At 40.1% G+C, this 72089-nt stretch overlaps 2 protein-coding genes and 2 non-coding genes across 4 annotated transcripts in view; 2 read left to right on the top strand and 2 right to left on the bottom strand.

The window, feature by feature from the left end:
• Positions 1-4163, top strand: part of ZNF716 (zinc finger protein 716) — a 22914-nt gene extending 18751 nt beyond the window's left edge. Inside the window, exon 4 of the mRNA XM_055293041.1 lies at positions 1-4163. This exon is cut by the window's left edge and continues 676 nt beyond it. Within this exon, the coding sequence (XP_055149016.1) occupies positions 1-550 (550 nt within the window). The 3' untranslated portion in view covers positions 551-4163.
• Positions 4164-23444: 19281 nt separating this feature from the next.
• Positions 23445-42801, top strand: LOC129490698 (zinc finger protein 722-like). Its single transcript, XM_055294522.2, has 4 exons — positions 23445-23483; positions 29757-29883; positions 30369-30464; positions 41810-42801. Exons 1-4 carry the CDS (start codon positions 23445-23447, stop codon positions 42784-42786), a joined length of 1239 nt encoding a protein of 412 aa, XP_055150497.2. The 3' UTR covers positions 42787-42801.
• Positions 42802-58363: 15562 nt separating this feature from the next.
• LOC129490823 (U6 spliceosomal RNA) lies at positions 58364-58470 on the bottom strand. Its single transcript, XR_008660317.1, has one exon. It is a non-coding gene; the product is annotated as a U6 spliceosomal RNA (small nuclear RNA).
• Positions 58471-61399: 2929 nt separating this feature from the next.
• LOC129490826 (U6 spliceosomal RNA) lies at positions 61400-61506 on the bottom strand. Its single transcript, XR_008660320.1, has one exon. It is a non-coding gene; the product is annotated as a U6 spliceosomal RNA (small nuclear RNA).
• Positions 61507-72089: the final 10583 nt, after the last annotated feature.

The following is a 72089-nucleotide window of genomic DNA, read 5'->3' as shown; positions in this document are numbered from 1 at the left end:
CCACAAGAGAATTCATACTGGAGAGAAACCCTACACATGTGAAGAATGTGGCAAAGCCTTTAGCTTATCCTCAACCCTTAAGAAACATAAGATAATTCATACTGGGGAGAAACTCTACACATGTGAAGAATGTGGGAAAGCCTTTACCTTCTCCTCAACTCTAAATACTCATAAGAGGATTCATACTGGAGAGAAACCCTACAAATGTGAAGAATGTGGCAAAGCCTTTAGCTTACCCTCAACCTTCACTTACCACAAAAGAATTCATACTGGAGAGAAACCTTACAAATGTGAAGAATGTGGCAAAGCCTTTAACTGCTCCTCAACCCTTAAGAAACATAAGATGATTCATACTGGAGAGAAACTCTACAAATGTAAAGAATGTGGGAAAGCCTTTACCTTCTCCTCAACTCTAAATACTCATAAGAGGATTCATACTGGAGAGAAACCCTACAAATGTGAAGAATGTGACCAAGCTTTTAAGTGGCATTCAAGTCTTGCTAATCATAAGAATATGCATACTGGAGAGAAACCCTACAAATGTGAATAATGTGGTAAAGTCCAGCCCTCAGGCCTTATAATACATAAAATAATTTATACTGGAAAAAATCACTACAAGTGTGGAGAATGTGGCCAATCCTTTAACCAGTTCCAAACCACTGTCGTACATAAGATAATTCATATCAGACAAAAATCTTATAAATGTAAAAAAAATGTAACAAAGCTTTTAACCACCCTTCAAACCTTAATGAACATAAGAGAATTTATTTAAAAATATTTTTTTGAGATGGAGTCTCACTTTGTCACCCAGGCTGGAGTGCAGTGGCACCATGTCAGCTCACTGCAACCTCTACCTCTCCTGGGTTCAAGCGATTCTCCTGCCTCAGCCTCCTGAGTAGCCGGAATTACAGGCACATGCCACCACACTGGCTGAGTTTTGTATTTTTAGTAGAGATGGAGTTTCACCATTTTGACCAGGCTGGCCTCAAATTCCTGACTTCAGGTGAACCACCTGCTTCAGCCTCTCAAAGCCTAAGAGAATTTATATTAGAGAGACTCTACAAAGGTCAAAAATGTGACAAAACATTTAAGCACATCTCAGGCCTTACACAGTGTCAGATAATTCATTCTAGAGACAAACCCTACAAAAACAAAGAATGTGGTAAAGCTTTTACCTACTCTTGAACCCTTATTATACACTAAAAGAATTGATACTGAAGAGAAACTCTACAATAAGGAATATGGAAATGTCTTTTAAAAGTCCTCAAACTTTTTGTTTGAATAAATGTAAAATAATTGATCCTGGAGAGAACCCCTGCAATTGTAAAAAAAAAAAAAAAAATGTGGCAAAGCTTTTAACTGGTTCTCCATCTTTATTAATTAAAATATTTTATACTGGAGAGAAACTCTACATACATAAAAAATGTGACAGCATTTAACCACACCTGAAGTTTTTCTAAAACAGAGAAATCATACTGGTGAGAAACTCTAGAAATGTGTTAAATGAAGTAAGGCCTTTAAATGGTAGTTACATGTTATGGTAGGTAAGATAATTTATACTGAAGAAAACTCATACAAATATGAAGAATGTGGCAAAACTTTTAACAAATTTTCACATCTTATTGCACAGGAAAGCATTTATCCTAGAGAAAAATTGTACAAACATAAAGAATGTGAAAAGCCATTAATATCTGTTCACATCTTACTCAATATCAGAAAGTTTATCCTTAACAAAAGCATTATAGGCCAGATGTGGTGGCTCATGCCTGTAACCCCAGTACTTTGGGAGTTCATGGCGGGTGGATCATGTGGTCAGGAGTTCAAGACCAGCCTGGCTAACATGGTGAATCCCCATCTATACTAAAAACACAAAAATTAGACAGGCATGGTGGTATGCACCTGTAATCCCAGCTTCTCAGGAGGCTGAAGCAGGAGAATTACTTAAACCCAGGTGGTGGAGGTTGCAGTGAGTCAAGATCGCACCACCGTACTCCAGCCTGGATGACAGAGTAAGAATCCGTCTAAAAAAAAAAGAAGCATAAATGTGATTACTGTAAAAAGACCTTTCAGAAAATATAGGCCTTTGAAGTAAAGACTATTTATTCTAAAGACAAACATTAAAACATAAAGAGGATTGTGTAGTACCTTTATTTATATTATAGATTTTATTGTACACATTTTATATCAAAGGAAAACCCTGAAGCAGATGCTCAAACTTCGTTGAACATCAGAGAATTTATATTGGAGAGAAAGTATAAATGAATGTGCAAAAATATTTGTTCAAAAACTACAGTTTAGAAAACACTAGTTTATACTAAAAAAAATATTTTTGCAGATGCAGTAAATGGGGAAAATATATTTAATCAAAAATTAAGTCTATATAAACATTTGAGGATTCACAATAGAAAGAATGAAGGCGCTGAAACTTCAGGCATTACACTAAATCAGAGTGTTGAGTGTAAAAAAAGATATAAATCTAACAATATAAATTTAAAGAAGTAGATTTATTTGGAGATTTATAATTACATTCAAAGTATGCTTCTTTCTCTGTAAAAAAAATTATAGATTTTCTGAAAAGCAAATAGTAACGTAACTCAAGTTTCAGATTACTTCATGTTGATCCTTTCTTCCCATTGTTTATGTGAAAGTATTGGACCAATTGTTGCATCAGAGATATGAGAGATTGTTTTTTATAGGTGTCCATTATTCATGAACTTTTCTATGGACAAGTAAGGACGTTAAGTTGTAAAATGCATAATGAAAATCTAAATGGAGAGGTTCTTTGTGGTTGACTTATAACATTGTTTTAGTGATGTATAAGGCGGGTGTTCAGAGTAATATTCTAAATTCTAGTGAGGAAAACCTTTGAATGGCAGTAGTAAATTATTTTATCAGTTATACCTCTATGTAAACAGTTGTTTTTAATGAGCTAAAACTATTGTGCTTTGAAAGAAGTATTAAGTTGCCATTGACTCGAATGTGTCTCATCTTACTTAAGCTTCTGGGTAAAAGATGGTGACAATATACTATTTGTTAATGTAGGGGAATGACATCACTAGTAATCTTTTTTTGCCAGTGTTTTTGTTTGTTTGTTTTGAGACGAAGTCTTGCTCTGTCACTCAGACTGGAGTGCAGTGGTGTGATCTCAGCTCACTGCAACCTCCACCTCCTGGGTCCAAGTGATTCTCCTGCTTCAGCCTCACAAGTAGCTGGAACTAGAGGCACACACCACCACTCCCGGCTAATTTTTGTATTTTTAGTAGAGACGGGGTTTCACCATGTTGGCCAGGCTGGTCTCAAACTCCTGACCTCAGGTGATACACCCACCTCGGTGTACCAAAGTGCTGGGATTACAGGCGTGAGCCACCATGCCTGGCCTGCTAGTGGTTTTAAACAGCAAGCAAGTTGAAGAATTTTGTTCCCATAGGACAAATTTGTACTTTTTTACCTTATTTAATTTTTAAAAAAATTTTTGTGGGTAGTGTGCATACACACTTATGGCATATATGAGATATTTTAACACACGCACATAATATTTAATTATCACAACAGAGTAAATGAGGCATTCATCACCTGGAGCATGTATTTATCCTTTGTATTACAAACAGTCCCATTATACAGTTTTAGTTATTTCAATATGTGCAATTGAATTACTATTAACCACAGGGTCATTTTATGATCATAAAAATTACGTGAGTATAATTAATATCCATACATTTCTGAGTCTTGATTAAATATTTTTAAAATTTTGTTTTATATATTTTTTTCACATGTGGCATCTCTGCTGACAAACAAAAACAGACTTTTAGTTTTAATTTACATAGAGTTACATATACAAATATATTTCTCTAAAGATACACCAGCCGAGCACAGGGGCTCCCAGCACTTTGGGAGCCTGAGGTGGGAGGATCATTTGAGGTTAGGAGTTCAAGATGAGCCTGGCCAACATGGTGAAACCCCATCTCTACTAAAAATACAAAAAATTAGCTGGGCATGGTGGTGCATGCCCATGGTCCTAGTTACTCGGGAGGCTGAGGCAGGAGAATTGCTTGAACCTTGGATGTGGAGGTAGCAGTGAGCTGAGATGGTGCTGCTGCACTCCAGCCTGGGTGAAAGAGCGAGAAACCATCTCAAAAAAAAAAAAAAAGATATACCTTATGCATAAGAAAGTTATGTAGCAAGCTATTGTGTTTGTGTGAGTTTTTATGCATTTTCAGAAAAGAACAATGTTGAAACAAGATCATTTTAATAAGGTAGATAATTAACTAGAAACCTGGAAACCTCAGATTCTGAAAACAAAATCTATATTATGTGCCTTGTATTGAATTCATTACTGTAAAATCTTATCCCACCCAAATCTTCTCTCAAATTGTAATCCCCACGTGTCAAGGGAGGGATTTGGCGGAAGGTGATTGGAACATGGGGGTAATTTTCCCCCATGCTGTTCACATTATAATGAGTTCTGAAAAGATCTGATGGTTTTATAAGTGGCTTTTTTTTCTGTTCTCCCTCTCCCTTGCTGCCTAGTGAAGAAGGTGCTTGTTTTCCTTTGCCTTCCACCATAATTGTAGGTTTCCTGAGACCTCCCCAGCCATGCAGAATTGTGAGTAAATTAAACCTCCTCTTTATATAAATTACCCATTCTCTGGTAGTATCTTCATAGTAGTGTGAAAACAGACTAATACAGAGCTCAGAAAAAGATAGAAAGATGTGGGAAAGTTTGGAACTTCCTAAAGATTGTTGAATGCTTTTGACCAAAATGCTAATAGTGATATGGATGATAAAGTCCTAGCTGAGGTGGTCTCAGATGGAGATGAGAAACTTCTGTTTAAAATGGAAGCAGAACATAAAAGTTTGGAAAATTTGCAGCCTGACCATGAGGTAGAAAGTAAAAACCCATTTTTTGGAAAGAAATTAAAGCCACTGCAGAAATTTGCAAAAGCCAAAAGGAGCTCAATGTTAATAGCCAAGACAATGGGAAAAATGTCTTCAGGTCATGTCAAAGATGTGAGACAGGTTCTTCCATCACAGGCCAGGAGCCATAGGAGGAAACAATGGTTTCATGGTTGAGGCCCAGGGCCCCACTGTTCTATGAAGCCTTGGGACTTGGTGCCCTAATCCCAGCTGCTCCACATCCAGCTGTGGCTAAAAGGGGCCAAGGCACAGCTTGGGTTATTTCTTCAGAAAGTGCCATCCTCAAGCCTTGGTGTCTTCCATGCAGTGTTGGGCGTGGGAATGCACATAAGACAAGAGTTGAGCTCTAGGAACCTCAGCCTAGATTTCAGAGGATATATAAAAATGCCTGGATATTCAGGCAGAAGTCTTCTACAGGGGCAGGGCCCTCATAATATACCTGTGATAGGACAATGCTGAAGGGAAATGTGGGGTTGGAGCACTCACGCAGAGCCCCCACTGAAGTTGCCTGCTGGAGTTGTGAGAAGGCCACTATGCTCCAGACCCCAGAATGACAGATCCACCATGATCTTGCACTGTGCATCTGGAAAAGCCACAGGCACTCTGTTCCAGTCCATGAAGGAGCTTCCAAAGGCCATGAGGGCCCACCCTTTGCATCAGCATGCCCCACATGTGAGACATGGAGTCAAATGAGAACATCTTAGAACTTTAAGAGTTACTGACTGCCCTGTTGGAATTCAAACTCGCATGGGGCCTGTAGCTCTTTGGTTTTGGCCAATTTCTCCCATTTGAAATGGAAGAATTTACCTAAGGCCTGTACCCCCATTGTATCTTGGAAGTTACTAACTTGCTTTTGCTTTACAGGCTCACCGGTAGCAGGGACTTGCCTTGTCTCAGATGAGACTTTGGACTTAGACTTTCAGGTTAATGCTAAAATGAGTTAAGACTTTGAGGAACTGTTGGGAAAGCATGTTTGGTTTTGAAATATAAAAGGGCATGAGATTTGGAAAGGGCCAGGAGCAGAATGATACCCACGGTGTTCTCATAGTGAGTGAGTTCTCACGAGATCAAATGGTTTTATAAGTGGTCATTTTTCCTGCTCTCCCTCTCTCTTGCCACCTAGTGAAGAAGATACTTGCTTCTCCCTCACCTTCTCCCATTATTGTAAGGCTCTTGAGGCTTCCCCAGCCATGTGGAACCATGAGTCAATTAAACTTCCTTTCAATATAAATTTTCCAGTCTTGGGTAGTATCTTTATAGCAGTATAAAAAGAGACCAATGCACAAATATATGATAGGGCTATCTGTATACTAGATGCTTCATAATTAGCCATAACTATTCTGCTTGAGTGTCTTTGTAACTCTCAGTCACAGATGGGAAATATTAATGGTGATAAAATAACATTGGTTATGCATGTGCAGAGGACATCTGTTCCCAGGCTGCAGAACGGCCTTTCTGAATTTACATAAAAATTCTGCCTTTTAAATTTTCTGATTATCTTTTGTTTTGTGACTTTTTATGTTTATCCTAATGATGTATTCATCACAGCCCTTCCCCTTTTTTCTGTGTTATGGCTACAGTTTTCTCACTGTTCTCTCTGTGCCATGTCATTTCACACAGTACTTTGTAGGTTCTGATGAGAAGTTTGGAATTTTTTTAAATTTTTTTTTATTGAGACAGAGTCTTGCTCTGTCGCCCAAGCTGGGGTGCAGTGGCACATTCTCAGCTCACTGCAACCTCCGCCTCCTGGGTTCAAGTGATTCTCCTGCCTCAGCCCAAGTAGCTGGGATTACAGGTGCGTGCCACCATGCCCGGCTAATTTTTTTGTATTTTTAGTAGAGATGGGGTTTCACCTCATTAGCTAGGATGGTCTCGATTTTCTGACCTCATGATCTGCCCACCTTGGCCCCCCAAAGTGCTGGGATTATAGGCGTGAGCCACCACACCCAGCCTGGAATTTTTTAATATGGTGAAAAACTGTGTTAAACTTGGGAGTTTGAGCTTATAGCTTCTCGATGTAACTTCCAGATCAGTTAATTGAGATAAGAGGTATACACTGTCCACAAGTGAGACAATTAAATCAGGTAGCTCTATTTGTCTTTGTAAAAAAAAAAATTTTTTTTAGATTCTAACACAAACTGTAGTATATACAAAATTATTTAGAAAATATATCTTAGAAATTAAATTTATAGGAGAGTTAATATTAAGGGATAATTATTACATGTTATTTATATGATATATTTATAACACAACTTATGTTTTCATGCAGGATCTTGTATTTTTGAGTGTGAATATTAAATGTTGCAAATAAAATGAGCTCTGTGATTTAAAATAAGGAATAATATTTCTTTTTCATATTAATGTTACAATCTTGAGAGATTTTTCTGTTATTTTATGATTATTTTTTAGTGGGTGAGGTTCACAGTCTACGGTTTTCACTCTTAGTCACCTAACTGTAGCCAACATTTTGGTCATTTTCTCTGGGCAAATTTTGGAGATTATGGCAGCTTTTGGGTTAAAACATTTACTCAGTTGTTTTTCATGCAAAGGTATTTATTGTGTTCACACAGTGACCAATCATGTGACGGAGGGCAACACCTGATTTTTAGTGTCTTCTGTTACATTGCCATCGGCACCAGAAGCTAAAGGTGCCCAAGCTGAAAGTAAAAGCCCTAAAGCACATTGGCTCGTCCCATGCGCTGCTGGACCCAGAATAGTAAATATCAGATTTTCTATTGTTATTGCTGACAAGTTAAATAACAAATAGCACAGAAAAACTGAGGAAAATGCATTGATACATTTTTTAGTTCTTTATAGTTTATAAAACTTAATAGTTTCTAAATTATTATATGTTAAAACAATTTGAACATGCAGATATCTGTAAGTTCTATCTAGATGATGGTATTAATATTGTAATTGCTTATAACATAGCAAGAATTAACCCATTTGATTTACTGCAAAGTAGTTATTTCTCTTCTAAATGTAAGTAGTGAATAGGGTTTCTATAATCATAAGCATACAAGGTTTTTAAGATGATCACTAAGATTAGAATAAAATTCATAGGCTTAGGGCCGGGCGCGGTGGCTCACGTCTGTAATCCCAGCGCTTTGGGAGGCTGAGGCTGGCGGATAACAATGCCAAGAGATCAAGACCATCCTGGCCAACATGATGAAACCCTATCTGTACTAAAAATACAAAAAGAAAAATTAGCGGGGTGGGGTGGCGGGTGCCTGTAGTCCCAGCTGCTCGGTAGGCTGAGGCAGGAGAATCGCTTGAACCCAGGAGGTGGAAGTTGTAGTGAGCCGAGACTGCACCACTGCACTCCAGCCTGGCGACAGAGAGAGACTCCGTCTCAAAAATAAAATAAAATAAAATAAATAATAAAAAAACATAGGCTTTCAGTAACATAAATTTTAATTATTTTCTAACAAGTGAAGAAGCAATAGAAATAAGTTGTTAAAATGAGTTCAAAGAAACTACACATGTGGTCATTAAATCACATTTAAAACCACTTTGTAAGTGACTGGTTAGTAATTCTAATTTGTTTCATTTTAGTCACTGAGAAAACAATATTCTTTACTCATTCTATATGAAAAAGTATGTTTTTTTTTTTTTTTTTTGAGACGGAGTCTCGCTTAGTCACCCAGGCTGGAGTGCAGTGGTGTGACCTTGGCTCACTGCAACCTCCGCCTCCTGGGTTCAAGCAGTTCTCCTGTCTCAGCCTGAAGAGTAGCTGGGATTACAGGTGTGCGCCACCATGCTCGGCTAATTTTTCCATTTTTAGTAGAGACAGGGTTTCACCATGTTGGTCAGGCTGGTCTCAAAGTCCTGAACTCGTGACCTGCCCACTTTGGCCTCCCACAGTGCTAGGATTATACATTTGAGCCACTGCACCTGGTTTCATTCTAGCTTTTAATATAAAAGATATTTTTCAAAAGTACCATTAGTGACTCTTTTAAGCAATGAGAGGAGCAGGGTTGTTAGAAACCATTTACCAACCAAAGTATTTGTGTTAGGCTTGTTATGAGTACTTTGAACCCAAAATGAAGTTCTCCATACTATTTAGGGGTCAAAAAAGTTGTTTTAAAATTCTGCTTCATTTCTACTAAATTAGAAAATTCAAAGCAAAAATGTTAAATAAAAAATGGAAAAAAAAAAACAACAACATGAGTGCAATGGGGCTGGCCATAATGGTTAATATTAAAGCTCAGTATCTGGTGGTCCCTGATTGCATCCTGGTTCTGTCACTTATGGTCTGTGTGACCTGGAGACAGTTTCTTGACATCTCTGTGCTTGACTCTTCATCTGTACAGTAAGGATAATACTGCCTAAATCCTATGGTTTTGGTAAAATTAAAGCAATTAATGCGAATAAAGGTGTCAGAAGAGTGCCCAGCATATAGCAAGTGCACAGAAAATTTATTAGCTCTGGTGATTTGTATAGTTTTTTAGATCAGAACCAATGTTAAGCCTGGGAACAACAAGGTGGCCACACCAGGGGGTTGTAATCCATGTTCATTTTAATTGGTCAGTTTGGGAATATAATAGTCGATGGATATTTTTAATACTGTCCTTGGCAAATTCTCGTATATTCTCATACAGCATGAATATAGATACTAAAGAAAGATCCCTCATCTTGTACTGCTCTTTACTACTCTAGTAACACTAGATAATAAGCACTTAAATGCTGAGTGTTTGTCAGTTTTAAAATTAGAGAAAGAGGCAAATTGTTTTCTGATCTACTTGTTTAATAAATTATTTTTTGCATACTAATTTTTAGGTTTACTTAGCAAATTTAAAGGTAGTATAACTTTTCTTTTAAGTGAAGAAAATCATTTATCTTGAGAGAATTTTACTTTAAACAGTTGCTTTAGATTCTATCTTATAAACTATTCTATTATCAAATAAAGCCGGGCACAGTGGCTCATGCCTGTAATCCGAGCACTTTTTGGGAGGCCGAGGCAGGCAGATTACCTGAGGTCGGGAGTTTGAGACCAGCCTGACCAACACGGAGAAACCCCATCTCTACTAAAAATACAAAATTAGCTGGGCGTGGTGGCTCATGCCACCAGCTACTCGGGAGGCTGAGGCAGGAGAATTGCTTGAACCCAGGAGGTGGAGGTTGTGGTGAGCCAAGATGGCACCATTGTACTCCAACCTGGGACACAAGAGCAAAACTCCGTCTCAAAAAATAAAAAATAAAAAAAGAAAGAAAGAATTATATTATTCTGAACAATGATAATTAACATATTTTATTATTGAGTGAGAGGTGCATACTATTCATGATATCAAAAGTTTACTTACCAACATCACTAAGTAACCAAGCTATGTGTAATTAAAAATAAATGCATATCTTTCCTGAAATTATAAGATATGAAGAATCATTTATTTCTCTGGCCCAACTTTTTAAAGTTAAGTTTTACAAAACAAAAATACATGTATTACTATTATATTTGGTTGACAAATCAAAATTGTATACATTTGTGGGTACAGTGTAATGTTTTGATATGTATAAAATATGAAATAAAGTTAACATATATGTATCACTTCACTTACCATTTTTTGTGATGAGACATTAAAACTTACTGTTAGTTATTTTGAAACATAGATACATTTTCATTGACTATAATCACCCTACTGTGCAATAGATCTCAAAACCTCTTTGTAAAACTTTGCATTCTTTTATCAACATCTGCCTCTGGTAACCAATTATTCCACATTCTACTTTGTTATTAAAACTTTATTAGATTCTGCATATAAGTGAAATCATGCAGTACTTTTCTTTGTGTGTCTGGCTCATTGTACTTAGCAAAGTATCCTCTAAATGTATCCATATTTTTTCAATTGACAATATTTTCCCCCTTTTTAAGGCTACATAGTATTCCATTGTGTACTATTATTCTAAATGTATATGCCACATTTAGAATAAAATTGTAATTTAAATATATATTCATCTATTGGTTGGAAAACTCATGTGTAATGGAAAAATACTTGTGTGAAAGCATGTATTAACATAATTCAGCATATAAATATCTAGTTAATAATAGCTAATTTGTATTGAGCACTAACCATAACAGTATACATGTGTTAATAAATTTTGTTCTCACAGTGATATGGTCTGGCTGTGTCCACACCCAAATCTCATTTTGAATTGTAGTTCCCATAATCCCTATGTGTCATGGGAGACAGCTGGTGGGAGGTAATTGAATCATGTGGTCAGTTACCCTCATCCTGTTCTCATGACAGTGAGTGAGTTCGCATAAGATCTGATGGTTTTCTAAGGGGCTTTTCTCCCTTTTGCTCAGCATGTTTTCTCTTCTTGTCACCATATGAAAAAGGACGTATTTGTTTCCCCTTTCATTATGATTGTAAGTCTCCTGAGGCCTTTCCAGCCATGCTGAACTGTTAGTCAAATTAACCTCTTTCCTTTATAATTTACCTAGCCTTGGGTACATCCCTACAAAAGTGTGAGAATGGACTAATAGACTTAGTAACTTAATAACAAAGGTATTATTGTTATCCTCAATTTACAAAGAAAAAAACGGAGCCAGAGAGAGAAGTAACATGCTCACAATAGCAGAGCCAGTATTAAAACACAAGCAACTTTGACTCCAGAGATAATACTCTTGAATACAACAATAAAAACCATTTCAAACAGAAAAGAAGTTACCTTTAACATCCGTTCTTAAAAATTTAACAAAAATTTAAAATGGATATGTTTGTATTGTTATACATATATGTATGTGAATGTATAATATAAATGAGAAATACTTCATGTAAACCAGGAAAAGTTAATAATTATTTTAATGAATAAAATTGAAAAGCAGTTCAATTAATTATGGTTTGCAGATGATCTCTTTGTTTACTTAGATAGACAACAAAAGCAACTGAAAGCTGATTTTAGAAATCTATTCAGTTGGGTAGGCAAAATTCTCAGATGACCCTCAGGTTCCCCCTTCCGTGCACACCTGCTGTGTAATCCTTTTCTCTTGAATGAGAAAATGTGTGACTGTGGTGGGACATTATTCATGTAATTAGGTTACTAATGTATTGGCTTATTGTTTATCATAAGAGATATTATCTTGATTAGACTTAACTTAATCAGATGTGCTTTAAAGAGAAAGAGCATATCATAGAAAAATACTCCTGCTTCCCTGAAATTAATCAAACTTCTTGATAAGAGATGTCGTAAGCTGTTTATGGTGGCCACATGGCAAGGGATATATTTATATATTGTCTCTATTTCTGCCTTCAACATGTTGCTTTCAGTAGAGAGAATAGGAGGATCTCATGGCAGAGAAAAAAGGAGGAATCTTCAAGACTGGAAAATGTTGAAAAAATAATGAATTTATTAATAATAATCTGACTTTCTAATTTTGGAGAATTCTACTATTCTGTAATACAATATTGAATTTTGAACACCTTAACATGAATATTTCTTGAATAAATAAATTTTTATTTAGATAGATAGTTTCTCTTTTAGATTAATGCAATAAGACTAACAATTAGAGAAAACATTTGAAATAAAATAAAAGTCATCAGAACCATATCTTTCAATGGCTTGGCATAATTGCCATGCTCTTTGATATGGTCAAGAAGCAAAGACAAGATTTTGGCTTTGCCCAATTATTAAATCCTTGACCTTTTGAAATCTAATATCCTGGCTAAAAATATTAGGATGGAATATATTTTAGGTGGCTGCCTGGAGTGTCAAAGGCAATATGAGAAGAATTTTGATAGTTGGGCAAGAAAATGCATACTCCATACACACGTTACTCTTCTCTGATTTGCTTTAACTTTGAAATATTGGAAATTGCAAATCTGGTTCCTCAATTTAGAGTAAATTAACAACAAATTCATGTTTAGCTGAGCAAACTTGTATGAAACTTATAGGTAACAGATGTCATTAGCTGCAAAAAGCAAAATAGTATGACTAGATTCAGTTAACTGTCTAGCCATGCAAATAATAGACCAAGTAGATTAAGATCCTAAAAGGTGCATGTAGAAAATATTTATGTGCAATGTTGTGACCCTCCCCCAAACGTCTTTTTCTGTCTCCTTAAAGAGATACCAATTTTTCCTGAATGACTCAGAGTGAACACTGGGAACTGAGAATGCTCAGTGTTCAGAGTTAATTCCTGGGAACATATGGTTAACACATTTCTTCTATATTATAAAGAAACTTTATGAATTTTACTCTGCCTTAGAAAGGCTTTTAGTAAAAGATTGTTCATGTATAACACTCTATTTGGATTCATGAAAATTTCCAATATTCCATTTAAGTCAGACACACTGAAATGTCAACCAAATATCATAAAACATCTTTGAATTAGATCAAGCCTTTCTTAGCTAAGAATTTTATTTCATCAGTAAATTTAGAGGAAAATAAGAAATGTGTGTACTTTGGGCCAAATAACAGTGTTGGTCACATGGGAACAATTCAGACAAGTGCTCTTCATCATTACTCTTCAAGTAGCAATAGCACCACATCCATTTCCTGGCACCAGCCAGCCTGTTTTTCACTGATATGAAGTGCAGAAGCCATTGAAACAGTGAAGAAGGGTGGTATAAATGGAATACTTATATGAAGTACCATTGTTAATAAAAAGCAGCATTTGAGGTTGTACAACTATAGGTAAGATGACTAGTGTGAGATAAAAGTATTTTTACTTTGACAGAATAACTTTATTCACAATATTTCTATTTCAAATAATTTTTTTGCTCTATATTTGCTGGCTTTTCATCCAAAATTACCTGAGCTCAATAGGAATCAACAAAATGAATCTTTATTTTTACCACAAGAATTTTATTAATGCATATGCTTAATTTGCTGAAAATAGGTGAGCCTTCCATGAAAGATTTATACTTTTATTGTGTCATTTTTTGCTGAGAAGTGGCTGTCCTACCAGAAAACTGCTATTCTCAACTCTGCTCACATTGACTCTGGTCAGCATAGTGACGGGAAGTGATGTGTGAATAAAAAGCAAATGTGTCTTCCTTGAATCTTTTTTCATCTATTGGCTGAAGAAAGAGTCCAGATAGAAAATTTAAAAAAAAAACTAATCTCTGAATAATCATGAAGAAGTTTTCTTAACCAGAAATAAACCAAAGGGGATGGTGATGTGTGCAGAAAATGTATTATTTTGCCAAGCCTTTGAAATGTTAGGGTTTATTAGTATGACAATCTGCATTGCTTTAACAAACATATTAGTCTTTCAGTTTTAATTCTTCTGGATATGATTCAATTTCCTGATGAATCTGAACTGAGAGCAGACCAACTTATTTGTTAAAATTAAAGATGTGGGAAAAAATATATTGACTAAAATAAGATAATCAAAAAGAGACAGACAAAACAGAAAGTAAAATGATGTTCTTCAGAAACAGAAAAGAGAAGGAGAAGACAGTTTATTGTATGTTAAATTGTACTTTTTTTTTGAGACTGAGTAACGCTCTTGTTGCCCAGGCTGGAGTGCAATGGCGCCATCTTGGCTCACTGCAACCTCAGCCTCCCGAGTTCAAGTGATTCTCGTGCCTTAGCCTCCCGAGTGGCTGGGATTACAGGCGCCTGCCACTATGCCCAGCTAATTTTTTGTATTTTTAGTAGAGACAGGGTTTCACTATGTTGGCCAGGCTGGTCTTGAACTCTTGAACTCTTCAGGTGATCCACTTGCCTCGGCCTCCCAAAGTGCTGGGATTACAGGTGTAAGCCACCACGCCCGGCCAAATTGTACTTTTTAAAGATAAAATTGATCTAGAGATCTGTTTGAAAATAATGTAAATATACTTAAAAGCACTCAACATACAGTTTAAGTATACAACTTTAAAATGCTTAAGATGGTAATTTTATGTTTTTAATCACAAATATTTACATCTCTCAAAAAAAGTTACATTTTTCAAAAATTAAACAAGTGTTTTTCTCACATAATAACATATTCAAACAATAAATAGACGGTAATTTTAGACTGCCTTTCTGACTACTCATCCAGACAATAAAACACTGACAACCACCCAAGAAAAGAAATAAACAAGATAATTAATAAATAAAATGGGGCAATATTTATACAGGCAAATATCACATACGTAACTTTTATACACAATAGAAATGTCTGACTTATGGGGCCGGGCATAGTGGCTCGTGCCTGTAATCCCAGCCCTTTGGGAGGCCAAGGCAGGTGGATCACCTGAGATCGGGAGTTCGAGACCAGCCTGGCCAACATGGAGAAACCTCGTCTCTACTAAAAATACAAAATTAGCCTGGAGTGGTTGGCGCGTGCCTGTAATCCCAGCTACTCGGGAGGTTGAGGCAGGAGAATCGCTTGAACCTGGGAGGCAGAGGTTGTGGTGGTCCGAGATTGTGCCATTACACAAGAGTGAAACTTCATCAAAGAAAGAAAGAGAGAGAGAGAGAAAAGAGAAAGAAAAGAGGAATCAAAGCATATAATAACAAAAGCAAAAAAAAATTCAACAAAACACAAGTGAAAACAGCGTGAAAAGAAAAAGATATTAGGCTGGTGGAAAAGTAATTGCAGTTTTTGCCCTTAAAAATAATGGCAAAAATACTAAAGTGTAATATTAAATTGTCAGACAAAAATTAACAAAATGGGAGTAGGAAGTACTTACCTATCAATTTTTTAAGTATCAAATAATTTAATTATCTAAGAAAAACATATTGCTATGGTTTGAATGTCCCCTTCAAAATTGATGTTGAAATTTAATTGCTATTGTTATAAAATTATAAAGTTAGACCTTTAAGGAAATTTTAGGTCCTGAGGGATCTACTCTCATGAATGAATTAATGTCATTATTTCCAGAATGAGTTAGTTGGCATGAAAGTGAGTCTATTATAAAAGTAAGCTCTCTAGTGTCCACCTTCTGTCATCCTCATGCCTTTTGCCATTTTGTGATGTGGAAATACGATTCTCATCAGATGTCAATAAGATGCTCTTGGACATCCATAATCTAAAATTGTGAGCTAAGTAAACTCCTATTCTTCAGAAAATACCAACTCTAAGGCCGGGCATGGTGGCTCACACCTGTAATCCCAGCACTTTGGGAGGCCGAGACAGGTGGATCACCTGAGGTCAGGAGTTTAAGACCAGCCTGGCCAATGTGGTGAAACTCCGTCTCTACTAAAAATACAAAAATTAGCCAGGTGTGGTGATGGGCGCCTGTAATCCCAGCTATTTAGGAGCCTGAGGAAGGAGAATTGCTTAAACCCAGGAGGCAGAGGTTGCAGTGAGCCGAGATCGTGCCATTGCACTCCAGCCTGGGCAACAGGAGCAAAACTCTGTTTCAAATAAACAAATAAACAAAAAATTAAAGAAAAAAACCAACTCTAGGATATCCTGTTATTAAAGCAGAAAATGAAATAAAAGATTCACAGAATGTCTAAATAGATTTTTTAAATTAACAGTACGCTTCACACAAGTGACTTATTTTAGATTTAAGGGCACACATAGGTTAATGGTTAAAGAATTTTAAAAACCCATACCAATAATAATTGAAGGAGTGTAAGAGTGGCTATATTTATATCAGAAAAAATAGACTTCCAGAAAAAAAAATCTGTCCCAACAGACAAAGAAGATCACTATAATAATAAGAGAATAATTTGTCAAAAGGACATAACAATTAAATTTATGCACCCAACATTGAAGCACAAAATATATAAACTTATATAAACAGAACTTTAGAAAAAAGCAGACAAATATGACAATGATAGAGGACTTTGTTACTCTACTGAAAACAATAGATTATTCAGACAGAAAGCTAGAAAGAAAGCAATGTGCTTGGATAGTGCTGTAGAACAACTGCACCCCCCAGACATGTATAGACTATTTCATGTAACAGTATGAGAATACACATTCTTATCAAGCACAAATGGAACATTATCCAAGACAGATCATACATTGGGCCAACAAAAACAACAATCTCTTTTCAAATTTAAAAAGATTAAAATTATATCAACTGTTTTTTGTTTTTGTTTTTGAGATGGAGTTGCACTCTGTCACCCAGGTTGGAGTGCAATGGCCTGATCTCAGGTCACTGCAACCTCCATCTCCTGGGTTCAAGCAATTCTTCTGCCTCAGCTTCCCAAGTAGCTGAGATTACAGGCATGCACCACCATGCCCAGCTAATTTTGTATTTTTAGTAAACACAGGATTTCACCATGTTGGTCAGGCTGGTCTCAAACTCCTGACCTCAGGTAATTTACCCTCCTCGGCCCTCCCAAACTGCTGGGATTACAGGCATGAGCCACTGCGCCAGGCCATATCAACTTTTTAAATTATAATTTAATAAAACTAGAAATCAATAGCCAAGTAAGAATTTTAAAACTCACAAATATGTGGACAGTAAACAACATGTTCCTGGACAACCAATGGGTCAAAGAGAAAAAGTAAAGGGAAATCAGAAAGTATATTGAGAAAAAAGAAAATAGAAACACAACATACAATATCTCCTGGGATACAAAAAAAAAAAGAAGATGAAAATCTACAAAACAGTCCTAAAACAGAAGTTTATAGTGCTGTTTTTCTGTGCTAAGAAAAAGGAAGATGTCAAATAAAAAACGTAATTTTAATCCACAAAATACTTGAAAAAGAGCAACTAAATAATCACAAAGTTAGCATAATAAAGGCTCACACCTGTAATCTCAGCACTTTGGGGAGCTGATGTGGGTGGATCACCTGAGGCCTAGACTAGGCTGGCCAATAAGGGGAAACCCCATCTGTACCAAAAATACAAAAATTAGTCGGGTGTGGTGGCAGGCACCTGTAATTCCAGCTACTCTGGAGGCAGAGGCAGAAGCATCGCTTGAACCTGGAAAGCAGAGGTGGCTGTGAGCCGAGATTGCAACACTGTACTCCAGCCTGGGCAACAAGAGCGAAACTCTGTTCCAAAACAAACAAACAAACAAATAAACAAAACAAAACAAAAATGAAAGAAAGAAAAAGAAAAAAATAATAAAAATTAGAAAAGAAATAGATTTCATACATACTGAAAGGACAACAAAAATGATTAAAAGCAGAGAAAGAATTTACATATAAAAGGTATCTAAAATAAACATTTTTTTCTAAAAAAAAGGAGTTAATTCCTTTTGTTATTTTGAAGTTGAATGATTGTCTTATTTTTATTTTGTATTTATGCTTACAATAAGCAGGTCAAAGAAATTTATCCTGAACTCACGGACATTTGATTTCCAGTAGGGTTTTTATTTAGGCACCAGAGGTGTGGACTTGGGTTTGTGAAGGAGCATTTGTGGAGAAGAAAAAGGCAGAATAAGAGAACGTGCTATAAAAAGCCTATGAGGGCTGGGAGCAGTGGCTCATGCCTGTAATCCCAGCACTTTGTGGAGACCGAGGCTTGTGGATCACCTGAGGTCAAGAGTTGGAGACCAGCTAGCCAACATGGTGAAACCCAGTCTCTACTAAAAATACAAAAATTAGCCAGGCAAGGCATGGTGGTGGTTGCCTGTAATCCCAGCTACTTGGGAGGCTGAGGCAAGAGAATCTCTTTAACCCAGGAAGTGGAGGTTGCAGTGAATCAAGATCCCACCACTACACTCCAGCCTGGGCAACAGGAGTGAAACTAGGTCTCAAAAAAAAAAAAAGAAAGAAAATTTAAAAAAATAAAGAAAAAAAAACCTATGGGTAGGGAACAGTAGTCAGTTCGTGAAAAGACTGGCTAGTGCTACAGATACTGGTCCAGGCAGGGTAGCTCTGATTTACAGGCACCCACCAGCACACCCAGCTAATTTTTCGTATTCTTAGTCAAGACAGGGTTTCACCATGTTGACCAGGCTGGTCTTGAACTCCTGACCTCAAGTGATCCACCCTTCTTCACCCCGCAAAGTGCTGGGATTACAGGCGTGAGCCACTGTGCCCTGCCACAATATTACTTTAGAATAAAGTTACTTCTTACCTACATCTAAATTTATTTTATTTGACAATATCTAAAAACAGCCCCAAAACAATAACAATTACATCCTGACAGAGGACATCACAACCCTCCTCCCATCTCAACTCTCACTGCACCTGCCCGTGCATCCCCACAGCTGAGATGGTGACATACGCTTTTACCCACCTTACAGACATTATGATAACTCTTACACATAGGCCCAGCCAAAGAGAGAGATTTTGACTCTCATAGATAGGACTAGGGCCATGGGTAAGGTCCTGGGTCTTCTACTTGTATGAAGATCACAGAGGATTATGACACCCATGCATATTGAATAAACCCCGTGGGTACAGAGAGTCTCATAACAGGGCCCAGAACACAGCTGAGATTGAGAGTCTTGTATGAACACACAGCCAAAAGTAGAAATTGTCACATGCCCAAGTGTGCACAGCTCATGATTGAGGTTCTGAAGCTCACACCCAGGGGCAGTCAAGAGTTGGAATTGTGACTCTCATATACAGATCCAGTCCACAGGTTAAGTGGGGACTCTTCAACCAGGATTCAGCACAGCATTGAGGTTGCGACTCCCCTACTGGAACATAGCTTGGAGAAGGGATTGGGGCTCTCGTGGAAAGATGCAATCCACTATTGAGATTGTGACTCACGTACTTGAACCCAAGTCTCAGGAATTGTTGACTCTTACACCTGGAATGGGGAAATGTGTGGAACTGGAAGTCTCATTCCTGGGCCTTCCTGCAGGTGTAATTGTGACATGCACTTCTACCTAAAAACTTAGTAATTTTATTGTCCTTCTGGGCCCAACACAGTTATCTTGTGACTTATACCTGGGCCAAGCATCTAGGTGATGTGATTATATTGCCTGGCTACTTCCCTCAAAGGAATTGTAATATATCTCTTTACTGAGCACCTAGGTGATGTAAATCTTTCCTTCTGCCTGGACCCTGCCCACAGGTAAAATTATGACATATCACTAAGCCTAGCATTTAATGATGTGACTGTCCTATCTTGTTTGTGCCCTGTCCTGAAGAAGCATTGTGACATTACTGGTCTAAGTAAAAAGGTAATTCAAGTCTTCTGCCTGGGACATGTGCACAGGGGGGATTGTAAATATCTCTTGGCTTCTCAACATGACGATGTGATTCTCCTCTCTTGTCTGGAACCTTTTTCCAGTTGGGATCACAACATATTCCTGGGCCCAGCACCGGGTGATGTCACTCTTCTCCCAGGGCCCAGCCCACAAGTGGCATTGTGGCATCTCTCTGGGCCCATCCACTAGGTGATGTGACTCTGCTCTTCTACCTGGATACTTTTTACAAAAGGAATTATGACTTATAGCTGGACCCAGCTCTCTGGTGATGTAACTGTCCCGTCTTGGCCTAGTGCAAAGGGGGCATTGTGATATATCGCTTGGCCAAGCCACTAGGTGATATGACTCTCTTGAATGGGCCCTGCACTGAGAGAGGATTTTCACCCATCACTGGACCAGTCATATAGATGATGTGTCTCTCCTCTGTTGCTTGGACCCTGCCCAAGTAAGAATTGTGACATATCACTTACCCAGCACCCAGGTGATATGACTCTCATGTCTGGTTCCTGCCCACAGGTGAAATTGTGACATACACATGGTCACAGCTCACAGGTGAGATGATGACTCACATACCTGGATCCAGCTAAAAGAACAGATTTTGACTGATATCTAGGCTTAGGGCAACAGGCAAGGTCCTGGGTCTTCTACTTAAATAAAGGACATAGTGTATTATGATACCGAGACATATTGTATAAAGCCCTCAAGGGATACAGTGTCATAACAGGACCCAGAACAATGGTGAGGTTGTGACTCTCATATGCACATCCATCTGATAGAATTGACATCCTCATACATAGACAGTGCTCACTGGTGAGGTCCTAAATCTCACATGCAAATGCAATCCAGACTTGGAATTGTGACTGTAATATGTAGATGCAGCCACAGGTGAGATAGTGACTCATTTTTGAACCCAGCTCACAGAAACAGCAATGAAACTCATACCTGGACCCAGTTAATAGCAGAAATTCACCATCAGGACGTTTTCCTGCTAAAAGTATAAGAGTCAACACTTCTTGTAGGTTGAGTTCAAGTATGCAAGTCAATCACAACAGTGGACTAAGTCAATGCACAAGAGCCCAAATCTCACCAACAGACTGTGTTTTGATAGGGGAAGCACAGCCCCCAGGTGTTCTAAATCCTAGACTTGGTGTTATCGTCTCATCTGTCGACTGGATGATGCATGAGATTCACAATTCCAACTTGATTGCCTCTTGGTGTGTGATTCAAAACCTCAACAGTGGGTTCTGTTAATGTGGAAGGCAGAGAATCCTTACTTCTATTTGAGTTTGCATACAACAGCCACAGTTCTACCTGCATGCTGGGTTCTGTTTTGGCACTCTTTGTAGCACTTGAGGGCTTCATACAACGTTCATGCGAGTCATAATATTCTGTGACCATCCTACAAGTTGAAGACATAGGACCTTAGTTTTTGTCCCAAGACTACAAGGGTCAAAATATCTTCAGGTATGAATCATCATTCCACCTGTAAGCTGTGGCCATGTGTGTTTCCCAATTCCAACTGTGGAGAGAGACCAGGCACAAGGTTTGGATCTCCTGGGTGCTGGCCAAAGATATGTCACAACTGCCACTTTGGGCAGGGTCAAAAATCTCCCCTGAGTGCAGGGGCAATTCAGAAGGGTCATATCACCTAGGTACTGGGCTCAGCAATATGTCACAACGCCCCTTGTGGGCAGGGCCAAGGCAGGACTGTTACATTACCCAGGCGATGGGCCTAGAGATATTTCACAATGCCTTCTGTAATTAGAACCCAGAAAAAAGAGTTATATCATTTGGGTTAAAGGTCCGGTGATATGTCACAATCCCAACTAAGGGCAGGACCCAGGCAGAAAAGGAGAGTCAATTCTTTAATGATTGGTCCAGAAATACATTACAATTTCCCCTGAGGACAGGTCTCATGCAGAAGAGGAACTAAATATAGTACATGGCCCAGGTATATGTGACAATCTCAACTGTACACTGGGCCCAGGCAACAGAGTAAAATTAATCAGATGCTGGAAAAATGTATATGTCACAATTACACCTGCAGAAAGATTTAAAGATAAGATTTAAAACCCCACAAATGTCCTGGCTTCACTTATGACAGTCAACATATCTTGCGAGATGTGGTTAAGTATTTGACTCACAACCTGAACAGTGGACTGGCTCTGTGCATGAGAGCCTGAACCCCACTTACAGTGTCCCAGTAGCAGAGCCACAGCCTCACAGGGCTGCTGAATCTTGGTGTGAGAGTCACCATGCTACCTGTGGACTGTGTTCACGTGTAAGAGTCATAATTTCAACTTTAACTGCCTCTGAGTGTGAGATTGACGTCAGTGTAAGGAGGCTGTGCTCAGGTGGGAGGGTGACAATTCTTACTGTGGGCCAGGTGTGCATATGAGAGTCACAATCTCACTTGTTTGCTGGTCCCTGTTATGACACTGTCTCTACCACCTGAGGGTTTTATATGGCACATGTGAGACTCACAATCTGCTTTCAGACCTTTGTGCTTGCCCAGGCGTTTGTTACAATCCCAAATGTAGGATCACGCCCACTGCCCTAAGCCGGGGTGGGTGGGAGATGTGCCACATTTTTAAACCGTCAGGTGTCTTGAGAGCTCCCTTGCTATCACCAGAACAGCATAAGGATAATCCAGCCCAATGATCCAATCACCTCCTACCTGGTCCCTGCCCTGACACGTGGGAATTACATTTTTTTTTTTTTCTTTGAGATGGAGTCTCGCTCTGTAGCCCAGGCTGGAGTGCAATGGCGCCATCTCAGCTTACTGCAACCTCCGGCTCCTGGGTTCAAGCGATTCTCCTGCCTCAGCCTCTGGAGTAGCTGGGACTACAGGCGTGTGCTGCCAAGCCTGGCTAATTTTTGTATTTTTAGTAGAGACGGGGTTTCACCATATTTGCCAGGCCAGTCTCAAACTCCTGAACTCATGATCTGCCCGCCTCAAGCTCCCAAAGTGCTGGGATTACAGGCGTGACCCACCGCAAGGGAATTAATTTGAGACGAGATTTAGGTGGGGCCACAGAGTCAAACCATATCACTGCAAAGGATCCGCAGCAAGGAAGGTCATAAAATCCGAAATTTAAAAATAATTGTCATTATATTCCTTCAATTTATGAATAACTATATTATACATCATTTATAAATGCATATGACATTATACACAAGGTTAAATGCAAATATCCTCTGGTGTTGGCCTGGCTCAGGTCAGGGAAGAAGCCCTATCTGTAAAGGCGGCAGCCTAGGCTGTTATTTTTTGCTTCGGTTCAGCCCAGCGTCTGATCAAATATTCAATCACTCAGGCATAAAGGGTGGGTCCTGAAACCTTATCCAATCAGGGGCTTAGAAACTGTCCGATCAGGCGTGCAGCTGGAGAGAACAGGACACTTCCGTAATTTTGCGGGTCCTTTGTGTTTCCCTGAGTCCAGAGCTCCAGTTCTTCTCTTCACTGCTCTGCGTCCTCTGCTCCTAGAGGCCAAGCCTCTGTGGACTTGTGTCCTGAACGTATTCGCAGATTTATGGCTAAAAGACCGGGAACCCCTGGAAGCCGAGAAATGGTGAGTGTTGGGTCTGTCCTCATGAGAGAGGGGTGGGGGCTGGTTGGAACCGGCTGAAAGTGGCTGTAGCAGGACCCAAACTTCCCCGCAGTCAGCTCTGGAATCTGAGGACCCAAATCCTCCTTGGCCCAGCTCAGCTCTAGTCCCCTCGAGCCATAACATGGTGCCTGGGCCAGCGGCTGGGACCCTGGGAGTTCTGTCTTTTTCCTCTGTGGTGGCTTTGCCCTGGACTGGAGGCCTCTCTGGGCAGCTCTGCACTCCCAGCGCCTCATCTCACCCAGATTGTGCAGGGATGGGAAAGTCATCAGGGGAGAATCCAGACTCAGGGTGCAGGATTTATGAGTGGAAAGAGTTGTGGTGCCTCGGATCCCTAGTTCCTCATTTTTCCTTTTAGAGATACATGGGAGTCACTGTAAAAATAGTAGAGAATTGAATCAAAGTGTGATTCAAGAATCATAGAGCGCCCAGCTGTTGTTTGTGGGTTGTGATCCATGGGAGAGACTTCAAGAAAAGTCTGTTACAAGTTGCATGATGAAGCAAACCAAATTCAGTGGTGCGATCTCACCTCTTTACAACCTCTGCCTCTCAGGTTCAAGTGATTGCCCTGCCTCAGCCTCCCGAGTAATTGGGATTACAGGTGCGTGCCACCACGCTTAACTAATTTTTGTATTTTTAGTAGAGATGGGATTTCACCATGCTGGCTGGGTTGGTTTCAGACTTTTGGCCTCAGGTGATCTGCCTGCCTCAGTCTCCCAACGGGCTGGGGTTACAGGCATGAGCCACCGCGCCCAGTCGAATTTTTTTTTTAACTTTTATTTTAGGTTCAGGAGTACATGTGCAGGTTTGTTATATAGGTAAAATCATATCATGAAGTTTTTGTGTACAGATTATGTTATCACAGGTACTAAGCATAGTACCCAACAGATTTGTTTTCTGATTTTCTTCATCCTCCGACCTCCCACCCTGAACTGAGCCTCAGTGTCTGCTGTTGCCTAATTTGTGTCCACGTGTTCTCATTATTTCGCTACCACTTACAAGTGACAACATACAGTTTCTGATTTTCTGTTCCTGCACCAGTTTTCTAAAAATAATGGTCTCCGGCTCCATTGACATTGCTTCAAAGGACATGATGTTGTTCTTTCTTATAGCTGCATCGTATTTCATGGTGTTTACATACCACATTTTCTTTATCCACTCTACCATTGAAGATATACAGTTTTATTTCTTGTTTTTGCTATTGTGAATAGTGCTGCAATTAACATATGCGTGCATGCGTCCTCATGATAGAATAACTTACATTCATTGGGTATATTCCCACTTGTGAGATTGGGAATGGTAATTATGTTTTCAAGTTTTTGAAAAACTTCCAAGCTGTTTTCTCAATGGTTAAACAAACTCATACTCTCACCAGCAGCATATAAGCATTCAGTTTCTCCACAGCCTCACAAGCATCTGTTTTTTTGGTTTTGGTTTTTGTTTTTTTGTTTTTTTTTACTTTGTAGTCTAATTGTTTTTATTTGAATTATTTCTTTTTTCTCCATTAGTCTAGTGTTGTCTCCATCTTATTATTTTTACATAGCATCAACTTCTGGTTTCGTTGAACTTTTTTTTTTTTTTTTGAGATGGATTCTCACTCTGTTGCCCAGGCTGGAGTGCAGTGATGCGATCTCGGCTCACTGCAACCTCCGCCTTCCATTTTTCAAGCGATCCTGCCTCAGCCTCCTGAGTAGCTGGGATTACAGGCATGTACAACCACGCCCAGCTAATTTTTGTATTTTTAGTAAAGACGGGGTTTCACCATGTTGACCAGGCTGGTCTCAAACTCCTGACCTCGTGATCTGCCCGCCTTGGCCTCCCAAAGTGCTGGGATTACAGTAATGAGCTACAGCACAAGGCCCGTTGAAATTTTTATAGTTATTTTGTCTCAACCTTCTTCATTTCAGCTGTGATTTTGGTTATTTCTTGACTTTTGCGAGCTTTGAAGTTGCTTTGCTCTTACTTTTGAAATTATTTTAATTGTAACATTAGATTTTTAAATTGAGATCTTTCCAACTTTTTTATGTGGATGTTTAGTGACATATATTTTATTCTTAACACTGCTTTGGCTGTAACTCTGAGATTCTGGTATGTTGTATTTTGGCTCTAATTAGTTTCAACAATTTTATTTCTGCCTTAATTTCATTATTTACAAAATAGCCATTTGGAAGCTGATTATTCACTTTTTATGTAATTGCATAATTTCTTGTGTTTTTTGTATTTATTTTTTTATTTTTTATTTATTTTTTTTTTTTTTTGAGACGGAGTCTTGCTCTGTCGCCCAGGCTGGAGTGCAGTGGCACGATCTCGGCTCACTGCAAGCTCCACCTTCCGGGTTCACGCCATTCTCCTGCCTCAGCCTCTCCGAGTAGCTGGGACTACAGGCACCCGCCACCGCGCCCGGCTAATTTTTTGTATTTTTAGTAGAGACGGGGTTTCACCGTGGTCTCGATCTCCTGACCTCGTGATCCGCCCGCCTCGGCCTCCCAAAGTGCTGGGATTACAAGCGTGAGCCACCGCGCCCGGCTGTGTTTTTTGTATTTAATTATTATTCTATACATTTTCTTTTTAAAATTAATGATAGAGAATCACAAGAAGAAATGAAAATGCTGTGCTCTTAATCTAAATGCTAAAAATTATTCAACACTTAGTACCAACTCCCAGGGTGCTATGAAACTTAAATCACATAATGTGTTATTCCCAGCACAGTGTTCTGTGACATGCTCCTGAACACATGGTACCTGCTTAATAAACATTTTATTAGTAAATGTGTACAGGTTTCCCAAGTGCAGATTCACTCAGACATTGCTGTTTTCCGTTGTCTCTGTAAACTTAAAAAAGCCAACAAAAAAATATATTATTTCAGGATAGAGATTGGTTGTCTTTATTTGTACCGGAAGTATTTGTTTTGTGTCAAATGTGGTGTGGTAAGGGACTCTTTTGCTGTGCCTGCTTTCTCTTGCTAATGCTAATAATGTGTCTGGGAAAGCACAATCAGCATTTACAGGGGACTTGTTGGAAAAGCCCATTCCTGGACAGTTTTGGATCCTGCAGAATCACGTTGCATAGAGCAGGGCCAAGATTACCAAATGATTTATAAACTTGAGGGGTTCAAGATACTTTCAGGAGAGTTTAGTTCAACCCTTGCATCAAAGGAAGGCTGCACTGCCTGCCCTGTTTCAGTTTGGTGGGAAGAGGTCAGTGTGGTTCATGCTCCCATTACTCTAAAGAAAATTGCTGCATAGTATTTCATGGTGTATATGTGCCACATTTTCTTAATCCAGTCGTTCGTTGTTGGACATTTGGGTTGGTTCCAAGTCTTTGCTATTGTGAATAGTGCCGCAATAAACATACATGTGCATGTGTCTTTATAGCAGCATGATTTATAGTCCTTTGGGTATATACCCAGTAATGGGATGGCTGGGTCAAATGGTATTTCTAGTTCTAGATCCCTGAGGAATCGCCACACTGACTTCCACAATGGTTGAACTAGTTTACAGTCCCACCAATGCAGCCATAAAAAATGATGAGTTCTTGTCCTTTGTAGGGACATGGATGAGACTGGAAACCATCATTCTCAGTAAACTATCGCAAGGACAAAAAACCAAACACCGCATGTTCTCACTCATAGGTGGGAATTGAACAATGAGAACTCATGGACACAGGAAGGGGAACATCACACTCCGGGGACTGTTGTGGGGTGGGGGGAGGGGGGAGGGACAGCATTAGGAGATATACCTAATGCTAAATGACGAGTTAATGGGTGCAGCAAACCAACATGGCACATGGATACATATGTAACAAACCTGCACATTGTGCACATGTACCCTAAAACCTAAAGTATAATAATAAAAAAAAAAAAGAAAATTGCTGATGTCTGATTGGGGAGGGCAGGGGAAAAAGAAATAAATTTTAATAGTTATGGAGAAGTTCATTGTTCTCCCATTGCTCTTAAATCTTTTCAGTTATGCACAACAAAAATGGGCGAATGTTTTCTGCAAGCCTTGGTCTTTCTGTCCATGGGTGTGTGTGGTGGTAGCAGGTGAATAGGTTGTGCTTTAAAGGCGTATTCTCAAGATGCAGGTTTGATATGTCCAGAGCATCTTATCTGAAAATACATTTCAGAGAAAGAGGAGGAAAAGAAAAAAAATCACTTTTTCTCTGGTGAGCATGTCCCAGATCAAGCGCTGTGTCCACTCTGCCTTTTGGAATGCCTTGTGTTCGGAACTTGGAAGTTTTTACTTCTCTACTTGTACTGTTGATCCCTAGTAAGTTTGTTTCAACTATTTTTTGTTATTTTTATGATAGTCAAGGGGTTCCGAAAAAAATTTTTTCTATATACCACAGTGTTCTATACATTCTCTTCATCTTGGGTTCTTGTATGCCTTCCAGAATTCTCACCACAAATTTATGACCTGCAATATTTAAAATGTGCCCATTGTAGCTGTTGAACATGAGAAGGTGTGGATACTCAAGATTTCTATTGGTGAAACACAGTTGTCTTTGGATATTAGTGAAAAGTGAAACATGTCATGTTGAGGTTTAGAAAATGCTCATTTAAATAGGATAGCATTTATTACCCAGAAAGTTCTGAAACAACTATTAGGAGGTACTTGCTCTCCAGGGTGCTAAGGAAAGACTACTTAAAATTACTATTACATATTACAGAACAGGGAAGTTATCTGCACTTTCAACTTTGCATAAAACTGATGTTTCTTTATAATTAAATTTAGGCCAGGTGTGGTGGCTCAGGCTTGTAATCCCAGCACTTTGGGAGGCCGAGGCAGGTGAATCACGTGAGGTCAGGAGTTTGAGGCCAGCCTGGCCAACATGGTGAAACCCAGTCTCTACTAAAAAAAAAAAAATACAAAAATTAGCCAGGCATGGTGGCATGCACCTGTATTTTCAGCTACTCAGGAGGTTGAGGCAGGAGAATTTCTTGAATTCAGGAGGCGGAGGTTGCAGTGAGCTGAGATTGCACCACTGCACTCTAGCTTGTGCGACAGAGTGAGACTCCATCTCGATAAATAAATAAATAAATAAAATTTATATATAATTGAATTTAGATTACAATTTACTTTTCTGAGAGGAGAGAAATAGCAGTGATGTTGTGTGCTGTGTGCATCAGCACATAATAAAAATCTGTCCCAGTGCAGTTGATAATAGTTTTATTCACTTGGTTCAAGATATCTATGACATTTTTTCCACTATAGAGTTAAGTGTTATTCTCTTAATTATTAAGTACACTTAGGAGATTTACTAGCTGAAGTGCATAAACCATCGCATTTAATCTGGAAGCTGTCCTTTCTTTTTAGATGACTTTTCATATATTTGTCTTTTAAAGATGAAGGCTCTTATCTTTATTTACAGGTGAGAGAAACTGGGAAAAACCCAGACTCTGCCACTTACTGGATATTTGACAAAATATTCTTACTAGGCTAGAAACATTGGTGAGCTTGCTAAAAATTCAGAAATTCAGACTTTCTCCTAAATCTCCTGAAACAAAATCTCACAACAAGATCTTAATTTATTGCACATATTAAGAATTGAGAGGTACCTTCCACCTCATCATGAATTCTCTGAGAAACATACACAACTTATTCTGTATGATGTAAATACAGCACTCAAAAATAAACATGTTCGGCCGGGTGAGGTGGCTCATGCCTGCCATCCCAGCACTTTGGGAGGCCAAGGTGGGTGGATCACCTGAGGTCAAGGAGTTCAAGGCCTGCCTGGCCAACATGGAGAAATCCTGTCTCTATTAAAAATACAAAAATTAGACAGGCATGGTGGCTCACGTGTGTAGTCCCAGCTATACGGGAGGCTGAGGCAGGAGAATTGCTTGAACTCGGGAGTGGGAGGTTGCAGTGAGCCAAGATCACGCCACTGCACTCCAGCCTGGGCAACAGCGGGAGACTCAGTCTCAAAAAAAAAAGAAAAGAAGAAAAGAAAAAAAACCAGACATGTCCATGTTGATGCCCTTCATTTTATCATTTATCGTCCAGAAAAATATCAAATCTACCATGGTATTGTGGATCTTACGCTATCCTCTCAGAGTTAGAGAATACCTCAGTGTTAAAAATTATCTTACTGAATAATTTTAGTCACTCTTATAAGTGAGAACCACTTCTTTTTACTCTCTTTTTAAACTTGGGTCAAATAAAAATCTCTGCCTATGGCCACCTGGTGTTTGTGTGTTCATTTTTGTTTGTTTGTTTGTTTGTTTGTTTGTTTCAGGGACTGTTGACATTCAGAGATGTGGCTATAGAGTTCTCTCTGGTGGAATGGCAATGCCTGGATCATGCTCAGCAGAATTTATATAGAGATGTGACGTTAGAGAACTACAGAAACCTGGTCTCCCTGGGTGAGGATAACTTCAATACACAATTCCTAACATATTGCCTTTCTCTCTTTTCTAAGATGATTTTGGTAATTTCTGCTTTGCATGAATGAATTGTAGCTCTCCAAATTTAAGAAAATCTTGGGGATTCATTGGTGTAGAACAGATTCTTCAGGATATTTTATCTTGACCTGAACTTTTCCCTTTCCTGAGCTTATGTATCTTTTGCTCTAGGTTAGTGGCAATTCCAAAAGTCTCGTGACATAAAATATCATTGCCGACACCTTAGAATTCAGTTGCCACCATCAATTTTTGATTCAGTATTATTGAGTAGTGAAATTAAGGACCTACCCATTTAAAATAATTTCTAAATATTTAGAAAGTTCTGTTATGAATCAATATTAATTTTCTAGAACTTTCCATTATATCCTTTTTACTAAGCATAAGACTAGTTTGGTAATTAAAGAATTCAGCCAGATTTATGTTACTTTTTTTTCTTAATAAAACAGGTATTGCTGTCTCTAAGCCAGACTTGATCACCCGTCTGGAGCAAAATAAAGAGCCCTGGAATATAAAGAGAAATGAGATGTTAGCCAAACACCCAGGTAGGTGAGAGCAAATTAAGTAGATGACAGGGATGAGAGGTACACAAGTTAAGAAGGCATCCAGTCCTTAAAATGTGGTCTGGGGAGTTGTGCTTTGGTGGAAATAGTTTCTGGGAAGCCCGAGTCATTTTTTTCTATTGCTCTCACATGGGGACACCTGTTGCAGGATTTAGGAGGATGAGAGAGACCTCGGGTTTAAAATAGGAGAATCTTTTATTGAGTGCAGACCCAGCAGACTCACCTCCAAAGACTGGGCCCAGAACAAAGACAGCACTTGAGTTTTATACACACTTCACAAAAGTGGGTGGGCTAGCTTGAAGCAAGTTTACAGTGGCATGAAAGCAGGGATACAGAGGCAGGAAAAAGGCAGTTAATCAAATTGTACCAGGTTCATAACTCATGATTGCACATAACCATTGCCAGGCAACCCAGATGTCTGTTATCTAGGCTTGCCCAGGCACGGGCTTATCCCATAACCTTCACTATGGTGCCTAGACAGCTGTGGTTCAGGCCTGCTCAGGCTTCTCATGACTTTCACTGTACTTCTTAGATAAAACAGAATACTTGAAGTTACTAGTTACAGAGAACAGGAGTCTATAAACTTATACTATAAAACAAAGGAAAATTTGATTTTCTTCTCCCAGTGTTGAGGGAGTGCTGGGAGAGTCTCCAGAGCACATTAGATAATATTGTCAAGACTTTTCCGGGGTCTGGGCTGTGCCTGTTGCTGCCTCTGGGACAAGTCAGCCTAATACAAGAAAGCTTATTTCTCTTACTTTTTTATTTTATTTTTCTTTAATTTCCCGCCTCACATCTTCTGCCCCATGCTGTTAAATTCTCTAAGGATTCTACTTTTGCTTCAATAATCTTTCTTCAAGTTTACAGTGTGAGCCAAAGTTTTCTTTATGGCTTATCAGGGACTGCACAAACTGACTGCTTTGCCATTGCTTTTGGGGACACACTAATTATCTGCATATTTTTGAGAAACTCTATTTTAAACCACTTTTAAAATTCTTTTTTTGCATCATGTCTAAAATGTGTGAGAACAGTAGTTTCTGTTTCATTGGTGGTTGTCCATTTTTCTGCACATACCATTCTGTTTTTATTACTATAGCCTTGAAATATAATTTAAAGTTTTTTTACAATTTTTAAATTTTTACATATGTATGTATTTATTTACTTAGAGGCTGGGTTATGATATTTGCTGTGTGGGCATATGCAAGCAGGGTACCTCTTGTGTCTTCATTTTACTGTGCTGCATATTTTAGACATAGATTCATAAATAGTATTGCTGGATTATATAATTTCATTTTTAATTATTTGAAGAACATTTTGAAGAACATTCATGTTTTTTTAATGATGATTGCACCTTTTATCCTCATCAACAACTTACATAGGTTTGAATTTCTTTACATTATCAACATAGTTGGTGTTTTAAAAAAATTTATAGTGGCCATCCTAATTGATGTAAAGTAATTGTGTTTTGTATTGTGATTTTGTTTTGCATTTTTCTATAAATTGTTAATTTTGTGCAACTTGTCAAATGCTTCTTTTCATTTGTATATCTTTTTAAATTAAAATTTAGTTTAATCATTTGTCCATTTCTGTTGTTTTTTTTTTTTTTTTTTTTTTCGAGATGGAGTTTTGCTCCTGTTGCCCAGGCTGGAGTGCAATGGCATAATTTCGGCTCATGGCAACCTCTGCCTCCCAGATTAAAATGATTCTCCTGCCTCAGCCTCCTGAGTAGCTGAGATCAGGGATGTGCCACTATGCCCAGTATTTTTAGTAAAGATGGGTTTCACCATGTTGGTCAGGCTGGTCTCAAATTCCTGACCTCAGGTGATCTGCCCACTTCAGCCTCCCAAAGTTCTGGGATTACATGCATGAGCCACCGCACCCATTTCTAAATCAAGTAATTAATTTTTGTTGTCTAGTTTCGGGAGTTGTTTATATATTCTCAATATTAAGTCTTATCACATGTGATTTTCAAATATTGTCACCCATTTCTTGGGTGACACTGTCACTCTGTTAAATGTTTTATTTGATTGCAGAAATTTTGAAGTTTAGCCCAGTTAAATTTTTCTGTTCTTCTCTTTGTTGCCCATGCATTTGATGGCATATCTAAGAAAATGGTGCCAAGACCAATGTCATGTCTTTCCACTGTATTTTTTTTCTAAGAGTTTCATTAGTTTTTTTCAGTCAAAGTATTTTGTTTAAAATATTTTTTGTATATGATGCAATTAAAGCATCCAACTTCATTGTTTCAATGTAGATATCCAGTTTTCAACACTGCCTGTTGAAGGGATTATATTTTCTCCATTGTTTGCTCATGGCAACCTTGAGGCAGATTATTTGGTCATACACAGAAGAGTTCAATTGCTGGGCTCCCTATTTTGTTCTATCATGTCTTTATCTGTCTTTGTGTGAATACCACATAGTTATTGTTATTGCAGCTTTTTATTATGATTTGAAATTATGAAGTATAATGCCTCTGTGTTTTTCCTGTGTGTTTCTCTAGATATAGTTCATAATAAAATTTAAAAATGTTAAACAATATTCCAGGAATAAGTATATTTTTGGAATTTTGATACAGATTATACTAAATTAGTTCACCACTGTGGGTTATATTGACATCTTAACAAATTAAGTTGTCACTTAAATATGTTGACCCTTGAGCAAAAATATTAAATTATATTATTTGACCCCATGCAAGAATACAGTGAAGAGTGTGTTTATTTCCATGTGTTTTTGATTTGCCAGTATCACTTTTTTTCTTTTTAGTTTTATTCAGTTTTGGTTAGAAAACATACACTGTGTGATTTTGCTCTTCTTAAATTTTTTTTGACACAGGGTTTCTCACTCTGTTGCTCAGACTGTAATGCAGTAGCAGAATCTTGGCTCACTGTAGCCTGAACCACTTGGACTCAAGTAATCCTTTTACCTTGGCCTCCTGAGTGGCTGGCACTACAGGCATACCCCACCATGCCCAGCTAATTTTTTTTCTTTTTTTTATTATTATTATACTTTAGGTTTTAGGGTACATGTGCACAATGTGCAGGTTTGTTACATATGTATCCATGTGCCATGTTGTTTTGCTGCACCCATTAACTCGTCATTTAGCATTAGGTATATCTCCTAATACTGTCCCTCCCCCCTCCCCCCACCCCACAACATTCCCCGGAGTGTGATGTTCCCCTTCCTGTGTCCATGAGTTCTCATTGTTCAATTCCAACCTATGAATGAGAACATGCGGTGTTTGGTTTTTTGTCCTTGCGATAGTTTACTGAGAATGATGTTTTCCAGTTTCATCCATGTCCCTACAAAGGACATGAACTCATCATTTTTTATGGCTGCATGGTATTCCATGGTGTATATATGCCACATTTTCTTAATCCAGTCTATCGTTGTTGGACATTTGGGTTGGTTCCAACTCTTTGCTATTGTGAATAGTGCCGCAATAAACATACGTGTGCATGTGTCTTTATAGCAGCATGATTTATAGTCCTTTGGGTATATACCCAGTAATGGGATGGCTGGGTCAAATGGTATTTCTAGTTCTAGATCCCTGAGGAATCGCCACACTGACTTCCACAATGGTTGAACCAGTTTACAGTCCCACCAACAGTGTAAAAGTGTTCCTGTTTCTCCACATCCTCTCCAGCACCTGTTGTTTCCTGATTTTTTAATGATGACCATTCTAACTGGTGTGAGATGGTATCTCACTGTGGTTTTGATTTGCATTTCTCTGATGGCCAGTGATGATGAGCATTTCTTCATGTGTTTTTTGGCTGCATAGATGTCTTCTTTTGAGAAGTGTCTGTTCATGTCGTTTGCCCACTTTTTGATGGGGTTGTTTGTTTTTTTCTTGTAAATTTGTTTGAGTTCATTGTAGATTCTGGATATTAGCCCTTTGTCAGATGAGTAGGTTGCAAAAATTTTCTCCCATTCTGTAGGTTGCCTGTACACTCTGATGGTAGTTTCTTTTGTTGTGCAGAAGCTCTTTAGTTTAATTAGATCCCATTTGTCAATTTTGGCCTTCTTTGCCATTGCTTTTGGTGTTTTAGACATGAAGTCCTTGCCCACGCCTATGTCCTGAATGGTATTGCCTAGGTTTTCTTGTAGGATTTTAATGGTTTTAGGTCTAACATTTAAGTCTTTAATCCATCTTGAATTAATTTTTGTATAAGGTGTAAGGAAGGGGTCCAGTTTCAGCTTTCTACATATGGCTAGCCAGTTTTCCCAGCACCATTTATTAAATAGGGAATCCTTTCCCCATTTCTTGTTTTTGTCAGGTTTGTCAAAGATCAGATAGTTGTAGATATGCGGCATCATTTCTGAGGGCTCTGTTCTGTTCCATTGATCTATGTCTCTGTTGTGGTACCAGTACCATGCTGTTTTGGTTACTGTAGCCTTGTAGTATAGTTTGAAGTCAGGTAGCATGATGCCTCCAGCTTTGTTCTTTTGGCTTAGGATTGACTTGGCGATGCGGGCTCTTTTTTGGTTCCATATGAACTTTAAAGTAGTTTTTTCCAATTCTGTGAAGAAAGTCATTGGTAGCTTGATGGGGATGGCATTGAATCTATAAATTACCTTGGGCAGTATGGCCATTTTCACAATATTGATTCTTCCAACCCATGAGCATGGAATGTTCTTCCATTTGTTTGTATCCTCTTTTATTTCATTGAGCAGTGATTTGTAGTTCTCCTTGAAGAGGTCCTTCACATCCCTTGTAAGTTGGATTCCTAGGAATTTTATTCTCTTTGAAGCAATTGTGAATGGGAGTTCACTCATGATTTGGCTCTCTGTTTGTCTGTGATTGGTGTACAAGAATGCTTGTGATTTTTGTACATTGATTTTGTATCCTGAGACTTTGCTGAAGTTGCTAATCAGCTTAAGGAGATTTTGGGCTGAGACGATGGGGTTTTCTAGATATACAATCATGTCATCTGCAAACAGGGACAATTTGACTTCCTCTTTTCCTAATTGAATACCCTTTATTTCCTTCTCCTGCCTGATTGCTCTGGCCAGAACTTACAGCACTATGTTGAATAGGAGCAGTGAGAGAGGGCATCCCTGTCTTGTGCGAGTTTTCAGAGGGAATGCTTCCAGTTTTTGCCCATTCAGTATGATACTGGCTGTGGGTTTGTCATAGATAGCTCTTATTATTTTGAGATACGTCCCATCAATACCTAATTTATTGAGAGTTTTTAGCATGAAGGGTTGTTGAATTTTGTCAAAGGCCTTTTCTGCATCTATTGAGATAATCATGTGGTTTTTGTCTTTGGTTCTGTTTATATGCTGGATTACACTTATTTATTTGCGTATGTTGAACCAGCCTTGCATCCCAGGGATGAAGCCCATTTGATTATGGTGGATAAGCTTTTTGATGTGCTGCTGGATTCGGTTTGCCAGTATTTTATTGAGGATTTTTGCATCAATGTTCATCAAGGATATTGGTCTGAAATTCTCTTTTTTGGTTATGTCTCTGCCAGGCTTTAGTAGCAGGGCAATGCTGGCTTCATAAAATGTGTTAGGGAGGATTCCCTCTTTTTCTATCGATTGGAATAGTTTCAGAAGGAATGGTACCATTTCCTCCTTGTACCTCTGGTAGAATTCGGCTGTGAATCCATCAGGTCCTGGACTCTTTTTGGTTGGTAAGCTATTGATTATTGCCACAATTTCAGAACCTGTTATTGGTCTATTCAGAGATTCAACTTCTTCCTGGTTTAGTCTTGGGAGGGTGTATTTGTCGAGGAATTTATCCATTTCTTCTAGATTTTCTAGTTTATTTGCATAGAGGTGTTTGTAGTATTCTCTGATGATAGATTGTATTTCTGTGGGATCGGTGGTGATATCCCCTTTTTCATTTTTAATTGCATCTATTTGATTCTTCTCTCTTTTCTTCTTTATTAGTCTTGCTAGCGGTCTATCAATTTTGTTGATCTTTTCAAAAAACCAGCTCCTGGATTCATTAATTTTTTGCAGGGTTTTTTGTGTCTCTATTTCCTTCAGTTCTGCTCTGATTTTAGTTATTTCTAGCCTTCTGCTAGCTTTTGAATGTGTTTGCTCTTGCTTTTCTAGTTCTTTTAATTGTGATGTTAGGGTGTCAATTTTGGATCTTTCCTGCTTTCTCTTGTGGGCATTTAGTGCTATAAATTTCCCTCTACACACTGCTTTGAACGTGTCCCAGAGATTCTGGTATGTTGTGTCTTTGTTCTCGTTGGTTTCAAAGAACATCTTTATTTCTGCCTTCATTTCATTATGTACCCAATAGTCATTCAGGAGCAGGTTGTTCAGTTTCCATGTAGTTGAGCGGTTTTGAGTGAGTTTCTTAATCCTGAGTTCTAGTTTGATTGCACTGTGGTCTGAGAGACAGTTTGTTATAATTTCTGTTCTTTTACATTTGCTGAGGAGAGCTTTACTTCCAACTATGTGGTCAATTTTGGAATAGGTGTGGTGTGGTGCTGAAAAAAATGTGTATTCTGTTGATTTGGGGTGGAGAGTTCTGTAGATGTCTATTAGGTCCACTTTGTGCAGAGCTGAGTTCAATTCCTGGATATCCTTGTTAACTTTCTGTCTCCTTGATCTGTCTAATGTTGACAGTGGGGTGTTAAAATCTCCCATTATTATTGTGTGGGAGTTTAAGTCCCTTTGTAGGTCACTCAGGACTTGCTTTATGAATCTGGGTGTTCCTGTGTTGGGTGCATATATATTTAGGATAGTTAGCTCTTCTTGTTGAATTGATCCCTTTACCATTATGTAATGGCCTTCTTTGTCTCTTTTGATCTTTGTTGGTTTAAAATCTATTTTATCAGAGACTAGGATTGCAACCCCTGCCTTTTTTTGTTTTCCAGTTGCTTGATAGATCTTCCTCCATCCCTTTATTTTGAGTCTATGTGTGTCTCTGCACGTGAGATGGGTTTCCTGAATACAGCACACTGATGGGTCCTGACTCCTTATCCAGTTTGCCAGTCTGTGTCTTTTAATTGGAGCATTTAGCCCATTTACATTTAACGTTAATATTGTTATGTGTGAATGTGATCCTGTCATTATGATGTTAGTTGGTTATTTTGCTCGTTAGTTGCTGTAGTTTCTTCCTAGCCTCAATGGTCTTTACAATTTGGCATGTTTTTGCATTGGCTGGTACCGGTTGTTCCTTTCCATGTTTAGTGCTTCCTTCAGGAGCTCTTTTAGGGCAGGCCTGGTGGTGACAAAATCACTCAGCATTTGCTTGTCTGTAAAGTATTTTATTTCTCCTTCACTTATGAAGCTTAGTTTGGCTGGATATGAAATTCTGGGTTGAAAATTCTTTTCTTTAAGAATGTTGAATATCGGCCCCCACTCTCTTCTGGCTTGTAGAGTTTCTGCCGAAAGATCAGCTGTTAGTCTGATGGGCTTCCCTTTGTGGGTAACCCGACCTTTCTCTCTGGCTGCCCTTAACATTTTTTCCTTCATTTCAACTTTGGTGAATCTGACAATTATGTGTCTTGGAGTTGCTGTTCTCGAGGAGAATCTTTGTGGCGTTCTCTGTATTTCCTGAATCTGAATGTTGGCCTGCCTTGCTAGATTGGGGAAGTTCTCCTGGATAATATCTTGCAGAGCGTTTTCCAACTTGGTTCCATTCTCCCCGTCATTTTCAGGTACACCAATCAGACGTAGGTTTGGTCTTTTCACATAGTCCCAAATTTCTTGGAGGCTTTGTTCATTTCTTTTATTCTTTTTTCTCTAAACTTCCCTTCTCACTTCATTTCATTCATTTCATCTTCCATCAGTGACACCCTTTCTTCCAGTTGATCGCATCTGCTACTGAGGCTTCTGCAATCTTCGCGTAGTTCTCGAAACTTGGCTTTCAGCTCCATCAGCTCCTTTAAGCCCTTCTCTCCATTGGTTATTCCAGTTATCCATTCTTCTAATTTTTTTTCAAAGTTTTTAACTTCTTTGCTATTGTTTTGAATTTCCTCCCGTAGCTCAGTGTAGTTTGATCGTCTGAAGACTTCTTCTCTCAACTCGTCAAAGTCATCCTCCATCCAGCTTTGTTCCGTTGCTGGTGAGGAACTGCGTTCCTTTGGAGGAGGAGAGGTGCTCTGCTTTTTAGAGTTTCCAGTTTTTCTGCTCTGTTTTTTCCCCATCTTTGTGGTTTTATCTACTTTTGGTCTTTGATGATGGTGATGCACAGATGGGTTTTTGGTGTGGATGTCCTTTCTGTTTGTTAGTTTTCCTTCTACCAGACAGGACCCTCAGCTGCAGGTCTGTTGGAGTTTACCAGAGGTCCACTCCAGACCCTGTTTGGCTGAGTGTCAGCAGCAGTGGCTGCAGAACAGCAGATTTTCGTGAGACCACAAATTCAGCTTTCTGATAGTTCCTCTGGATGTTTTGTCTCAGAGGAGTACCCGGCCAAGTGAGGTGTCAGTCTGTCCCTACTGGGGGGTGCCTCCCAGTTAGGCTGCTCAGGGGTGAGGGACCCACTTTAGGAGGCAGTCTGTCCGTTCTCAGGTCTCCAGCTGCCTGCTGGGAGAACCACTACTCTCTTCAAAGCTGTCAGTCAGACAGGGACATTTAAGTCTGTGGAGGTTCCTGCTGACTTTTTTTTTGTCTGTGCCCTGCCCCCAGAGGTGGAGCCTACAGAGGCAGGCAGGCCTCCTTGAGCTGTGGTGGGCTCCACCCCGTTCGAGCTTCCTGGCTGCTTTGTTTACCTAAGCAAGCCTGGGCAATGGTGGGCGCCCCTCCCCCAGCCTCGCTGCCACCTTGCAGCTTGATCTCAGACTGCTGTGCTAGCAATCAGCGAGACTCCGTGATGCCCAGCTAATTTTTAATTATTTGTAGAGACAGGGTCTTACTGTGTTCACAAGGCTGGTATCAAACTTCTTGCCCCAAGTGATCCTTCCACCTTGGCCTCCCAAACTGCTGGAATTACACCTGTGAGCCACTGCACCTGGCTGATCTTTTGAAATTTTCTGAGACTTACGTGTTCTAACAGAATACATCAGGTGCAAATAAGAATATTGTGTATCCAATTGCTTTTCACTGGAGAGTTCTGTACATGTCTGTTTAGCCTATTTGGTTGGTCATATGGAGTAGATGCCCTCCAAATCTCATGTTGAAATATAATCTCCAGTGTTGGATGTGGGGCCTAATGAGAGGTGTTTGCATCATGCAGACAAATCCCTCATGAATGACTTGGCACAATCCCCTTGGTAATCATAGAGTTCTCACTCTGTTAATCCACATGAAAGCAGTTGTTTAAAGGAACCTGGCTCCTCCACCTCACACTCGCATCATCTTTCATTATGTGACATGTTTGGTTCTTTTTTGCCTTCCGCTATAATTGTAAGCTTCCTCATATCCTCACCAGAAGCAGATGCTGGCATATACTTCTTGTACAGTCTACTCAACTGTGAGCCAAAGAAATCTTTTTCTTTATCAATTACCCAGTCTCAGGTTATTTTCTATAGAAATGCAAAATGAATTTATACATAATATAATGTTCTTTGGGTTTTCTGTTTTTTTAATTGATTTTTATTTAAATTTTTAATTCTTTATTGAAATTGAGGTATTAATGTTTATAATTTTTGTTGCTATTTTATTTCTTGCTTCATTTCTGTCAATATTTGCTTTACATATTTTGAAGTCCTGATGTTATATATGCATATACCTATAGATAGACATAATAGTTATAGATTCCTAGCAAATGGACTCATTTTACCATTATATCATATCAATTTGGCTCATGCTAGTAATCGACTCATTTTCTTTTTGTGCGTCTATAAATGTTTTTTCTTTGTGCTACATTGGAGATTTTATAAAACCTCTTAATGTTACAACAGTATATTTTAAACTGGTAAAAAAATGACTTCAGTTGCATAGAACAATTTGTCCTCATTATATCTACCCTATACTTCATATTGATGTTGCAAATTATATCTTTGTGTATTTTATGATTATTTTTACTCATATATTTCAAATTTTAAATTACTAACAATGCTTTCTGCACGATCACAATAATGCCACAGAATTTTATTTTTTGTATACGCATATGTTTTTCAGAAAGTTATGCATTTTTATATGATTATATATTTTTTCATCTTATTATTTTAAGTGGAAAGACCTCTTTTCAGCATTTTATTTAGGGCACATGCAGTGTTTATATGCTTTTCCAGCATTTGTTTATTCTGGAAGATCTTTATTTTTTTGTTTATTTTGTAGTACATTTTTGCTGGTTATATTATTCTCACCATGAAGATTTTTTCCAGCACTTTGACCATTTTACACAGGTCTTTTCTGACCTGCAAGGTTTCTGTTGACAAATTCACTGGTTGTCTCGGAGGACTATGCTTATAAATAATACCTCACTTTTATCTTGCAGCTCCCAAGATTATCTTATTGTTTGTGACTTTTCAAACTTTGCTTAAATATGTATTATGGATCTTTTTGTGTATACCCTAGTTTGTTTGTTTAGCTTCTTCATTTTTTATATTACTTTTTTCTTACTTTTAAATTTTGTCAGTTATTCTTTTTTACCTCCACAATTGTTTATTTTTAATATTCCAAGCCTTTTGTTGATATTCTTATTTTTCTGATTTTATTTAGGTGTCTGGTTTTCCATTTTTCTCATTGAGCATAATATGGATCATCTTAAATTTTAAAAATTAATATGTATCTCTTTATTTTTATAGTTGCTTTTTCACAAATTTTGATTTTTTTGGTTAGACCATGTTGCCCAAATATTTTGTATACATTGTAATCTTTGGTTGAGATTTAGACATTAACATAAAATTACCTTTCACGATCTTTATAATACAGCTCTTTCCTGGCATAGCCTGAAACCAATTGTCTTGGGTAAAGATTCTGGGAGTCTCACAAAAATATGTTCTCAGGGTGTGTCTTGTCTGCAATTTTGTATTTATTTTTCAGTTAAAAGACTTCTTCATATTTCTTACTGGTCAGTAACTACTTTCTACACCTATTGTCTGTCCATGGTACTGCAGTCTTTCTGCTGTTGTAACATTCACTTTTGATCTCAGAAGAATTAAATCTGTCATTAAAGACACCACGTTCTCCTATGGGGGATGAGGAAGGGCTGTGTTGAGTAAATGTAGCAGACTTTTCTATCTATAAAGCTCTTGACATTGTGCTCACGTGGTACACACACTTTATAAATTTCCAACAAAGGTATTTTGAATACTATGATTCTATTACATTTATACATCTATGAAGGAATTATGGCCTGTGGTGTTTTGATATGCCATTTTGCTAATGTACCATATATAATTTTATATATTCGATTTGTAAAGTATATTTATCTGAGTCCAGTAAGTGGAGTAACTTGTGATTTTTATGTCTTTCAGTTATGTGTTCTCATTTCACACAAGATCTTCAGCCAGAGCAGGGCATAAAAGATTCACTCCAAAAAGTAATACCAAGAACATATGAAAAATGTGGACATGAGAATTTAAAATTTAAAAAATGCCATAAAAGTGTGGGTGAGTGTGAGGTGCACAAAGGAGGTTATAATGATGTTAAACAATGTTGGTCAGCTATCCAAAACAAAACATTTCAGACTCATAAATGTGTCAAGGTCTTTGGCAAATTTTCAAATTCCAATAGACATAAGACAAGATATACTGGAAAGAAACATTTCAAATGTAAAAAATATGGCAAATCATTTTGCATGCTTTCACACCTAAATCAACATCAGATAATTCATACTAGGGAGAAGTCCTACAAATGTGAAGAATGTGGCAAATCCTTTAACCGCTCCTCACACTGTACTACACATAAAAGAATTCATATTGGAGAGAAACCCTACAGATGTGAGGAATGTGGTAAAGCCTTTAGCTGGTCCTCAAGCCTTAGTAGACATAAGAGAATTCATACTGGAGAGAAACCCTACGCATGTGAAGGATGTGGCCAAGTCTTTAGCTTATCCTCAAACCTTACTAGACATAAGCGAACTCATACTGGGGAGAAACCCTTCACTTGTGAAGAATGTGGCAAAGCCTTTAGCTGGTCCTCAACCCTTAAGAAACATAAAAGAATTCATACCGGAGAGAAACCGTACACATGTAAAGAATGTGGCCAAGCCTTTAGGCACTCCTCAACACTTACTAACCACAAGAGAATTCATACTGGAGAGAGACCCTACAAATGTGAAGAATGTGGCAAAGCCTTTAGCGTATCCTCAACCCTCACTGACCACAAGAGAATTCATACTGGAGAGAAACCCTACACATGTGAAGAATGTGGCAAATCCTTTAACTGCTCGTCAACCCTTAAGAAACATAAGCGAATTCACACTGGAGAGAAACCCCACAAATGTGAATAATGTGGCAAAGTCCACCCTCAGGCCTCATAATACATAAAACAATTTATACTGGAAAAAAGCACTACAAGTGTAGAGAATGTGGCCAGGCCTTTAACCAGTTCCCAACCTTAATTGAACATAAGAGAATTCATACTGGACAAAAATCTTATAAATGTAAAAAAATGTAACAAAGCCTTTAACCCTTAAACCTAATAAACCTAAGAGAATTTATTGAAAAGTTTTTTTTTTTGTGATGGAGTCTCACTTTGTCACCCAGGCTGGAGTGCAGTGGCATGATCTCAGCTCATTGCAGCCTCTGCCTTCCAGGTTCAAGTGATTCTCCTGCCTCAGCCTCCTGAGTAGTTGGGATTACAGGCATGTGCCACCACACTGGCTGATTTTTGTGTTTTTAGTAGAGACAGAGTTTTGCCTTGTTGGCCAGGCTGGTCTCAAACTCCCAACCTCAGGTGATCCACCTGCCTCAACCTCCCAAAGCCTAAGAGGATTTATATTAGAGAGACCCTAGAAAGGTAAAAAATGTGACAAAAGCTTTAAGCACAACTCAGGCCTTACACAATATCTTATAATTGATTCTAGAGAGAAACCCTACAAAAGCAAAGAATGTGGTAAAGCTTTTACCTAGTCTTGAACGCTTATTATACACAAGAGAATGCTGAAGAGAAGCCCTACAATAAGGAATATGGCAATGTCATTAAAAAGTCCTCAAACCTGAACAAATTTAAGGAAATTGATATTGGAGAGAACCCCAGCAATTGTAGAAAAAAAATGTGGCAAAGCCTTTAACTGGTTCTCCATCCTTATTAATTTAAAAATTTTATACTGGAGAGAAACTCTACATACATAAAAAATGTGACAGAGCATTTAACCACACCTCAAACTTTTCTAAAAAAGAGAAATCATATTGGTGAGAAACTCTAGAAATGTGTTAAATGTGGCAAGGCCTTTAAATAGTAGTCACACATTTTGGTAAGTAAGATAATTTATACTGAAGAAAATTCCTACAAATATGAAGAATGTGGCAAAACTTTTAACAAATTTTCACATCTTATTGCACAGGAAAGCATTTATACTAGAGAAAAATTGTGCAAAGAATGTGAAAAGCCATTAATATCAGCACACATCTTACTCAGTATCATAAAGTTTATGCTTAATAAAAGCATTATAGGTTGGGCGTGTTGGCTCATGCTTGTAATTCCAGCACTTTGGGAGGCCAAGGTTGGTGGATCATGAGGTCAGGAGTTCAAGACCAGCCTGGCCAACATGGTGAAACCCCATTTTAACTAAAAATACAAAAATTAGCCAGGCGTGGTGGCATGCACCTGTAATCCCAGCTACTCGGGAGGCTGAGGCAGGAGAACTGCTTGAACCTGGGAGGCAGAGGTTGCAGTGAACCTAGATAGGGCTGCTACTTTGCAGCCTGGGTGACAGAGCAAGACTCCATCTCAAAAAAACAAAAAAAGCACTATAAATGTGATTACTGTAAAAAGACTTTTCAGAAAATGTAGACCTTTAAAGTAAAAACTGTTTATTCTGAAGACAAACATACAAACATAAAGAGGATTGTTGTACCTTTACTTGCATTATGGATTTTATTGTACACATTTTATTTAAAGGAAAAATCTGAAGCAGTTAAACTGGTGAAACAGACACCAGTTTATACTAAACATTTTTGCAGGTCTAGTAAACGGGGAAAATACATTTAATCAAAAATTGTCTATATAAACATTTGAGGATTCACAGTAAAAATAATAAAGGCACTGAAACTTCAGACATTACACTAAATCAGACTGTTGAGTGTAAGAGAGATCCAAAGCTAACACTATATATATTTTAAAGAAGTAGATTGTTTTTGGAGATTTATAATTACATTCAAGGTACGCTTTTTCTGTAAAACAAAATTAGATTTTCTGAAAAGCAAATAATAATGTAACTCAAGTGTCAGATTACTTCATGTTGATTCTTCCCATTGTGAAAGTATCTCATCAATTGTTGCATCAGAGATATGAGAGATTGTTTTTTATCAATGTACATTTATGTAATAAAATGCAATAAATTTTAAAAATTTTTAAAGATTATGTGTGATCTTAATTTTTCATTAAACAAAGTTGTTTTTAATGTGTTAAAACTATTGTACTTTGAATGAAGTGTAAATTTACCATCAACATTAATGTGTCCCATTTTACTTAAGGTTCTAAGTGAACGATGGTAACAATATACTATTTGGTAATGTAGGGGAATGACATCTCTGGTAATCTCTTCTTTGCCAGTGTTTTTTGTTTGTTTGTTTTGAGATGGAGTCTTGCTCTGTTGCCCAGGCTGGAGTGCAGTGGCATGATCTTGGCTCACTGCAACCTCCACCTCCTGGGTCCAAGCAATTCTCCTGCCTCAGCCTGCCAAGTAGCTGAGACTACAGGCATGTGCCACCACACCTGGCTAATTTTTGTATTTTTAGTAGAAACAGGGTTTCACCATGTTGGCCAAGCTGGTCTTGAACTCCTGACCTCAGGTGATCCACCCACCTTGGTGCCCTAAATTGCTGGAATTATAGGCGTGAGCCACTACACCTGGCCCTCTAGTGGTTTTAAACTGCAAATAAGTTGAATAATTTTGTTCTCATAGGTCAAATTTGTATTCTTTTTTACCTTATTTAGATTTTTTAAAATTTTTGTGGGTAGACAGTGTGGCATACACATGGCATATATGAGATATTTAAACACAGGCATACATTATTTAATTATCACAGCAGAGTAAATGAGGTATTCATCACCTCGAGCATGTATTTATCCTTTGTATTACAAGCAATCCCATTATAGAGTTTTAGTTATTTCAGTATGTGCAATTGAATTATTATTAACCACAGGGTCATTTTATGATCATAAAAGTTACATGACTATAATTAATATGCATACATTTCTGAGTCTTGATTAAATAGTTATCGAAATTTATTTTATATGTTTTTTTATACATGTGGCCTCTCTGCTGACAAACCAAAACAGACTTTTAGTTTTCATTTACATAGAGTTACATATACAAATATATAACTCTAAAGATATATCAGCCAGGCACGGTGGCTCATGCCTGTAATCTCGAAATGCCATCTCAACTAAAAATACAAAAAATCAGCTGGGCGTGGTTGTGCATGCCTGTATTCCCAGCTACTAGGGAGGCTGAGGCAGGAGAATCGCTTGATCCTGGGATACAGAGGTTGCAGTGAGCGGAGATGCCACCACTGTGCTCCAGCCTGGATGACAGAGCAAGACACAGCTTAAAAAATTTTTTAAAAAGATATACCTTACACATAAGAAAGTTATGTAGCAAGTGAGTGTGTGTTTGTGTGTGAGTTTGTATGCATTTCAGAACTGAAGAACAATATTGAAACAAAAAAGATTATTTTAATAAGGTGGATAATTAACGAGAAACCTGGAAACCTCAGAGATTCTCCAAAAAAATCTATATTCTGTGCCTTGTATTGAATTTGTTACTGTAAAATCTTATCCCACCCAAATCTTATCTCAAATTGTAATCCCCATGTGTCAAGGGAGGGACTTGGTGGGAGGTGATTGGAACACGGGGATAATTTTCCTCCATGCTGTTTTTATGATAGTAATTGAGTTCTCAAAAGATCTGATGGCTTTATAAGTGGTGGTTTATTCTGCTCTCCCTCTCTCCTGCTGCCTAGTCAAGAAGGTACTTGCTTATCCTTTGCCTAGACCTCCCAAGCCATGCAGAATTGTGAGTAAGTTAAACCTCCTTTCTGTATAAATTACCCATTCTCTGGTAGTATCTTCATAGTAGTGTGAAAACAGACTAATACAGAAAATTAATCCTGGGAGTTTGGGGCACTGCTATAAAGATAATTGAAAATGTGGAAGTGACTTTGGATCTGGGTAATAGGCAGAGGTTGAAACAGTTTAGAGAGCTCAGAAAAAGATAGAAAAATGTGGGAAAGTTTGGAACTTCCTAGAGACTAGTTGAATGCTTTTGACCAAAATGCTAATAGTGATATGGATGATAAAGTCCAGGCTGAGGTTGTCTCAGATGGAGATGGGAAAATTATGTTTAAAATGGAAGCAGAACATAAAAGTTTGGAAAATTTACAACCTGACCATGAAGTAGAATATAAAATCCCATTTTTTGGAAAGAAACTCAAGCCACTGCAGAAATTTGCAAAAGTTAAAAGAAGCTAAATGTTAATAGCCAAGACAATAGGGAAAATGTCTTCAGGCCATGTCAAAGATCTGAGATGCGTCCTTCCATCACCGGCCAGAAGCCCTAGGAGGAAACAATGGTTTCATGGTTGAGGCCCAGGGCCCCACTGCTCTATGAAGCCTTGGGACTTGGTGCTCTGCATCCCAGCTGCTCCACATCCAGCTGTGGCTAAAAAGGGCCAAGGCACAGCTTGGTTTATTTCTTCAGAAAGTGCAATCCTCAAGCCTTGGTGGCTTCCATGTGGTTGGGCATGTGAGTGCATATAAGACAAAAGTTGAGCTCTAGGAACCTCTGCCTAGATTTCAGAGGATGTATAAAAATGCCTGGATGTTCAGGCAGAAGTCTTCTACAGGCGCAGAGCCCTCATGGAGAACCTGTAATAGGGCAATGCAGAGGGAAATGTGGGGTTGGAGCCCTCACGCAGAGCCCCCACTGAAGCTGCCTGCTGGAGTTTTGAGAAGGCCACTATGCTCCGGACCCCAGAATGACAGATCCACCATGAGCTTGCACTCTGCATGTGGAAAAGCCACAGGCATTCAATTCCAGTCCATGAAGGAGCTTCCAAAGGCCATGAGGGCCCACTCTTTGCATCAGCATGCCCCACATGTGAGACATGGAGTCAAATGAGATCATCTCAGAGCTTTAAGAGTTACTGACTGCCCCGTTGAATTCAAACTTGCATGGGGCCTGTAGCTCCTCGGTTTTGGCCAATTTCTCCCATTTGAAATGGGAGAATTTATCTACAGCCTGTACCCCCACTATATCTTGGAAGTTACTAACTTGCTTTTGATATACAGGCTTATAGGTAGCAGGGACTTGCCTTGTCTCAGATGAGACTTTGGACTTAGGCTTTTGGGTTAATGCTAACATGAGTTAAGACCTTGGGGGACTGTTGGGAAAGCATGTTTGGTTTTGAAATATAAAAAGGGCATGAGATTTGGAAGGGGCCAGGGGCAGAATGACACTCATGGTGTTCTCATGATAGTGAGTGAGTTCTCATGAGATCGGATGGTTTTATAAGTGGTAATTTTTCCTGCTCTCCTTCACCTAGTGAAAAGGATACCTGCTTCTCCTTCACCTTCTCCCATTATTGTAAGGTTCTTGAGGCCTCCCCAGCCACGCTGACCTGTGAGTCAAATTAATCTCTTTCCTTTATAATTTACCTAGTCTTTGGTGTGTCCTTATAGCAGTGTGAGAATGGACTAATAGACATGGTAACTTAATAACAAAAGTGTCATTATTATCCTCAATTTATAAAGAAAGAAACAGAGCCAGTGAGAGAAATAAATTCCTCACAACAGCAGAGCCAGTATTAAAACACAAGCAACTTTGACTCCAGAAATAATACTCTTGAAAACAACAATCAAAACACTTTCAAACAGAAAATAAGTTACCTTTAACATCCATTCTTAAAAATTTAACAAATATGAAAATAGATACATTTGTAATATATATGTATATGTGTGAATGTATATTATAAATAAGAAATATTCATATAAGCCAGAGAAATATAAATAACTTTAATGAATAAAATTGAAAAGCAGTTCAATTAATTATTGTTTGCAGATGATATGTTCATTTACTTAGAAAGACAACAAAAGCAACTGAAAGGCGATTTTAGAAGTCTATTCAGGTGGGTAGGCAAAATTCTCAGATGACCCTCAGGTTCCCACTTCCGTGCACACCTGCTGTGTAGTCCTTTTCTCCTGAGTGTCAGAAAATGTGTGACTGTGGTGAGACATTATTCGTGTAATAATGTTACTAATGTATTGGCTTCCTGTTTATCATAAGAGAGATTATCTTGATTAGACTAAACTTAATCAGAGGTGCTTTTAAGAGAAAGGGCACATCATAGAAGAACACCCCTGCTTCTTCTATGCCATAAGCTGTTTATGGTGGCCACATGGAAAGGGATATATTTGTATATTGTCTCCATTTCTGCCTTCAACCTGTTGCTTTCAGTAAGGAGAATAGGAGGATCTCATGGCAGAGGAAAAAGAAGGGATCTCATTTATGCAAGAAATAATCACCCCTCATCTGGGACAGCTTAAGAAAAACGGACCAGAACATGATCACACAAATGGGAAATAAAGGCAACTTGATTGAAAGGGCTCCCTGGCATTATGAAGCAATGTCTACACAGCTGAAGTAAATGATCAGCCTCTAGGATACCAATAGTCTACCAACAAGGCTGAATTCATTCCCATTCTGATTAAATTAGCATTTCTGCACCATTGTGGTAACTCTGTTTTACATAATTAATGACAAAAATACCTGCAGGGTGCGGTGGCTCACGCCTGTTATCCCAGCACTTTGGGAGGGTGAGGCAGGCGGATCACCAGAGATAGTGAGTTCGAGACCAGACTGATCAACATGGAGAAACCCCATCTCTACTAAAAATACAAAATTAGCTGGGAATGGCGGTGCATGCCTGTAATCCCTGCTATTCAAGAGGCTGAGGCAGGAGAATCCCTTGAACCCAGGAGGCGGAGGTTGTGGTGAGCCGAGATCATACCATTTCACTCCAGCCTGGGCAGCAATAGTGAAACTCCATCTCCGACCCCCCCGAATAAAAAGGGGAAAAAATATGCAGACCAGTGAGTACTATCCTAGAATTGAATTTATCATGAAAAAGCATAGCCAATCATTTAATTTCAACATTGGAAAATGTTGAAAAATTGATGAATTTATAAATAATCTGACTAATTTTAGAGTATTCTACTATTCTGTAATACAATATTGAACTTTGATCACCTTAACATGAATATTTCTTGAATGCATAAATTATTATGTAGATAGTTTCTCTTCTACATCAACACAATAAGACAATTAGAGCAAACAATTAGAGAAAACATTTGAAATAAAATAAAAGTCATCAGATCCACAGTTTTAAATGGCTTGGCATAATTGCCATGCTCTTTTAAAGAAGCAAAGACAAGAGTTTGGCTTAGACCAATTATTAAGTCCTTGACCTTTTGAAATTTAATATCCTGGCTAAAAAATTAGGAGGGAATGTTTTTTAGGTGGCTGCCTAGAGTGTCCAAGGCAATATGAGAAGAATTTTGATAGTTAAGCAAGAAAATGCATGCTACATATACACATTACTCTTCTCTTATTTGCTTTCACGTTGAAAGATTAGAAATTGCAAATCTAGTCCCTCAATTTAGGGTAAATTAACAAAATATTCGTGTTTTAGCTGAGCAAGTTATTGTATGAAACTTACGGGAAATAGGTGTCATTAGCTGCTAAAAACAAAATAGTGTGACTAGACTCAGTAACTATCTAGCCATGCAAATGATAGACCAATTAGATTAAGATCCTAACAGGTGCATGTAGAAAGCATTTATGTGTGATGTTGTGATCCTCCCCCAAACACCTATTTCTGCCTCCTTACAGAGATACCAATGTTTCCTGAATGACTCAGTTTGAACACTGGGAACTGAGAATGCTCAGTGTTCAGAGTTGATTACTGGGAACATAGTTAACACATTTCTTCTGTATTATGAAGACATTTTATGAATCTTACTCTGCCTCAGAAAGGCTTTTTTTTTTTTTTTTTTTTCAAAGTTTCACTCTTGTTGCCCAGGCTGGAGTGCAATGGCAGGATCTCGGCTCAATTCAACCTCCGTCTCCAGGTTTAAGCCAGTCTCTTGCCTCAGCCTCCCGAGTAGCTGGGATTACAGACATGTGCCACCATGCCCAGCTAATTTTGTATTTTTAGTAGAAACGGGGTTTCTCCATGTTGGCCAGGCTGGTCTCGAACTCCCGACCTCAGGTGATCCGCCCGCCTCAGCCTCTGAAAGTGCTGGGATTACAGGCGTGAGCCACTGCGCCCAGCTCAGAAAGGTTTTTAGTAAGAGACTGTTCATGTATAACACTCTATCTGGATTCATGGAAATTTTAAATATGCCATTTAAGTCAGAGACACCGAAATGTCAACCAAATTTCATAAAACGTATTTGAATGAGATCAAGTATTTCTTAGCTGAGAATTTTATTTCATCAGTAAATTTAGAAGAAAATAATAAATGTGTTTACCTTGGACCATATAACAGTGTTTGCCACATGGGAACAATTCAGACAAGTGCTCTTCATCATTACTCTTAAAGTAGCCATAGCACCACATCAGAAGGCATTGAAACAATGAAGAAGGGTGATATAAATGGAATACTTATATGAAGTACATTGTTAATAAAAGGTAGCATTTGATATTATACAACTATAGGTAAGACGATTAGTATGAGATAAAAATATTTTTACTTTAATTGACAGAATAACTTTATCCACAATATTTCGATTTCAAATAATTTTTTTGCTCTACATTTGCTGGTTTTTTATTTGCTATTACCTGAGCTCAATAGGAATCAACAAAATGAATCTTTATTTTACCACAAGAATTGTATTCATGCATATGCTTAATTTGCTGAGAACATGTTAGCTTTCCATGAAAGATTTATAGTTTTATTGTGTCATGTTTTGCCGAGAAGTGGCTGTCCTGCCAGAAAACTGCTATTCTCAGCTCTGCCCACATTGACTCTGCTGAGCATAGTGACTAGAAGTGATGTGTGGATAAAAAGCACATGTGTCTTCTTTGCATCTTTTTTCATCTATTGGAGGAAGAAAGAGGAGAATGCAGATAGAAAATTTAGAAAAAAATCTAATCTCTGAATAATCACAAAGAAGTTTTCTTAACTAGAAATAAACCAAAGGGGATGGTGGTGTAAGCAGAAAATATATTATATTGCTAAGCCTTTGAAATTTTAGGGTTTATTAGTATGATAATCTGCATTGCTTTTACAAACATACTAGTCTTTCAGTTTTAATTCTTCTAGATATGATTCAATTTCCTGATGAATCTGAACGGAGAGGAGAATAACTTATTTGTCAAAATTAAAGATGTGGGAAAAAATATGTTGACTAACATAAGATAGTTAAAAAGAGACAGACAAAACAGAAAGTAAAATGATGTTCTTCAGAAGCGGAAAAGAGAAGGAGAAGACAGTTTATTGAACATTAGATTGTACTTTTTAAAGATAAAATTATCTAGAGATCTGTTTCATATAATGTAAATATACTTAAAAGTACTAAACATATAGCTTAAGTATACAACTTTAAGATGTTTAAGATGATAATTTTATGTTTTTAATCACAAATATTTACATCTCTCATAAAATAGTTACATTTTTGAAAAATTACTTCAAATAACAAGTGTTTTTCTCACACAATAACATAGATTCAAACAATAAATAGATGGTAATTTTAGACTGCCTGACTACTCATCAGACAATAAAACACTGACAACCACCTGAGAAAAGAAATAAGCAAGATAATAAAAAAAAATGGAGCAATATTTATACACGCAAATATTACATTAGTAACTTTTATAGGCAATAGAAATGTTTGACTTATGGGGCTGGGTGCGGCAGCTCACGCCTGTAATCCCAGCACTTTGGGAGGTTGAGGCAGGTGGATCACGAGGTCAGAAGTTCAAGACCAGCCTGGCCAGCATGGTGAAATCCCGTCTCTACTAAAAATACAAAAAAATTAGCCGGGCGTGGTGATGCGCATCTGCAGTCCCAGCTACTCGGGAGACTGACACAGGAGAAGAGCTTGAACCTGGGAGGCGAAGGTTGCAGTGAGCCCCTATCCTGCCACTGCACTCCAGCCTGGGTTACAGGGCAAGAGAAAGAAAGGAAAGAAACAGAGAGAGAGAGAGAGGAAGGAAGGAAGTAAGAAGAAAGGAAGGAAGGAAAGAAGAAGGTTGCAGTGAGCCCCGATCCTGCCACTGCACTCCAGCCTGGGTTACAGGGCAAGAGAAAGAAGGGAAAGAAAGAGAGAGAGAGAGGAAGGAAGGGAGGAAGGAAGGAAGGAAGGAAGGAAAAGAGAGAGGAAGGAAGGAAGGAAGGAAGGAAGGAAGGAAGGAAGGAAGGAAGGAAGGAAGGATGGAAGGGAGAGAGAGAAAGGAAGGAAAGGAAAGGGAAGAAAAGAAAGAAAGAAAGAAGGAAGGAAGGAAGAAGGAAAAAAGAAAGAAAAGAAAAGAAAAAAAGAAAAGAAAAAAGAAAACAAAGGAAAGAAAGAAAAAAGAAAGAAAGACATGAAGTCCTTGCCCATGCCTACGTCCTGAATGGTATTGCCTAGGTTTTCTTCTAGGGTTTTTATGGTTTTAGGTCTAATGTTTAAGTCTTTAATCCATCTTGAATTAATTTTTGTATAAGGTGTAAGGAAGGGATCCAGTTTCAGCTTTCTACATATGGCTAGCCAGTTTTCCCAGCACCATTTATTAAATAGAGAATCCTTTCCCCATTTCTTGTTTTTGTCAGGTTTGTCAAAGATCAGATGCTTGTAGATGTGTGGTATTATTTCTGAGGGCTCTATTCTGTTCCATTGGTCTACAGCTCTGTTTTGGTACCAGGAAAGAGAAAGAAAGAAAGAAAGAAAGAAAGAAAGAAAGAAAGAAAGAAAGAAAGAAAGAAAGAAAGAAAGAAAGAAAGAAAGAGAGGGCAGGGGGAGGGAGGGAGGAAGGGAGGGAGGAAGGAAGGGATCTCACTTATCCTTGTTCTTTAAAATTTGCTCCAAGTGAAACACAGCGATTTATATTTGATTAAAACACATTTTTGTTTTGTTTTGTTCTGAGACAGAGATTCACTCTTGTTGCCCAGGCTGGAGTGCAATGGTGTGATCTCGGCTCACCGCAACCTCCGCCTCCCAGGTTCAAGTGATTCTCCTGCCTCAGCCTCCCAAGTGGCTGGGATTACAGACATGTGCCACCACGCACAGCTAATTTTGTATTTTTAGTAGAGATGGGGTTTCTCCATGTTGATCAGGCTGGTCTCAAACTCCCGACCTCAGGTGATCCATTTTCCTTGGCCTCCCAAAGTGCTTGGGTTACAGGCATAAGCCACCACTCCTGACCCTATTAAACACCACATCTTTATAAATAATACATAGTGAAAAATTACCATCCAAATCATAAATGTAACATTAAAAACAAAAATACAATTAAATAATCCAAAGGAACCTATATGAAAAAAACATGCAGTAAAATGGAGTTAAAAACAAAAGTAAAATATGTTGACCTATAAAATACTGAATATTAGCATAGATGTATCAGAAAATAATTCTTTAAATAACTACAGTTTTCAAATGTGAAAATGAACTTATGAAAATCTGGCATTTTTAATTATTGGCATGCAATGTATAGCAGTAAAACTTCACAAAAAATACATTAGAAGAATTAGTAAAAGTCTAATGAAAAAATGGAACCTTTAAATTAATAAGTATTTAAAAGATACTAGGTAAAGTTATTTATGTTATTAATATATTATTGCTATTACACAAAATATAAGATCTATAATACAGCCATATGAACACAAGAAAATAATATTCCAAAGCAAAAACAATATAATTTTCTAGAATACTGTGAAATTAATTATACATAAAATAAATATTAGAATTAAATTACATCATTATTTAGGTATAGGTGGAGAAAAATGAATAAAATACTAACGATACCTGTAAATGGGGGTGCATGAATTACTTTTAACTTAGGGATAAAAGCCACGAGACAAAAGTATTCAAAATACGTATAGCTTAAATAATTTATTATGAGATACACAATATAAAAAATGTAAGTGTGATATAAATCATATATTGAAGAGAATACAATTGTTGAGTCTTTCTATACATTGAAGTTGAATTGTTATTATCGTAAGCTAGACTGTTATAACTGAGACGTTTTAGGTAAGTCTCTTGGTAACTAAAAGAAAATTTGTAGTATACACACAAAAGAAAAAGGAATCAAGAGGCCAGGCACGGTGGCTCACACCTGTAATCCTAGCACTTTAAGAGGCTGAGGCGGGTGGATCACCTGAGGTCGGGAGTTAGAGACCAGCCTGACCAACATCGAGAAAATTTGTCTCTACTAAAAATACAAAATTAGTCAGACGTGGTGGCACATGCCTGTAATCTCAGCTACTCGGGAGGCTGAGGCAGGAGAATCACTTGAACTTGGGAGGCAGAAGTTGAGTTGGTGCCATTGCACTCCAGCCTGGACAACAAGAACAAAACTCCATATGAAAAAAAAAGAAAAAGAAAAAAAGAAATGGGAATCAAAGCATATAACAACAAAAGCAAAAAAAAAAAAAAAAATCAAGAAAACACAAGAGAAGACAACATGAAAAGAAAAACAAAGACATTTTGTTGGTGCAAATGTAATTGCGGTTTTTGCCATTAAAAGTAATGGCAAATCGATAATTTTTTAAATATCAAATAATTTAGTTATCTAATAAAAACAAATTGCTATGGTTTCAATCCCCCTTCAAAATTCATGTTGAAATTTAACTGCCATTGTTATAAAATTATAAAGTTAGACCTTTAAGAAGATATTAGGTTCTGAGGGATCTACTCTCATGAATAAATTAGAGTCACTATTTCCAGAGTGAGTTAGCTGGCCGGAAATTGGGTCTACAATAAAAGTAAGCTCTCTGGTGTCCACCTTCTGTCATCCTCATGCCTTTGGCCATTTTGTGATGTGGAGATCTGATTCTCATCAGATGTCAGTGGCGTGCTCTTGGACTTCCATAATCTAAAATTGTGAGCTAAGTAAACTTCTAATCTTTATAAAATACCAACTCTAAGGGCGGGTGCAGTGGCTCACGCCTGTAATCCCAGCACTTTGGGAGGCCAAGGCGGGCGGATCACCTGAGATCAGGAGTTTGAGACCAGCCTGGCCAACATGGCGAAACCCCGTCTCCACTAAAAATAAAAAATTTAGCTGGAGCCTGGTGGCAGGCACCTGTAATCCCAGCTACTCGAGAGGCTGAGGCAGGAGAATCTCTTGAACCTGGGAGTGGGAGGTTGCGGTGAACTGAGATCATGCCACTGCACTCCAGCCTGGGCAACAAAAGTGAAACTCCATCTCAAGGAAAAAAAAAGGGATAAGTTAACCTCTACTTGATGAGCCAAGTCTCTACTCAGTGTGTGAAAAATAAATTCTTTTTTTTCAGCCACCCCAGACTTCTGGGAAAGGAGCCTGGAGCTGTGCCCAAGCACCCCAGCCTTTGCCCTCAATTGCAAACAGAGTGGAGTGTCTCTTAGCTCAGGAGTTTGTGCTACTCAAGAGTTTGCACAAACACAAAGCTGAGAAATACCGCTTGCTGAAAGGGGTGTAAAAGGCAAAGGACAAACCGGTTGTCCTCTGAAGTGAAGACATTTCTATTCTATGTTGGGCTATGATCTTGGAGGATGCAGGCAGGGAACGAGTTTTGCTGGTTTTTCAATGAAAGACCCCTTGTGGTAAGAGAGGCTCTTCTCTCTCTACCTGGTGAGTTACTTCGTCTCTTTGGTACCCAGTTTCCTCATGCTTAAAATTAGGGAGTGAAACCACACATCCCCTAAGATTCTTTCCTCTTAGCCGTTCTATGAGTTAATTAATGAGATTTGTTTTCCCATTAACATACATCCAAAAAGGCACTCAAGCTAGGTTTTCCGTATTTCCTGGAATCTTGTAACTGCCCCAGATGAAGTGGGCGTATTTGGAGGAGAAGCTCTTCCTTGCTTCCTTTCTAGAGACAAAATCTCTCCCTGTCGCCCAGGCTGGAGAGCAGTGGTGCAATCCTGTCTCACTGCAACCTCAAACTTCTGGCCTCAAGTGATCCTCCCATTACAGCCTCTGGAGTAGCTGGGACAACAGGCATACACCAACATGCCCAGCTAATTTTTAAAATTATTTTTGGGCTGGGCACCGTGGCTCAAACCTATAATCCCAGCACATTGGGAGGCCAAGGTAGGCAGAAAACCTGAGGTCAAGAGTTCGAGACCAGCCTGGCTAACATGGTGAAACTGGCTCTACTAAAAATACAAAAAATTAGCCAGGCAGGGTGGCACAGGCCTGTAATCCCAGCTACTCAGGAGGCTGAGGCAAGAGAATCACTTGAACCCAGGAGGCAGAGGTTTCAGTGAGCCGAGATCACACCACTGAACTCCAGCCTGGGCAACAAGAGTGAAACTCTGTCTCAAAAAAAAAAAAAAAAAATTCCAAAAATAAAAATAAAATAAAATTATTTTGTAGGGACAGGGTCTCACTATGTTGCCCAGGCTGGTCTCAAACTCCTGGCCTCAAGTGACCCTTCTGCCTCAGCCTCCCAAAGTGCTGGGATTACAGGCATGAGACATTGTACCTGCCCTTCATTGCTTTTTAATAACCTTAGTTACCTTCTTTTGAATATCTGTAGAATTCCAGTGGTTTTTTGTCTCTTGAGGCTAGAGTTGACTTCCATAAATAGTCATTTTGAGCCAGGTCTTTTGAATAAAGTGAGTGGCCAGAGATGATGCCACAACTTTGGCTAAAACAGTTTCCCAGAGAGCAGGCCGTGAACTCTAAAATGCTCTGTGCCGGTCACCAGGCCACAGTTCACTCTTCTTGCAAACTCAGAATTGCAAATTAAAAAAAAAATTAAAATTTAATTAATCTATTGCTGGGCGCGTTGGCTCATGCCTGTAATCCCAGCACTTTGGGAGGCTGAGGCAGGAGGATCACCTGAGGTCAAAATTTCAAGACCAGACTGCCAATGTGGTGAAACCCTGTTTCTATGAAAAATACAAAAAAATTAGCCAGGCATGTTGGCGCGTGCCTGTAGTCCCAGCTACTCAGGAGGCTGAGGCAGGAGAATCCCTTGAACTTAAATTAATTAATTTGTTTTTTAGATGGAGTCTCGCTCTGTCATACAGGCTGGAGTGCAGTGGTGTGATCTCGGCTCTCTGCAACATCCGCCTCCTGGGTTCAAGCAATTCTCCTGCCTCAGCCTCCCACATAGCTGGGATTATAGGCATGTGCCATCACATCCGGCTAAATTTTGTACATTTTTTTTTTTTGAGATGGAGTCTTGCTCTGTCGCCCAGGCTGGAGTGCAGTGGCATGATCTCAGCTCACTGCAACCTCTGCCTCCCAGGTTCAAGCAATTCTCCTGACTCAGCCTCCCAAGTAGCTGGGATTACAGGCACTCACCACCACACCTGGCTAAGTTTAGTATTTTTAGTAGAGATGGGGTTTCACCATGTTGGCCAGGCTGGTCTTGAACTCCTGACCTCAGGTGATCCACCCACCTCGGCCTCCCAAAGTGCTGGGATTACAGGCGTGAGCCACGGCACCCGGCCTAATTTTGTACTTTTAGTAGATATGGGGTTTCACAATGTTGGCCAGGCTGGTCTCAAACTCCTGACCTCAAGTGATCTGCCTGCCTCAGCCTCCCAAAGTGCTGGGATTACAGGCATGAGCCACTGTGCCTGGCCGATTTTTTATATTATCAAAGGAATCACCAGGGTCTTCTCCTTCTTTTGATTCATTTATTTTCTTGGTTCTGAAATTTTTTTTAAATATGGAATGCTTCATGAATTTGTGTGTCATCATTTCACAGGGACCATGCTCATCTTCTCCATGTCATGCCAATTTTAGCATGTGTGCTGCCGAAGTGAGCACTAGTTCTTTATTTATTTATTATTTATTTATTTTTGAGACAGGGTTTCACTGGGTCTTCCAGGCTGGAATACAGTGGCATGATCATGGCTCACTGCAAACTTCACTTCCCAGGGCTCAAGTAGTCCTCCCACCAGGGCCTCCCAAAGTGTTGAGATTACAGGCATGAGCCACTGTGCCCAGCCTGGAATGTTTAACTGCTGACTTTGATGCCTGGTTTTGGTTGTACTAGACACTCCCACTACTTTTTTCTTTAAAAATTACTGGTTTGTTCAGCTCCTTAAAAGGATCTTCGGTGTTTTATATATCAAAATATGTGAGGCCAGGTGTGGTGGCTCAAGCCTGTAATCCCATCCGTTTGGGAGGCCAAGGTGGGAGGATCACTCTAGGCCAAGAGTTTGAGACCAGACTGGCTAACAAAGTGAAACCCCCATCTCTACAGGAAAAAAAAAGTAGCCAGGTGTGGTGGTGCAAATCTGTAGTCCTAGCTACTTGGCGGGCTGAGGCAGAATTGCTTGAGCCCAGGAATTTGAGGCTGCAGTGAGTTATGATCGTGCCACTGCACTGCAACCGGGATGACAGAGCGAGACACTGCCTCAAAACTAAATAAATAAAATCAAATAGACAATAGAATCTTCTGAACTTTTCACCCTTTCCACAGGTTATAGGTGCCTGCAAGAAATAGTGAATGTTGAAGGTAGACATTTTTCATTGCAATATAACTAGGATACCTTTTCTAACCATGTTCCTGTGCAGACATAGAATGAAAAGCCAGTCGGTCGGGGCTATAGCACGAATTCAGGCCTCGTACAGATGGCTCAATTTGAAGGACCTTTGTTTTTCTTTTGTTTTCTTTCTTTCTTCTTTTTTTTTTTTTTTTTTTTTTGAGACGGAGTCTTGCTCTGTCGCCCAGACTGGTGTGCAGTGGTGTGATCTTGGCTCACTGCCACCTCTGCCTCCCAGGTTCAAGCGATTCTTATGCCTCAGCCTCCCAAGTAGCTGGGATTACAGGTGTGTGTCACTATGCCCAGCTAATTTTTGTATTTTTAGTAGAGATTGGGTTTCACCATTTGGCCAGGCTGGTCTTGAACTCCTGATCTCATGTGATCCCCCAACCTCGGCCTCCCAAATTGCTGGGATCACAGATGTGAGCCACCATTCCTGGCCGATACCCTCCTCTTAAGTCTAGATTAGACCTGCTGGCTTGCTTCTTTTTTGTTTTTTTATGAGACAAGGTCTTGCTTTGTCCTCCAGGTTGGAGTGCAGTGGTGTGATAGTTCGCTGCAGCCTCAACCTCCTGAGCTCAAGAGATCCTCCTGCCTCAGCCTCCTGAGTAACTGAGACCACAGGCACATGCCACCACTCCCACCTAATATTCTGTAGAGAGAGAGGCAGGGTCTCACTCTGTTGCCTAGGCTGGTCTTGAACTTCTGGCCTGAAATTATCTTCTCACTTTGGCCTCCCAAAGTGCTGAGATTACAGGCAAGAGCCACTGCGTCTAGCAAGAAATAAGACGGTTTAATTTATTGGTGTGAGCTGTCTGGTTGGCTGTGAAGAGAGCTGCTGATGTAAGTGGATTCAGGGCCAGGATGAGAAGCCGTGATCCTTACGAGCTCCTCTGCACCTCCACCTTCTGGAAAAGGGCAAGGTCCCTACAGTCAGACTGTCTGCCGGCTCTCAGTGGGCCCTGACTCAATACCCTTCTGACTTGTCATTGTGGCTCCTGGCATGTGGCACTAAGCACTATTATTATTATTTTTTTGAGTCAGGGTCTCACTCTGTTGCCCAGGCTGGAGTGCAGTTGTGCAATCTCAGCTCACTGCAGCCTCCACCTCCCAGGCTCAAGCGATCCTTCTGCCTCAGCCTCCCGAGTAGCTGGGATCACAGGAGCCCACCACCAGACTCGACTAATTTTTGTATTATTATTATTTAGAGATATTGGGTATCCCTGTGTTGCCCAGGCTGGTCTTGAGCTCCTGGGCGATCCTCCCACCTCAGCCTCCCAAAGTGCTGAAGTTACAAATGTCAGTCATCACAACCTGGACAGAGTTTTTTTAAAAACCAAACTGAGATTTTGTTTCAAAATTTAAACAAGATTTTAAAATGTTTAAATTAGGCCGGATGGGCCAGGCACAGTGGCTCATGCCTGTAATCCCAGCACTTTGGGAGGCTGAGGCGGGCGGATCACAAGGTCAGGAGATCAAGACCATCCTGGCTAACACTGTGTAACCCCATCTCTAAGAAAAATACAAAAAATTAGCCAGGCGTGGCAGCGTGTGCCTGTAGTCCCAGCTACTCAGGAGGCTGAGGCAGGAGGATGGCGTGAACCCGGGAGGCGGAGCTTGCAGTGAGTCAAGATCGTGCCACTGCACTCCAGCCTGGGTGACAGAGTGAGACTCTGTCTCAAAAAAAATAAAATAAAATAAAATAAAAAATAAATTAGGCCAGGTGTAGTGGCTTATGCCTGTAATCCTAGCACTTTGGGAGGCCGAGGCGGGAAGATTACCTGAGGTCAGGAGTTCAAGACCAGCCTCGCCAGCATGGTGAAACCCTGTCTCTACTAAAAATACAAAATTTCTGGGCCGGGCGTGGTGGCAAGCACCTGTAATCCCAGCACTTTGGGAGGCTGAGGTGGGTGGATCACGAAGTCAGGAGTTTGAGACCAGCCTGGCCAACATAGTGCTGGGATTACAGGCGTGAGCCACCACACCTGGCCTAATTTTTGTACTTTTAGTAGATACGGGGTTTCACAATGTTGGCCAGGCTGGTCTCAAACTCGTGACCTCAAGTGATCTGCCTGCCTCAGCCTCCAAAAGTGCTGGGATTACAGGCATGAGCCACTGTGCCTGGCTGATTTTTTCTAATATCAGAGGAATCACCAGGGTCTTCTCTTTCTTTTGATTCATTTATTTTCTTGGTTCTGAAATTTTTTTAAAATATGGAATTCTTCATGAATTTGTGTGTCATTCTTTGATAGGGACCATGCTCATCTTCTCCATGTCATGCCAATTTTAGTATGTGTGCTGCCGAAGTGAGCACTGGTTCGTTCGTTCGTTCTTTCTTTCTTTCTTTCTTTCTTTCTTTCTTTCTTTCTTTCTTTCTTTCTTCTTTCTTTCTTTCTTTCTCTTTCTTTCTTTCTTTCTTTCTTCTTTCTTTCTTTCTTTCTTTCTTCTTTCCTTCCTTTCTTTCTTTCTTTCTTTCTTTCTTTCTTTCTTTCTTTCTTTCTTTCTTTCTTTCTTTCTTTCTTTCTTTCTTCTTTCATTTCTTTCATTTTGAGACAGGGTTTTACTGGGTCTTCCAGGCTGGAATACAGTGGCATGATCATGGCTCACTGCAAACTTCACTTCCCAGGGCTCAAGTAGTCCTCCCACCTGGGCCTCCCAGTGTGTTGAGATTACAGGCATGAGCCACTGTGCCCAGCCTGGAATGTTTAACTGCTGACTTTGATGCCTGGTTTTGGTTGTACTAGACACTCCCACTACTTTTTTCTTTAAAAATTACTGGTTTGTTCAGCTCCTTAAAAGGATCTTCGGTGTTTTATATATCAAAATATGTGAGGCCAGGTGTGGTGGCTCAGGCCTGTAATCCCATCCGTTTGGGAGGCCAAGGTAGGAGGATCACTCTAAGCCAAGAGTTTGAGACCAGACTGGCTAACAAAGTGAAACCCCCATCTCTACAGAAAAAAAAAGTACCCTGATATGGTGGCACAAATCTGTAGTCCTAGCTACTTGGAAGGCTGAGGCAGAATTGCTTGAGCCCAGAAGTTTGAGGCTGCAGTGAGCTACGATCGTGCCACTGCACTCCAACTGGGATGACAGAGCGAGACCTAGCCTCAAAAATAAATAAATAAAATCAAATAGATAATAGAATCTTCTGAGCTTTTCACCCTTTCCACAGGTTATAGGTGCCTGCAAGAAATAGTGAAGGTTACAGGTAGACATTTTTCATTGCAATATAACTAGGATACCTTTTCTAACCATGTTCCTGTGCAGACATAGAATGAAAAACCAGTCGGCTGGGGCTATAGCAGGAATGCAGGCATCGTGCAGATGGCTCAATTTGAAGGGCCTTTTTTTTTTCTTTTCTTTTCTCTCTTTCTTTCTTTCTTTCTTTTTTTTTTTTTTTTTGAGATGGAGTCTTGCTCTGTCATCCAGGCTGGAGTGCTGTGGTGTGATCTCAGCTCACTGCCACCTCTGCCTCCCAGGTTCAAGCGATTCTTATGTGTCAGCCTTCTGAGTAGCTGGGATTACAGGTTTGTGCCACCATGCCTAGCTAATTTTTGTATTTTTAGTAGAGATGGAGTTTCACCATTTGGCCAGGCTGGTCTTGAACTCCTGATCTCATGTGATCCTCCAACCTCAGCCTCCAAAAGTGCTGGGATCACAGGCATGAGCCACCATTCCTGGCCGATACCCTCTTAAGTCTGGATTAAACCTGCTGGCTTGCTTCTTCTTTTTTTTTTTTTTTTATGAGAGAAGGTTTGCTTTGTCCTCCAGGCTGGAGTGCAAGGTGCAATAGTTCACTGCAACCTCAACCTCCTGAGCTCAAGAGATCCTCCTGCCTCAGCCTCCTGAGTAACTGCGACCACAAGAACATGCCACCACTCCCACCTAATTTTCTGTAGAGGCAGGGTCTCACTGTGTTGCCTAGGCTGGTCTTGAACTTCTGGCCTGAAATTATCTTCTCACTTCGGCCTTCCAAAGTGCTGATATTACAGGTACGAGCCACTGCATCCAGCAAGAAATAAGAAGGTTTAATGTATTGATGCGAGCTGTCTGGTTGGCTGTGCAGAGAGCTACTGATGTGAGTGGGTTCAGGGCCAGGGTGAGAAGCCGTGATCCTTAAAAGCTCCTCTGCACCTCCACCTTCTGGAAAAGGGCAGGGTCCCCAGTCGGACTCTCTGCTGGCTCTCAGTGGGCCCTGACTCAACACCCTTCTGAATGGTTGTCATTGTGGTTCCTGGCATGTGGCACTAAGCACTATTATTATTATTTTTGAGTCAGGGTCTCACTCTGTTGCCCAGGCTGGAGTGCAGTTGTGTAATCTTAGCTCACTGAAAACTTGACCTCCCAGGCTCAAGCGATCCTTCTGCCTCAGCCTCCCAAGTAGCTGGGATCACAGGAGCCCACCACCAGATTAGGCTAATTTTTGTATTATTATTAATATTTTTTAGAGATACTGGGTATCCCTATGTTGCCTAGGCTGGTCTTGAACTCCTGGGCAATCCTTCCACCTCAGCCTCCCAAAGTGCTGAAGTTACAAATGTCAGTCATCACAACCTGGACAGAGGTTTTTTAAAAGCCAAATTGAGATTTTATTTCAAAATTTAAACAAGACTTTAAAATGTTTAAATTAGGCTGGGTGTAGTGGCTTATGCCTGTAATCCTACCACTTTGGGAGGCCGAGGCAGGAAGATTATCTGAGATCAGGAGTTTGAGACCAGCCTGGCCAACATGGTGAAACCCTGTCTCTACTAAAAATACAAAATTTCTGGGCTGGGCATGGTGGCAAAACCTGTAATCCCAGCACTTTGGGAGGCTGAGGACGGCGGATCAGAACTCAGGAGTTTGAGACCAGCCTGGCCAACATAGTGAAATCCCATCTCTACTAAAAATACAAAAAATTAGCTGGGCATGCTAGTGGGAGCCTGTAATCCCAGCTACTTCAGAGGCTGAGGCATGAGAATTGCTTGAACCAGAAGGTGGAGGTTGCAGTGAGCCAAGATCATGCCACTGCACTCCAGCCTGGATGACAGAGCAAGAGTCTCTTTCTAAAAAAAAAAAAAAAAAAAAAAAGGAAGAAAGAAAAAGAAAATTATGAAAATGGTCTCTTGAATATATGGCCACCACCTGAAGAGGGAGTTGGTTAACGGGAGGTCCTGGCAGGTGGGACAGGGTATCCTGGCAGGGCAGGAGCTGGGACTTCTTCAGTGTATTCAGTGTCTGTACCACAATGGTGCCCTTTGTCACAAGTATCCATCTGCATCCACTGACTTATGTGGGAGAACCTGGAGAAAAACCAATGATATGGTTTGGTTGTGTCCCACCCAAATCTCATCATGAATTTTAGCTCCTGTAATCCCCACGTGTTTGTGGCAGGGACCCAGTAGGAGGTAACTGAATCATGGGAGCAGGTTTTTCCTGTGCTGTTCTCATGATAGTGAATAAGTCTCGAGATCTGATGGTTTTATAAAAGGGCAGTTCCCCTGCACACGCTTTCTTGCCTGCCACCCATGTAAGCTGTGCCTTTGGTCTTCTTTTGCCTTCCATCATGATTGTGAGGCCTCCCCAGCCATGCCGCACAGTGAGTCCATTAAACCTCTTTTTAAATTACCCAGTCTCAGGTATGTCTTTATAAGCAGCATGAGAATGAATGCATACAACCAACTTCAATAGCTTAAGTGGGTCCAGCCACCACTCCACAAGATGCAAGATTATAAACCATGGCAGCATCCACATGGTACTAACTCAGTATATGTGCAGAGTATATGAGCTGTGGGGCTAATTATTTTAGGGACAAGGTCTTGCTCTGTGGCCCAGGCTAGAGTGCAGTGGTGTGATCAGAGCGCACTGCAGCCTCAAACTCCTGGACTCAAGCGATCCTCCCATCTCAGTCTCTAGAGTAGCTGGGACTACAGGCACCTGCCAACATGCCACCATGCCCAGTTAATTTATTGTTATTAATTTTTGTAGAGACAGGGTCTACTATGTTGCCCAGGCTAGTCTCAAACTTCCAGCCTCAAGCGATCCTCCCACCTCGGCCTCTCCAAGTGCTGGGATTATAGGCAGGATCCACTCTGTCAGCTCCCCTTGCTTTTAGACAAGCCCAGACTTCTCTGCTTGACCCCAAGGTCATGCATCATCTGGCTCCCACTGATGTCTCCAATCGCTGGTTCTCTCACTCACTGTGCTCCAGCCACACTGGCCTGTCTGTTTCTCAAACTGGTCAAGCTCTCTCCATTTACATGCCCTTGTGCCTTTATTCCCTCCGTGTGGCTTACTCCATGCCCTGTCCCTTTTATGGCTGGTTCACTTGCTCTCTTGCTTCAGGTGTTTATTCAAATATCACTCCACAGGGAGACCTCCCACAGCAGAGGGTTGAGCAGAGTGTGCTAATTCGCTCATCAATATCACACAGAAGGCAGTGTGGAGCATGGGCTGGATAGAAAGTCCTTCCAGGGAAGGTTTTCCAAAGCGTGAGGGCAAAGTGAACGTGTGAGATTCTCCCACTCCTGAAGGGGAGGCTGTAGGCTGGCAGCCTGGCCCTTGCATGGGTCCCTGTTGATCGGCTCCTGGAGGACCTTATTTTCTCTCCTCCCTGGGGATTCCCTAGGACATAAATTTCCTAGATAAGCCTAGGAAGGGATGAGTGGCCCAGCTATGTAATAAGGTATGCCTTGACCCCAGGAGAGGTGAGGTGGTCTGAATAATGGCTCCTCCAAATAGAGCCATGGCCTAATCCACAGAACTGGGGAATGTTACCTTGTGTAACAAAAGGGACTCTGGGGATGTGCTTAAGTCAAGGACCTTGAGATGGAGAGATTATCCTGGAATATCCAGTGGGCTCCATGTCATCATAAGGGCTCTTAGAAGAGGGTGGCAGGTGAGTCAGAGTCAGAGCAGAGGTCATGTGATGATGAAAGTGGAGGTTGAAGAGGGAGGAAAGTGCTACAAACCTAGGAATGACGGTTCCCCTAGGATCTGGAGAAGTCAGGGAAACCGATTCTCCCCTTAGAGCTTCCAGAAGGAACAGGCCCTGCCAATCCCTCAACTGTAGCCCAGTGAGACTGACTACAGACTTCAGACTTCCAAGCCTGTAAAATGACAGATGCGTGGCCTGTTAGGAACCAGGCCACACAGCGGGAGGTGAACGGTGGGCTAGTGAGCACAGTTTCATCTATATTTACAGCCCCTCTCCCTTGCTGGCATTACCGCCTGAGCTCCGTCTCCTGTCAGATCACCTGTGGCATTAGATTCTCATAGGACTGTGAACCCTATTGTGAACTGAGCATGCGAGGGATCTAGGTTGCATGCTCTTTATGAGAGTCTAATGCCTGATGATCTGTCACTGTCTCCCATCACCCCCAGATGGGACCGTCTAGTTGCAGGAAAATGAGCTCAGGGCTCCCATTGATGCTACATGATGGTGAGTTGTAGAATTATTTTCTTACATATTACAATGTAATAATGAGAGAAATAAAGTGCATGATAAATGTAATGCTGGCTGGGCACAGTGTCTCACATCTGTAACCCCAGCACTTTGAGAGGCTGAGGTGGGCAGATCACTTGAGATCATGAGTTCGAGACCAGCCTGGGCAACATGGCAAAACCCCATCCCTACAAAAATACAGAAAACACACACACACACAAAAAGTAATGCCCTAGAATCATCCCAAAACCATCCACCCCCACCCACAATGGTCCATGGTAAAATTGTCTTCCACGAAACCAGTCCCTGGTGCCAAAAAGTTAGGGACTGCTGTTTTAAAGCCACTGTGTTTGTGCTAATGTGTTACAGTAGTCGTGCAAAAGTAATCCATGTGGACAGGACCTGGGCTGCTTTCTCTTTTCCACCAGAGTTGGTTCTTTATTTTCCTTTCCTTCTTTACTCAAATCCAGGAAAAGTCAACCAGAGGCAACTGAGAACTTGTACTTGTCTGGTCTAATGACATCAGATTCAGGTAATGACGGCCAGCTCCACTGCTTAGGTACTGGCTGATGTAATCTTCCCTCCTCAGAACTTATTCTATACCCTTAACCTCCATTTGCTCTCTGACTCCTGGCCTGGACTTGTGAGAAACATCTGTGCAGCCCCCACCAGGCCTGCATCTTCACTTTCTGCTTCCCCTTCTCCCTCTGGTTTCCCAGGACCCTTATTCATGTGGTCTAGAGATGCTGGATGCTGAATAGCAATAGAAGAACTTTGAGAGAATTCAATAGACCAAGGCCAACTAGAAAGAGTCTACAATCCTCTAGACCAGCCACATCTGGAGTACCAGATGCAGGAGCATGTCTGGGAGGTGACATGTAAAAGTGTGAGTCTGGAAAGCAGACCAGACTCACTGTGATGGTGAATATTGAGTGTCAACTTGATTTGACTGAAGGAAGCAAAGTATTATTCCTGTGTGTGTCTGTGAGGGTGTTGCCAAAGGAGATTAACATTTGAGTCAGTGGACTGGGAGAGGCAGACTCACCCTCAGTCTGGGTGGGCACCAACTAATCAGCTGCCAGCGTGGCTAGAATAAAGCAGCCAGAGGAGCCAGGAAGGACTAGACTTGCTGAGTCTTCCGGCCTCCATTTTTCTCTCCTGCTGGATGTTTCCTGCCCTTAAAAATCAGACTGCAAGTCCTTCAGCTTGTGGACTCTTGGACTTACACCAGGGGTTTGCCAGGGGCTCTCAGGCCTTTGGCCACAGACTGAAGGCTGCCCTGTTGGCTTCCCTACTTTTGAGGTTTTGGGACTCGGACTGACTTCCTTGCTCCTCAGCTTGCAGATGGCCTATTGTGGGACTTTACCTTGTGATCGTGTGAGTCAATTCTCCTTGATAAACTCCCCTTCATATATACATCTATTCTATGAATCCTGTCCCTCTAGAGAACCCTCACTAATACACCAAGGATTGGCTACTTGGAAATGGAGGAAGAAAGGCAAGATCTGGGTATTCTGCTAAGCTGTGGTCAGTGCATAGCCCAGGATCCCAGCCTTTGATGCGGCCTAGAATAGAACAAGCAGCTATGGAGTCCTCAACCCCAGAAGCTTGTCCAGAAAGCCTACTACTGGTTCTTTTTGGGAGCTACTAGGCCATGGGTCTTGATGCTTGAGACACCCATTGCCAAGGAAGTGGAATCAGGGGTCAGGGGCTTGGAGAAAGGAGATATGGGCAGAATCTAGCCCTGGAACACTGGGAAGGAGGCCCAGAACCAGGCACTGGGAACAACACAGCAAGAAGCAACTAAACCCCTTCCTCCATTCTTTAGTCTGCCTCTTGTTCCTCCACTTGAAACACATTGCCTCCTTGCCAAGCCTCAAGCATGCCGATCACGATCCTGCCACAGGGCCTTTGCACAGGCTAGTGGGATTTGCCTAAATGCTCTTTCCCCATAGAGCAGCTAAAAATTGGAGGAGGAAGAAGTAGGAGCCAACTCCAAGAGCCTGGGAGTGGGTCTCAAAGTAGAAACCAGCCATCATGAAATGTGGTTGCTAAGGTCAGAGCAGGCTGAGGAAAAACACCAGATTGATGATTGAGAGCTGGGGCCCTTGTCTGCAGGGATGAGGGTCTCCAGGGTGGGGCAGGTTGAGAGGAAATGGGCTCACCTATTGCTGGCTTGAAGGGATGTGATTCCAGGCATCCTGGTATAATCATCCTGATTATACCTGACAGGGTCCATGACTGTGGTTTGGTCCTAAAAATGCAAATAGAGGGCTGAAAAAGTTGGCTCACAACTGTGTTTTGGGAGGCTGAGGTGGGAGGATTGTTTGAGCCCAGGTGTTCATGACAAGCCTGGGCAATGTAGTGAGACCTTGTCTCTAAATAAATTTTTAAAGATTAGCCAGGTGTGGTGGAATATACCTGTATTCCCAGCTACTTGGGAGACTGAGGTGGGAGAATTGCTTGAACCCAGGAGTTGGAGGCTGCAGTAAGCTATGATTGCACCACTGCACTCCAGCCTGGGTGACACAATAAGACTCTGTCCCTAAGAACAAAAATGCAAACAGGAAGAATGAGATCATATATAACACTCTTTTTTCCAGGACTGCTGTCATCAATAAAGTGGACTGGATCTGATTGTGGAGCTCTTCCCTTTGGTAAGCAATAATTAAATACCTATGATGCACAGACCATCATGCTAGAGCTGAAGACATATAACCCATCCATTCACTTATTTATTCATTAGTCCACAATACTTACTGAGCATCTTCTATGCATCAGGTACCAATTTAAGTGCTTGGGTTTATTTGTCTGTTCTCATGTTGCTGATAAAGACATACTTGAGACTGGGTAATTTATAAAGAAAAAGAGGTTGAATGAACTCACAGTTCTATGTGGCTGGGGAGCTTCATAATCATGTCGGAAGGCGGAAGGCAGAAGGCATGTCTCACGTCGTGGCAGGCAAGAGAGAGCTTGTGCATGGAAACTCCCCTTTATAAAACCATCAGATCCCTTGACATTTATTCACTGTTATGAGAACAGCATGGGAAAGACCCACCCCCATGATTAAATTACCTTCCGCTGGGCCCTTCCCATGACACATGGGAATTATGGGAGCTACAACTCAAGATGAGATTTGGGTGGGGACACTGCCAAACCATATCATTGGGATATGTCTGTGAGCAAAATAAAGATTTCCATTCACAAGATGCTTACAGGGTGAGTGGAGAAACAGAATAAATCTCCACTTAAAACAATAAGTATAAATATAATACATTTTTATAATATGATAAATGTAATAAAGGTAAATTAATACATAATACAAAAATTCAATAAATACAGTAAATAAATTGATGTATAATAAATTATTCTGTGTAACATAAAAAGCACAGCAGGGTAATAGGAGTACAGGGGTGAGGTGCTGTTTTAAATATGGTAGACAGGGTAGGCCTTGCTGAGAAGGTGACATTTGAGGAAAGTCTAAACAGAGGTGAGTGATCCAGGCAGAAGAGCATTTAGGCAGATTCACCAGCCTTTGCAAAGGCTTTAGCCCCCTCTAAGTGTTCATTGAAAATCACTGACATAAGGCAGATTGATTACTAGGAGAAAAGGCATACAAATTTATTTAACATGTATACACAAGAGCCTTCAGAATAAAGACCCAACCCCTCAATGAGTTACAGAAGATTATATGCCATCTTGGCAGGGCGCAATAGCTCATGCTTGTAATCCTAGCACTTTGGGAAGCCCAGGCAAGAGGATTGCTTGAAGGTCAGCAATTCAAGACCAGAAGCTTATAGATCATTTTGAGGTTACAGAAAGAATGCAGGCCTGGATCCTGGTAAAACAGGTTATGGGAAAGGAGCAGGGAGAAGAATTCTGTCGAGGGGATTACTAGGGAGAATAAATGGATTGGGGAACTTGTAAATAGTTATCTTTGGAATTTAAATGATCCTCAGAGACAATCCTTACACTTGTAAAGGGTCTATTCAAGTGTGGTTACATCTTGGTCTTCTTTTCTGCAATAGATAATGAAATAGACAGGGAGAGGAAGGAAAAACAGCTGTTCTCCCTGGTGGTTCTGGATCTCAGGCAGATAAAGGAATTTCAGCTTCTCAGGTGTGGATGTAGGGAGGACAGAGAGACCTTGAAGGTCCTTCATTTCAGCATGTCTGAATGTCATATTTTGGGGTATTGGTTTCTGAGCCAGTGGGTATGAGAGACAAGAGGCAGAACAAGCATACTGACAGTGTTCCAGTAGGCAGTCAGGCAGACATGAGCACGGCAGGAGAGGACACCCCCACTCCAAACTCAGCAACGTCAGGCAGCCAGTAGGTGATGGGCAGGCAGGCGGCTGTTAAGCTGTCTCTCTAGAATATAATTTGTTGCAACCAGTGCCAGGGAAAGGCAGTCTCCCCATAGACAGAAAAAATCTGAAACTGGTGATCAGCAGCTTCCCAATAAGACCTCAGGAGTTGGGCGAGTGGGCTCAAGCATGCACCCTAAGAGGCAAAATGGCCGAGTTTCACTGGTATATTACCTTCCTCTAGGAAAACTTGACTGGTAAGGGAAGAACGCCTCAAGTGAGCATGCTTACAATTTCAGGAAACACACTGTGCATGCGGCCCCTCCCAGATGCTGGAAGGCCACTGTGCTTGTGGGCAGCCCAACCCATGGGAGGCCAAGGCGGGCAGATCATGAGGTCAGGAGATTGAGACCATCTTGGCTAACATGGTGAAACCCTGTCTCTACTAAAAATACAAAAAAATTAGCTGGGCGTGGTGGTGGGTGCCTGTAGTCCCAGCTACTTGGGAGGCTGAGGCAGGAGAATGGTGTGAACCTGGGAGGCGGAGCTTGCAGTGAGCCTAGATCAGGCCACTGCACTCCAGCCTGGTGACAGAGCGAGACTCCGTCTCAAAAAAAAAAAAAAAAAACAGAAACTACAAAGTCACATTGCAAAGACTGTGGATGCAGGGTGGGGTGGAGAACTGGAGCTCTTTCTGCAAATGACTCCAGAGCCATCTTCAACTCCTTCTACCTCTCACAGCCAATTGGTTGCCAAGTGCTATCAAATCTACCTCTGTGGTATCTCTTGAATCATGCCCTCATTTCCATTTTCTCATTACTGCTGTCTGTAATCGCTTGCTTGAACATATGCCACCACTTTCTAAATGGATTCTATGTCTCCCACTTCCCCATCTCACCCCAATCTGCTGTCCCCAGTGCTTCTGGAGTGATATTTCTAAAGCACACTTGACTATGTCACTCTTTTGCTCAAGACCTTTGTCCTAGAGCTTACAGGAAAACATTCAAATTCCTCAGCCTGACATTCAAGGCCCTCTGTGATTCGGTTTTCCAGCATCATTTCTTGGCATTTCCTACCCACATATTCCAGAAATACCAGGATTTTCTCCATTCCCTAGAAGTTCTCATCACTTCCCTTTTGCTGGAATACTTTCCTCCACTTTACTGAC

Source organism: Symphalangus syndactylus, chromosome 9 (genome assembly GCF_028878055.3).
Source record: "Symphalangus syndactylus isolate Jambi chromosome 9, NHGRI_mSymSyn1-v2.1_pri, whole genome shotgun sequence".
NCBI lineage: Eukaryota > Metazoa > Chordata > Mammalia > Primates > Hylobatidae > Symphalangus > Symphalangus syndactylus.
This window is presented reverse-complemented; position numbering and strand designations above follow the sequence as displayed.

What these genes read in the sequence shown, in the direction of transcription:
- LOC129490698 (XM_055294522.2), top strand. Translation starts at nt 23,445, where the DNA reads ATGGCTAAAAGACCGGGAACCCCTGGAAGCCGAGAAATG. An exon ending in CCCCTGGAAGCCGAGAAATG is followed by an intron (nt 23,484 to 29,756) that starts GTGAGTGTTGGG and finishes TGTTTGTTTCAG; the next exon opens with GGACTGTTGACATTCAGAGA. An exon ending in GATGTTAGCCAAACACCCAG is followed by an intron (nt 30,465 to 41,809) that starts GTAGGTGAGAGC and finishes TATGTCTTTCAG; the next exon opens with TTATGTGTTCTCATTTCACA.